The 72,089-nt window shown below is 42.5% G+C and overlaps 1 protein-coding gene across 1 annotated transcript; it reads right to left on the bottom strand.

Moving 5' to 3' along the window:
- Positions 1-418: 418 nt before the first annotated feature.
- IGBP1 (immunoglobulin binding protein 1) lies at positions 419-39,857 on the bottom strand. Its single transcript, XM_053891519.1, has 6 exons — positions 39,146-39,857; positions 38,462-38,755; positions 30,126-30,321; positions 22,672-22,751; positions 21,886-21,998; positions 419-912 (listed from the first exon to the last, which is right to left on the bottom strand). The coding sequence occupies exons 1-6, from the start codon at positions 39,520-39,522 to the stop codon at positions 767-769; spliced, it is 1,206 nt and encodes a 401-aa protein (XP_053747494.1). The 5' UTR covers positions 39,523-39,857; the 3' UTR covers positions 419-766.
- Positions 39,858-72,089: the final 32,232 nt, after the last annotated feature.

The following is a 72,089-nucleotide window of genomic DNA, read 5'->3' on the forward strand; positions in this document are numbered from 1 at the left end:
CAAATAGTTCCAGGAGAGTAAAGGCCCCAGCCCCAGCCGTGTACACAAGGATGACTCTCACAGCACCTTATCTGCTTCCCTCATTTCTATCAGTCAAGGCAAGGAAGACTAGGTAGATAGGACTGTTATGGTCCATTCATTTACAGCTCTAATAATTCCTGAACACAGTGCTGTGTCTCAGGCAGGGAAATTCCCAGCTTTCACACCTGCCCCTTGTCAAGCCATGTTGGGTTATTTCACAGTGCTACGGTAGGAAGGAGAAAGCAAGTGCCAGCTCATCTAGGTGGTTTTGATGCTGGGAAAGTCACTGCCCACGTCAAAGATGATCAGGATCCCCTTCAAAAGCCCGGGGACCCACAGTTGACTCTCTCCCCCTCAAAAAAAAAACAACAACAACAACAAAAAACTGATACCTCAATTTCTGCACAGGCTCCTGTAATAGAAGGGACTTTATTATTTTTTTAAAGATAATTCATACAGCCATTGATTATACAGAGCAATTTCTCAGTACTTTTGTCTTTCTACTTAAGAAATTGGAAATACACCATGATGAGGATGATAATGCCAAAACAAGATTGCTGGCTCATCACCTAAAGTACAAATACATACTTAAATTGGCTGACACTTTATTGAACGCAAAGCAAGATTAAGCATCTTTTCCTTCATTGAACACAGCTGAAGCAGGAGTCCAGGGAGAGGAAGACAGCACGGCTTTCCTTGTTGCAGAAGGTGTGAGCCCCTGTAGTCCTGTCTTGTTGTGGGAAGACTAACCCATGTTCTGTCGGTTGCCATACCCTCTGGGATGGGTGTCCTTCCAGTCATCCCACTCCCGAGCTCTGTGGAGTGTGTGTTCATCATCTTCTTCCTCCTTTTGTTCCTGATCTTCATGTTCCTGAGCAGTTCTTTTGAGCTCTGCCAGAGTGGAAAAATGGGAAAGCAGGGGTGAGGAACTGAGGGAATGTCAGGAGTCTCAGCTCTACTCTGAACACAGCTGCCCAAAATGAGAACAAGGACTAGTACCTAGCTGCCTACCCCGGGGCCAGCAGAGTCTCAGAGGATACTTCTATTACTTAATCAGTGACATGTTAAATGATAGATAAGAAATGATGCGCTGAGTGGTTTTCACAAGAAGGCAAAAACGTAACAGTTGAATTCTCAAAATCAGTTCTATATTGGGAAATAATTCTTGCTGAAAAGGCCAAACACCACCCCTTACACACACACACACACACACACACACACACACACACACACACTCCAAAAACACCAACTGCCCAACAGAACCCCAGCAAGCCAAAAACACTAAAGTAAAAAATATTTATGATGTACTGATTTATGGTATGTCTGGAAGGAGGGACTGCAGGTGACTTTTTCTCCTCCATCCAGTTTATTACGGTTCTACAGTTCTGTGTGTGTGTGTGTGTGTGTGTGTGTGTGAGATATTGTAAATCACAGGGCAGTTGAACCTACCAGAAAAGAGTATCTGTGCTATTTGACACTTGTTTGGAACAGGGTCTGAAATCCAAAAGGCACACCCAAAAGAAATTAAACCAACTGCTACGTCCCTCTTTTGCATTGTGTTTTCTCTTTGTGAGGTAAAGGAGCGTTTCTTGGCTACCCTGACTTTGCCCACGAGAAAGATGCTCATTACTATGATAACAAATGAAATACATGGGAATCTAATCTCTTCCAATCTGATCTATGTTTTTTTTAAACACTTTTTATTGTAAAATAAAAGATACTGGAAATCACACAAAAATATGTATAACTTTAAGTTTTTATAGGGAGGCTATACCTTTGTAGCCTCCACTTGGGCCAAGAAATAGAGCTTCTGGGGGCACCTGGGTGGCTCAGTCGATTAAGCATCCGACTTCGGCTCAGGTCATGATCTCACACTTCGTGAGTTCAAGCCCCACACTGGGCTCTGTGCTGACAGCTCAGAGCCTGGAGCCTACTTCAGATTCTGTCTCCCTCTCTTTCTGCCCCTCCCCTGCTCATGCTCTCTCTCTCTCAAAAATAAAAACATTAAAAAAAGAAAAGAAATAGAGCTTCTGTACTTATCCCAAAAGCTTCTTCAGGAGCATCTTCCAAATAGGAATGCCCCCTTTCTCCTCCCAAAAGGTAACCACTAAACCAACTTTTATAGTAATAACTTCCTGGTGTTTATTAAAGCTTTACTACCCAAGTGTGCATCCCTAGACACCAGAGTTGTCCACTTGTACATTTTTGTGGTCAATGATCTTTTGTACAGAGTTGTGAAACTATCAGCGAGAAATGATTTCCTTTACCTCAAAAAGATCCCTTGTGCCCACGTTCTGTTGATTCCCTTTCCTTCCCTCCCCATAGCCCCTGGCCACCAGCAATCTACTTTCTGTCTCTATAGATGTGCCTATTTTGGAAATTTCGCATAAATGGAATCAAACACTATACGGTGTTTGTGTCTGCCTTCTTTCGCTTAAGCGTAATGTTTTAAAGGTTAGTTTTGCTCATTTAAACATGTTTTCAGATCGGGGCACCTGGGTGGCTCAGTTAGTTAAGCATCCAACTTTGGCTTGGGTCATGATCTCACAGCTCGTGAGTTCAAGCCCCTCGTCAGGTTCTGTGTTGACAGCTCAGAGCCTGGAGCCTGCTTTGGATTTTGTGTCTCCCTCTCTCTCTGCTCCTCTCCCACTCACACTCTTTAAGAATAAAAAATAAAAACATTAAAAAAATATGCAAAGAAATAAAAATGTTTTGTGATCTTCTTAATCTACAGGCACCAATTCCACCCTTTTCTTTCCTTACAAGTTATCTATTGAAGAAACTGGGGCATCCGACCTGTATAGTTTCCCCAAATCTGGATTTTGCTGTGTACTTGTGCTGCAGTACAACAGGGTCTTCTGTATTTCTGCACATTGGCAAGTGGATACAGAGGCTTGATCTGACTCAGGGTTGAGCCCTTCCACATGACTCCAGCTGGTGCTGTATTCCCTCATCAGGTGGCGCATAACATCTATATCTCATGTGTGGTGATGTTAGCAATTGACACTTGATGCCTGGACTCGCTGACTTTCTGGAGGTTTCAAAAAGTTGATACTCCTCATTTTAACATTTCTTTTTTATTAACTAGAATGCTTTTATGAAGATAGGCTTCCCCTCATCTCCTACTATTTAGTTACTCAAGAAAAAAAGACAATGTAAATGCTTCTTTCACTTTGTTTACCACTTGTGAAGGTAATCAATTGGTTCCTTATCATCTTCTGAAATTGAACAATTTCTACTTTAAAATATAATTATGACTCATGGATTTAAATATATATATATATATATATATATATATATATATATATATATATATATATAATTTTAAGTAGGCTTCATGCCCAGTGTGGAGCCCAATGTGGGGTCTGAACTCACGACCCTAGATCATGACCTGAGCTGAGATCAAGAGTTGAATGCTTAACCGACTGAGCCACCCAGGTGCCCCAACATATTTGAAGGGTTTTAACCCACTGCAATGATTTCTTACAAAATAAGTAAATAAGCTTTTAATAGAATAGTTTTATATTTACAGAAAAATTTAGAAGATAGTATGGAATTCCTATATATCTGTACCCAATTTCCCCTATGACTAGCATCTTACACTACTTTTTCCCTGAGGTTTTATCTAGTGTCCTTTTATTGCCCCAGGATCCCATCCAGAGCGCCACATTACATTTAGTCCTCTGTCTCTTTAGTCTCATCTTGGCTGTGACAATTTCTCAGATATTCCTTGTTTTTGAGGACCTGAGCAGTTTTGGTGAGTGCAGATCAGATATTTTGCAGAATGTCCCTCAATTTAGGGGTACCTGATGTTTTTCTCCTAATTAGACAGGGGTTATGGGTTTTGGAAGAGAATATCATAAAGGCTGAAGCGCCCTTCTCATCACATCAAATCTAGGCTACACAACCATCAACATGCCTTCTCACTGTTGATATTAATTAACCTGGATCATCTGAATAAGACAGCATTTGTAAGGTTCCTAACTGTGAAGTCTCTCCGTCCCCTTCCACTCTGTAGTCTTTGGAAGTCACTAAACAGCCCACACTTAAAGGGGAGAGGGAGTTGTGCTCCATGTCTTTGAGACAGGAGTATATACACAAATTATGTAGCACTTTCCTGTCTCTTCTCCATTTATTTATGTCATCATTTATTTCTATTGTTATAGACTTATGCATATTTATATATATTTTTTGTAACCCAATACTGTTATTTTCCCGCTCAAATTCTTCCAGTTTTAGCCAGCAAGAGTTCTTTCAGCCGGCCCTTGTGTCCATTAACATACTTAAATTGTTTTGTTTTTTGAGTCCTTCATTTTCTAGTACTAAAAGATTCTTCGGGGTCATCTTGTTTATTCTCTGCCTCAGCCTAGAAGCAGCCATTTCTCTAATGGGCTCTGGTTTTTTAAACTTTTTTTTAACATTTATTTATTTTTGAGACAGAGAGAGACAGAGCATGAACAGGGGAGGGGCAGAGAGAGAGGGAGACACAGAATCTGAAACAGGCTCCAGGCTCTGAGCTGTCAGCACAGAGCCCAACGCGGGGCTCGAACTCACTGACCTTGGGACGTGAGCCAAAGTCGGACGCCTAACCGACTGAGCCACCCAAGCGCCCGGGCTCCGATTTTTTAAAATTAGAGAATGATATTAGAAATCCAAATTTGTGCCCTGGATATGCTTGTTGCTACTGACAATTACCCTTTTTGAAGCCAAACTGTCTCTGGCTAGTGGAAACTTTCAAATTGGCTTCTGAGTCCTTTTGATAGGAGCCTAGTTGTCTTTCAAAATGTCTTCCCTGGACTCGGAGGGAAGATGGCGGCGTAGGAGGACGCTGGGCTCACTGCGCGTCCTGCTGATCACTTAGATTCCACCTACACCTGCCTAAATAACCCAGAAAACCGCCAGAGGATTAGCAGAACAGAGTCTCCGGAGCCAAGCGCAGAGGAGAGGCCCACGGAGGAGGGTAGGAAGGGCGGCGAGGCGGTGCACGCTCCACAGACTGGCAGGAGGGAGCCGGGGTGGAGGGGCGGCTCGCCGGCCAAGCAGAGCCCCTGAGTCTGGCTGGCAAAAGCGGAGGGGCCGGATGGACTGTGTTCCGACAGCAAGCGTGACTTAGCGTCTGGGAGGTCATAAGTTAACAGCTCTGCTCAGAAAGCGGGAAGGCTGGAGGACAAAGGGAGGGAGAGCTGCTGAGCCCCCGGAAGACAGAGCTCAGTTTGGTGAGGAACAAAGGCGCTCGCCAGCGCCATCTCCCCCGCCCATCCCCCCGCCAAAATCCCAAAGGGAACCAGTTCCTGCCAGGGAACTTGCTCGCTCTGCGCAAACACCCAACTCTGTGCTTCTTCAGAGCCAAACCTCTGGCAGCGGATCTGACTCCCTCCCGCTGCCACAGGGCCCCTCCTGAAGTGGATCACCTAAGGAGAAGCGAGCTAAGCCTGCCCCTCCTGCCCCCGTGCACCTTGCCTACCCACCCCAGCTAATACGCCAGATCCCCAGCACCACAAGCCTGGCAGTGTGCAAGTATCCCAGACGGGCCACGCCACCCCAGAGTGAATCCTGCCCCTAGGAGAGGGGAAGAGAAGGCACACACCAGTCTTACTGTGGCCCCAGCGGTGGGCTGGGGGCAGATATCAGGTCGGACTGCGGCCCCGCCCACCAACTCCAGTTATACACCACAGCACAGGGGAAGTGCCCTGCAGGTCCTCACCACTCCAGGGACTATCCAAAATCACCAAACAGAAGAATTCCCCTCAGAAGAATCTCCAGGAAATAACAACAGCTAATGAACTGATCAAAAAGGATTTAAATAATATAACAGAAAGTGAATTTAGAATAATAGTCATAAAATTAATCGCTGGGCTTGAAAACAGTATAGAGGACAGCAGAGAATCTCTTGCTACAGAGATCAAGGGACTAAGGAACAGTCAGGAGGAGCTGAAAAACGCTTTAAACGAAATCCAAAACAAAATGGAAACGACGACAGCTCGGATTGAAGAGGCAGAGGAGAGAATAGGTGAATTAGAAGATAAAGTTATGGAAAAAGAGGAAGCTGAGAGAAAGAGAGATAAAAAAATCCAGGAGTATGAGGGGAAAATTAGAGAACTAAGTGATACACTGAAAAGAAATAATATACGCATAATTGGTATCCCAGAGGAGGAAGAGAGAGGGAAAGGTGCTGAAGGGTTACTTGAAGAAATTATAGCTGAGAACTTCCCTGAACTGGGGAAGGAAAAAGGCATTGAAATCCAAGAGGCACAGAGAACTCCCTTCAGACGTAACTTGAATCGATCTTCTGCACAACATATCATAGTGAAACTGGCAAAATACAAGGATAAAGAGAAAATTCTGAAAGCAGCAAGGAGTAAGTGTGCCCTCACATATAAAGGGAGGCCTATAAGACCCGTGACTGATCTCTCTTTTGAAACTTGGCAGGCCAGAAAGGATTGGCACGAGATCTTCAGTGTGCTAAACAGAAAAAATATGCAGCCGAGAATCCTTTATCCAGCAAGTCTGTCATTTAGAATAGAAGGAGAGATAAAGGTCTTCCCAAACAAACAAAAACTGAAGGAATTCGTCACCACTAAACCAGCCCTACAAGAGATCCTAAGGGGGATCCTGTGAGACAAAGTACCAGAGACATCACTACAAGCATAAAACATACAGACATCACAATGACTCTAAACCCGTATCTTTCTATAATAACACTGAATGTAAATGGATTAAATGCGCCAACCAAAAGACATAGGGTATCAGAATGGATAAAAAACCAAGACCCATCTATTTGCTGTCTACAAGAGACTCATTTTAGATCTGAGGACACCCTTAGATTGAGAGTGAGGGGATGGAGAACTATTTATCATGCTACTGGAAGCCAAAAGAAAGCTGGAGTAGCCATACTTATATCAGACAAACTAGACTTTAAATTAAAGGCTGTAACAAGAGATGAAGAAGGGCATTATATAATAATCACAGGGTCTATCCATCAGGAAGAGCTAACAATTATACATGTCTATGCGCCGAATACCGGAGCCCCCAAATATATAAAACAATTACTCATAAACATAAGCAACCTTATTGATAAGAATGTGGTAATTGCAGGGGACTTTAACACCCCACTTACAGAAATGGATAGATCATCTAGACACACAGTCAAGAAAGAAACAAGGGCCCTGAATGATACATTGGATCAGATGGACTTGACAGATCTATTTAGAACGCTGCATCCCAAAGAAACAGAATATACTTTCTTCTCGAGTGCACATGGAACATTCTCCAAGATAGATCATATACTGGGTCACAAAACAGCCCTTCATAAGTTTATAAGAATTGAAATCATACCATGCATACTTTCAGACCACAATGCTATGAAGCTTGAAATCAACCACAGGAAAAAGTCTGGAAAACTTCCAAAAGCATGGAGGTTAAAGAACACCCTACTAACGAATGACTGGGTCAACCAGGCAATTAGAGAAGAAATTAAAAAATATATGGAAACAAACGAAAATGAAAAGACAACAATCCAAACGCTTTGGGACGCAGCGAAGGCAGTCCTGAGAGGAAAATACATTGCAATCCAGGCCTATCTCAAGAAACAAGAAAAATCCCAAATACAAAATCTAACAGCACACCTAAAGGAAATAGAAGAACAGCAAAGGCAGCCGAAACCCAGCAGAAGAAGAGAAATAATAAAGATCAGAGCAGAAATAAACAGTATAGAATCTAAAAAAACTGTAGAGCAGATCAACGAAACCAAGAGTTGGTTTTTTGAAAAAATAAACAAAATTGACAAACCTCTAGCCAGGCTTCTCAAAAAGAAAAGGGAGATGACCCAAATAGATAAAATCATGAATGAAAATGGAATTATTACAACCAATCCCTCAGAGACACAAGCAATTATCAGGGAATACTATGGAAAATTATATGCCAACAAACTGGACAACCTGGAAGAAATGGACAAATTCCTAAACACCCACACTCTTCCAAAACTCAATCAGGAGGAAATAGAAAGCTTGAACAGACCCATAACCAGCGAAGAAATTGAATCGGTTATCAAAAATCTCCCAACAACTAAGAGTCCAGGACCAGATGGCTTCCCAGGGGAGTTCTACCAGATGTTTAAAGCAGAGAAATACCTATCCTTCTCAAGCTATTCCAAGAAATAGAAAGGGAAGGAAAACTTCCAGACTCATTCTATGAAGCCAGTATGACTTTGATTCCTAAACCTGACAGAGACCCAGTAAAAAAAGAGAACTACAGGCCAACATCCCTGATGAATATGGATGCAAAAATTCTCAATAAGATACTAGCAAATAGAATTCAACGGCATATAAAAAGAATTATTCACCATGATCAAGTGGGATTCATTCCTGGGATGCAGGGCTGGTTCAACATTCACAAATCAATCAACGTGATACATCACATTAACAAAAAAAAAGAGAAGAACCATATGATCCTGTCAATCAATGCAGAAAAGGCCTTTGACAAAATCCAGCACCCTTTCTTAATAAAAACCCTTGAGAAAGTCGGGATAGAAGGAACATACTTAAAGATCATAAAAGCCATTTATGAAAAGCCCACAGGTAACATCATCCTCAATGGGGAAAAACTGAGAGCTTTTTCCCTGAGATCAGGAACACGACAGGGATGCCCACTCTCACCGCTGTTGTTGAACATAGTGCTGGAAGTTCTAGCATCAGCAATCAGACAACAAAAGGAAATCAAAGGCATCAAAATTGGCAAAGATGAAGTCAAGCTTTCGCTTTTTGCAGATGACATGATATTATACATGGAAAATCCGATAGACTCCACCAAAAGTCTGCTAGAACTCATACATGAATTCAGCAAAGTTGCAGGATACAAAATCAACGTACAGAAATCAGTTGCATTCTTATACACTGACAATGAAGCAACAGAAAGACAAAGAAAGAAACTGATCCCATTCACAATTGCACCAAGAAGCATAAAATACCTAGGAATAAATCTAACCAAAGATGTAAAAGATCTGTATGCTGAAAACTATAGAAAGCTTATGAAGGTAATTGAAGAAGATACAAAGAAATGGAAAGACATTCCCTGCTCATGGATTGGAAGAATAAATATTGTCAAAATGTCAATACTACCCAAAGCTATCTACACATTCAATGCAATCCCAATCAAAATTGCACCAGCATTCTTCTCGAAACTAGAACAAGCAATTCTAAAATTCATATGGAACCACAAAAGGCCCCGAATAGCCAAAGTAATTTTGAAGAAGACCAAAGCAGGAGGCAGCACAATCCCAGACTTTAGCCTCTACTACAAACCTGTCATCATCAAGACAGCATGGTATTGGCACAAAAACAGACACACAGACCAATGGAATAGAATAGAAACCCCAGAACTAGACCCACAAACGTATGGCCAACTCATCTTTGACAAAGCAGGAAAGAACATCCAATGGAAAAAAGACAGTCTCTTTAACAAATGGTGCTGGGAGAACTGGACAGCAACATGCAGAAGGTTGAAACTAGACCACTTTCTCACACCATTTACAAAAATAAACTCAAAATGGATAAAGGACCTGAATGTGAGACAGGAAACCATCAAAACCTTAGAGGAGAAAGCAGGAAAAGACCTCTCTGACCTCAGCCATAGCAATCTCTTACTTGACACATCCCCAAAGGCAAGGGAATTAAAAGCAAAAGTGAATTACTGGGACCTTATGAAGATAAAAAGCTCTGCACAGCAAAGGAAACAACCAACAAAACTAAAAGGCAACCAACAGAATGGGAAAAGATATTTGCAAATGACATATCGGACAAAGGGCTAGTATCCAAAATCTGTAAAGAGCTCACCAAACTCCACACCCGAAAAACAAATAACCCAGTGAAGAAATGGGCAGAAAACATGAATAGACACTTCTCTAAAGAAGACATCCGGATGCCCAACAGGCACATGAAAAGATGCTCAACGTCGCTCCTTATCAGGGAAATACAAATCAAAACCACACTCAGATATCACCTCATGCCAGTCAGAGTGGCCGAAATGAACAAATCAGGAGACTATAGATGCTGGAGAGGATGTGGAGAAACGGGAACCCTCTTACACTCTTGGTGGGAATTCAAATTGGTGCAGCCGCTCTGGAAAGCAGTGTGGAGGTTCCTCAGAAAATGAAAAATAGACCTACCCTATGACCCAGCAATAGCACTGCTAGGAATTTACCCAAGGGATACAGGAGTACTGATGCATAGGGGCACTTGTACCCCAATGTTTATAGCAGCACTCCCAACAATAGCCAAATTATGGAAAGAGCCTAAATGTCCATCAACTGATGAATGGATAAAGAAATTGTGGTTTATGTACACAATGGAATACTACGTGGCAATGAGAAAGAATGAAATATGGCCCTTTGTAGCAACGTGGATGGAAATGGAGAGTGTGATGCTAAGTGAAATAAGCCATACAGAGAAAGACAGATAGCATATGGTTTCACTCTTATGTGGATCCTGAGAAACTTAACAGAAACCCATGGGGGAGGGGAAGGAAAAAAAAAAGAGGTTAGAGTGGGAGAGAGCCAAAGCATAAGAGACTCTTAAAAACTGAGAACAAACTGAGGGTTGATGGGGGGTGGGAGGGAGGGGATGGTGGGTGATGGGTATTGAGGAGGGCACCTTTTGGGATGAGCACTGGGTGTTGTATGGAAACCAATTTGACAATAAATTTCATATATTAAAAAAAAATGTCTTCCCTGTCTTTTTTTTAAGGATGTATGTACGTATGTACGTATGTATGCATGTGTGTGTGTATGTATTTAGAGGCAGTAGGGAGAAAAGGCAGAGAGGGAGAGAGAGAAATTCCCAAGCAGGCTCCCCACCATCGGCACAGAGCCTGAACTCACAAACGAACTGTGAGATCGCAACTGGAGCCGAAATCAAGAGTCAGATACTTAACCGACTGAGCCACCCAGGCGCCCCTCTTCCCTATCTTTCTAACAAGATGTTTCCAGCTCATCTTGTACATTTCCTGCCCCAGACTTGGAATTAGCTATTTCTCTAAGACATCATGGTTTCTTTTAATGGGAATGGTATTTCAAGACCACAAGCTGTATGCATGTATTTACTTATAAATAAAATTTCTCATGAGCTCCTATTCAGTACTTTATTTCTAACTTAAGGAAATTTTGAATTTCATCTGTGTTCTTCCACACTAAAAGTCTTACTTTTCAAAGACAGAAGATGATAGAATTAGACTATCTCATAATTACATTATTTCACACACAGTCTTAGAATAACACTAACGTTGTCACCAATGTAATTGCTGAGAACAGTTCATTGTTTTTTGCATATGCTTTCCCCAATTCTCCATTTAAAAAAATAGTTGTACTGTATCTACATTATCTGAGCACTGAACATATAAACATTACATACTCTACTGTCTCCCTGTTAACCCCTATTTAGTCTTGGTTCTACAAGTAACTAGTGCTCACCACCAGTACTTAGTTAAGGTCTTTCTCATCATTTTGGCTATCTGAAGCTCATTCTCTAGTAAATTCCTTAGGAAGGGATCCTGGGAACAGTAAGTATTTCCTGAGCTCCTCTATGTTGATAAATGTCTGTACCCTTTATACCTAACAGTTTTACCTGATATAGTGTCCTTGGCTCATATTCTTCCCCTTGAGCATGTTAAATATATGTTACTCCATTTTATTCTGGCATAAAAGCGCTGGTGTCACAAGAGTTTAAAATCACAGGCTATTTTTGCTGAAATGTCTAAGGCATTTTTTCCTCTTCTTTAAAGTCTAGTAATTTTTTTTTTCAACGTTTTTTTTTTTTATTTATTTATTTATTTATTTATTTATTTATTTTTTTGGGACAGAGAGAGACAGAGCATGAACGGGGGAGGGGCAGAGAGAGAGGGAGACACAGAATCAGAAACAGGCTCCAGGCTCCGAGCCATCAGCCCAGAGCCCGACGCGGGGCTCGAACTCACGGACCGCGAGATCGTGACCTGGCTGAAGTCGGACGCTTAACCGACTGCGCCACCCAGGCGCCCTAAAGTCTAGTAATTTTATTATAACATGTCTTCTTGTCAGTCTCAGGTACACAGTGTGCTTTATCAAATTGTATCTTTTTTTTTTTTTTTACCACCAGGAAAGCTTCCTTAACATTAGTTTTTGGCATTTATTCTTTCTCCTTGCTTTGGTTTTCTTCTGTAGATAATCCTATTACCCATAAGCCAGGTCTCCTCTGCTATCTTTAACACTGGCCACTTTCCTCCCACCCCCAGTCCTGTTTATCTTTCTTTTTTATGTAAAACATTTTTTTACCTTAGTAAGGCATTTTCTGGTTTGTTCACCCATTCTTGCTTGTTTCCGGTCTAGCTTTTACTTCTGAAATAATTCTTACGTCTCCCAAGTTGTCACCGCATTTCTGTGTTTTATGAATCCTGATTTGTATGGTTCTCCTATGTCTTATACAGTTTTCCTAATGCCTTCCAACTAATTTTCAAACAGTATGTATTTTTTAGTGGTAAAAATATATTAAAATTTTAAAAACAGCATATATTTTAGATTTGTTGTTTTTTTGAGTGTCTTTCTGGAATGCTTTTGATTCCCCCCCCCACCTTTATAATAATTTTGTGTGGGATCTGACCTTGATAATTTTGTGTTCAAATTTTTTACAGCTTTATTGAGATAGATTTCACATACCATAAACCTCAGCCATTTAAAGTGTACAGTTCAGTGGTTTGAGGATATTCAGAGCTGTGCAACCATCACCACCATCTGTTGTTCATTCTTACGTGTAATAAGCTTTCCTGAACTTTCAGAAAGTATGGTTCAGGGTAGCTTTTCTCACTTCACAGAGGCTCCCTTTCTGCTATTTGTATGTACGTTAAAGAGATAAGATGACTCTTGCTTCATTGGAGTTCTTGGCTCCAGTCCTCTCTCCCACTTTCATCTGACCCTTCTCTTTCTTTTTTAAAAAATTTTTTTAATGTTTGTTTATTTTTGAGAGATAGAGTGTGAGTGGGGGAGGGGAGGGCAGGCAGACACACACACACACACACACACACACACACACACACACACAGAATCTGAAGCAGGCTCCAGGCCCTGAGCTGTCAGCACAGCCCGACACGGGGCTCAAACTCAGAATCCGTGAGATCATGACCTGAGCTGAAGTTGGACGCTTAACCTACTGAGCCACCCAGGTGCCCCTCTCTTTCCTTCTTTATGGTCCCTGTTCTACTCAGTTTCAATGTTACTGTCAGCAATTTCTCCTTAGTGTGGGACCTTGTCTTGGAAGCAAGATCTGCTGGGTCATTTTCAAGAGTTCATGGAAGATTAGACTTCTCCATATCTTTCGGACCCTCTGGTCCTTTGTATTTACCCAGTTTTTGTTGGAGTGAAAAACCCCTCCCATTTCAACTGCTGTCCTTAAACTGGACTGCCACATGCTTAGTGAGTACCTGTTTGCTGTTTGGGGATTCTGCTGTTTGTCAGCTCTTTCAGATGATCTGTCAATGCTTCCTGATTTCTCCTACACAGATGCCAATCACATGCTCATCTTGTGGTTATGAGTGACTTGCCCTTACTGTTTTTCTTGTGAAGTTCATGGGGATGTGCTGTCTCCTGGTTTATTGAAAATGTTGCTCATGAGGTTTTTTTGGTGTGTTATTATTGAAACATACATGTACACATAGACACAAACATAGCATTGCCCAAAAAATCTTCACATCTGAACACATCCATGTAATTGGTACTCAGATTAGATGCAAACACTAACTCCACAGAAGTCCCCCTTAGGTCCAATTCCACTCATGATCCCCCACTAAGGGTAAACATTATGCTGGCCTTTGACCAGCATATACAAGTTTCACCAGCCTGTGTACTTTATATGAATGGAATCCTATAGTATATCCTGTTTTGTGTCCGGCTTGTCTCACTCATAATTACATTTGCAAAATTCTGCTATATTTGCCACTGATACCTCAAAAACTAGAGTTAGTTTAATTTTTGCTAAACAATAGTTTGTTATGTGAACACACCAGAATTTCTTTATCCATTCTATTATGTAAAGGCATTTGGGAAGTATCCAGCTTGGGGTATCACAAATAATGCTGCTATGAACATTCTTGCACAAGCCTTTTGAGGACATACAGTCTCATTACTCTCAGGTATGTACCTATGAGCAAAACCGCCAGGCCATGAGGGTACACATACGGGCGACCTTCGTGCATCACCACCACCACCTCTAGATTCTCCACGTCTTTATTTTTTCTTTTCTTCTATTTACTTTGGGTTTCTTGGGGCGCCTGGGTGGCGCAGTCGGTTAAGCGTCCGACTTCAGCCAGGTCACGATCTCGCGGTCCGTGAGTTCGAGCCCCGCGTCGGGCTCTGGGCTGATGGCTCGAGCCCGGAGCCCGTTTCCGATTCTGTGTCTCCCTCTCTCTGCCCCTCCCCCATTCATGCTCTGTCTGTCTCTCTCTGTCCCAAAAATAAATAAAAAAACGTTGAAAAAAAAATTACTTTGGGTTTCTTTTGTTCTTGTTTTTCCCAATTTCTTAATGTAGAACCATAAGTGATTAATTTTATCTTTCTCTTTTTCCTAACATAAGCACTGAAAGTTCTACATTTCCCACTCAGCACTGCTTTAGTCGTATGCCACAAATTGTAATGTATTTTCATTGTTACTCAGTTAAAAGTATTTTCTCACTTTCTTTGTGATTTCTTTTTTGACCCATGAGTTATGTAGAAGCATGCTTTTTAACTTAAAAATATTTGGAGGGGTAGGGGCACCTGGGTGGTCTCAGTCAGCTGAGCTTCCGACTTCGGCTCAGGTCATGATCTCAGTTTGTGAGTTCGAGCTCCACTTTGGGCTCTGTGCTGACAGCTCAGAGCCTGGAGCCTGCTTCAGATTCTGTGTCTCCCTCTCTCTCTGCCTCTCCCCCACTCATGCTCTGTTTCTCTCTCTCTCAAAAATAAACATAAAAAAAATTACAAAAAAGTATTTGGAGGGGCGCCAGGGTGACTCAGTCGGTTAAGCATCCAACTTCAGCTCAGGTCATGATCTCACACACAGTTTGTGAGTTTGAGCCCCGTGTTGGGCTCTGTGCTGACAGCTCAGAGCCTGGAACCTACTTTGGATTCTGTGTCTCCCTGTCTCTCTCTGCCCCTCCCCTGCTCATGCTGTCCGTCTCTCTCTCAAAAATGAATAAATATTAAAAAAAATATTTGGAGGGTGCCTGGGTGGCTCAGTCTGTTAAGTGTCTGACTTTGGCTCGGGTCATGATCTTGCGGTTTGTGGGTTTGAGCCCCACACCAGGCTCTCTGCTGTCAGCACAGAGCCCACTTTGGATCCTCTGTCCCCCCTCTCTGCCCCTCCCACATCATGCTCACTTTCTCAAAAATAAAATAAGCATTAAAAAAAAAAAAACCTATATTCTTGGGAATGCAAATTGGTGCAGCCACTCTGGAAAACAGTATGGAGGTTCCTCAAAAAATTAAAAACAGAACTACCCTACGACCCAGCAATTGCACTACTAGGTATTTATCCAAGGGATACAGGTGTGTGGATTCAAAGGGGCACATGCACCCCAATGTTTATAGCAGCGCTATTGACAATAGCCAAAATATGGAAAGAGCCCAAATGTCCATCGATGGATGAATGGATAAAGAAGATGTGGTATATATAATATAATGGAATACTACTCAGCAATCAAAAAGAATGAAATCTTGCCATTTGCAACTACGTGGATGGAACTAGAGAGTATTATACTAAGTGAAATTAGTCAGAGAAAGACAAATATATGACTTCACTCATATGAGGAATTTAAGATACAAAACAGATGAACATAAGGGAAGCAAAAATAATATAAAAACATTACTTTTTGTTTATATATATACAAATATATATAAGATATATATAAGACCTTAAGATATATATACACATTAAATATAGATTTATATTTTATAATTTATATATATTAAATATAAAGAAACAGAGAGTTGCTGAAGGAGTTGTGGGAGGGGGGATGGGCTAAATGGGCAAGGGGCATTAAGGAATCCACTCCTGAAATCATTGTTGCACTATATGCTAACTTGGATATAAATTAAGAAAAAAAACAACTATAGTCTAAAAATATTTGAAGACTTCCTAGGTATATTGTTATTGATAATTCCATTGTGTCAGAGAACATATTTAGTGTGATTTCAATCCTTAAAACATATTGAGACTTATTTGATGGCCCAGAATATCATCTCTCTTGGTGAATGTACCATGTGCATTTGAAAAATGGTGTATTTTGCAATTGTTGGATTTATTGTTCTGTAAATATAAAACAGGTTAAGGTGGCTGCTAGTGTTGTCCAGATCATCTACATCCTTACTGATTTTCTGTCTAGTAATTCTTTCAATTAGTTACAGAGAAGTATTAAAATCTCCAACTATGAGTGTAGATTTGTCTATTTCTCCATTTTGGTCTGACAATTTTTAATTCTTGTAATTTAAAGCCTGTTATTAGACATGAAGATGTTTATTACTGCTAGATCTTCCTGATAAATTTCCCCTTTTATTGGTATGAAATGCTCTTGTTTACATCCAGTAACACCTTTTGTCTTGAAGTCTACTTTATCCGACTTTACTGTAGCTACTACAGCTTTCTTATGTTTACTGTCAGTATGGTATATTCTTTTTCATCTTTTCACTTTTAACCAATCTGTGCCTTTACATTTAAAATGCATCTCTTGAGGTGCCAGGGTGGCTCAGTTGGTTGATTGTCTGACTCTTGATTTCAGCTCAGGTCATGATCTGATGATCTGTGATCTCACGAACTGTGAGACCAAGCCCTGTGTCGGGCTCTGTGCTGACAGTGCAGAGCCTGCTTGGGATTCTCTCTCTCCCTCTCTCTTTACCCCTCCCCCACATGTGCTCACTCTTGCTCTCTCAAAATAAATAAACATTTAATAAAATCAAATGCATCTCTTGTAGACAGCATGTGGCTGAATCTGAAATCAATTTCTGATTTCTAATTTGGAGGTTTATTCCACTTAAAGTAAGAATAATTACTGATATGACTGGAATGGGATCTATTATTCTGCTATTGGTTTTCTGTTCACTGTATCTATTTTTCTTGTTTGTTTCTCTATTTTTTCTTTTTTGCTTTCTTCTCTTTTAATTTCTCCACTGACTTTATAGCTTTGTCTATCTGCATTATTTTTAAAAACAAACAACACACAGTGTTGCCATATACTTCCTGCCCCCACAGAGGCATAGCTTCCCCCACTATCAGCATCTTGCACCAGAGTGAAATACTTGTTACAATCAGCAAATCTACACAGACACATCAGTATCATCCAAAGTCCATAATTTATGTTAGAGTTCATTCTTGGTGTTGTACCTTCTGTGGGTTTGGAAAAATGTATACAATGACATGTACTCACTAGTATACAAGCAATAGTTTCACTGCCCTAAAAATCCTCTGTGCTCCACCTGTTCATCCTTCCTCCTCTAACTCCCGGCAACCACTGATCCTTTTACTATCTCTCCAGTTTTGCCTTTTCCAGAAAGTCATATAGTTGGAATTGGATTAGCATGTAGCCTTTTCAGACCAGCTTCTTTCACTTAGTAATATGTTATTTAAGATTTTTCCAAGTCTTTCTACGGCTTGATAAGCTCATTTTTTTTTGTAGCAATGAATACTATTCTATTGTCTGGATGTACTACACTTTATCCTTTCAAGCTACTGAGGACATCTTGGTTGCTTCCAAGTTTGGCAATTATGAATAAAGCTGCCATAACCACTTGTGTGCAGGGTTTTATGTAGACCTAAATTTTCAACTCATTTGGGTAAATACCAAGGAACAGGATTGCTGGATTGTCTGGTAAGAGCATGTTTAAGTTTTGTAAGAAATGGTCTTCCCAGGTGGCTGTACCACTTGGCATCCTCATCAGTAGTGAATAAGTCCCCGTTGTTCCATACCCATGTCAGCTTTTGGTGTTGTCAGTGTTTTGGATTTTGGCCATTCTTCTAGGGGTGTAGTGGTATCACTGTTGTTTTAATTTGCAATGCCCTAATGACATATGATGTTGAGCTTCTTTTCATATACTTATTTGTCCTCTGTAGATCTTCTCTGGTGAGATGTCTATTCAGGTCTTCTGCCTATTTTTTAATTGGGTATTTGTTTCCTTATTGTTGAGTTTTAAGAATTCTTTGTATGTTTTGGAGAAGAGTCTTTTATCAGATTTGTCTTTTGCAAATATTTTCTGCCAGTCTGTGTCTTGTCTTCTCATTCTCTTGATCCATTATTTTTTAAGTGGCTGCTCTAGGTAATACAATATTCCTTCCTAACTTCCCAGTGTACTTGGAGTTAATACCGAACCATGTCAGAGACAGCCTCAAAGATGGACTCTATCTGTCTCAGCCTTCTGGTATTCACGCTTTTCTGTAGTCCCCTCCCATACTTTGTGACCCCCAGAATATGGCAGAAGTCATGGTATGTCACTTCCAATGTTAGGTTATATAAGATACTCAGGCTTCTGTCCTGGTCATTCTCACTCAGATCATTTGCTTTGGGGAAAGGAAGCTCTTAGCTGTGAGCAACCTCAGAGAGAGACCCACAAGGGGAGGCCTCCTGCCAATAGCCACATGAATGATGAGTCCACGAGTGGGAAGCAGATCCTCCCGCCTCAGTCCAGCTATACAAGACTGTATAGCTTACGTGTCAGCTGACACCATGACTGCAACCTCAAGAGATCCTAAGTCAAAGTCACCCAGTAAAGTTGATCCTGGATTCCTCACCCTCAGAAAATATGTGAGACAATAAATGTTTATTATTTTAAGTTGCTACATTTTGCAGTAACCTGTTACACAGCAATAGATAATATGTACCACTTCACATAAAACAGAAGAATCTCACAAAACAAGATCGCATTTACTCTGTTCTTTTTGCTATAGCCATCATATGTATTCCATCTACATACATTATAATCCCCACAGGACGCTATTATAATTTTTGCCTTAAGGAAGTCTTTTTTCAAAAAGCCCTTTCAAAAAGTTGGGAGGGAGATAGTCCTTTGTATTTACCCACATAATTACCATTTCTGCTTCACCTTATTCCTTGAATATCCAAGTTTCCATCTGGTATCATTCTCTTTAGCCTAAAGAACTTCCTTCAGAATTTTTCATAATGCCAGTTTCCTGGTGAAGAATTCCTTCAGCCTTATCTGAAAATGCATTATGCCTTCATATTGATGTATATTTTCACTGAGTATAAAATTCTGGAGTGACATGTCTTCCTCTTCCCCCAAAACTTTACAGATGTTGCTCCACTGTCTCTGGCTCCCACTGCTTTCTAATGGGAAGTCAGAAACAACTCCCATTGTTGTTCTTCTAAATGTAATGTGTACTTTATCCCTGGATGCTTTCAAGGTTTTCTCTTTTCCTTTGGTTTTCAGCCGTTTGACAATGATGTGCCTATGTGTGTCTTTCTTTGTATTTAACTTGCTTGCGGCTTGATACAATTTCTGAATCTGTAAATTTGTGTTTCATTGATTTAGGGAACATTTCAGCCATCATTTCTTCAAAAATTTTTTTTCCTGGCCCCTTCTCTGTCTCACTCCTTTCCTAATGGTATTTCAACTGTACATATTGTGGACCTTTTAACCTTGTTCCACAGGTCACAGAGGCTCTGTTCACCTTTTTCCCCCCCAATTTGTTGTTTGTCAGACTAATTGGAATTAATCTATTGTCAAATTCACTGACACTTTCTTCTGTCACTGCCAATTTGCTATTAAGCTTATCCAATGTTTGTAAACTTCAGATATTGTATTTTTCAGTTTCAGAATTTGTGGATAGTTCGCACTTCTCCACTGAGAGTTCTTTCCTTTCTTTTCTTTTTTTGAGCATGAAAATAAAATCTTTATTTTTGGTTATTACTCACCAATAACAGAAAGTTAGGTTCACAGTTTTAGCTCCTGACACAAAGTGAACTAGGAGACAAATCTACATCCATTGGATACAACTAAATGGACCAACTTTTTAAAGTTCAGGCTATCTTGAAAGCTTGCAACACACTAGATATCACTGTATTCTCTAGGGACAGAATGTCAGCAATGGCTGACACAAAGTAGAACTTGTGAAGTGTTTTTGATTGGAGATGTTTCTATATGTTGCTAAAACTTGAGAGGTTTATCAACATGTTACATGTCCAGGAACAAGTTAGGATACTTGAAAGTCCAACCACAATGATTTAGGAGCATGTATGTTGTAATCTCAAGACGGTACAAGAGTCCATATGGGCTACATTAATACTTGTCTCTGGGTAGCAGGTACTGTTTGTAAATACAAAGTTAGTGGATAATAGATATTATCTACTAAGACTTCTTATCTTCTCACTTATTACAAGCATATTTTCCCCTCTGTCCTTGAACATGTAAATAAGCTGCTTTAAAGTCCCTGTCTGCTAATTTCAACATCTGTGTCATCTGGGGTTTGTCTCCACTGATTGCTTTTCCTCTTGAGCAGAAGTCCCATTTTCCTGTTTCTCTCTATGTATAATAGTTTGGAATTAAATCCCAGACTTTATGAATGGTATGTTGTAGAGATTCTGAGTTCTGTTTCATTTTAGCAGGCACTTCATTTGTCTAGAACCAAAATTCCAAATTCTATTTCCTCTGCACTGGGCAGCAGTTGAATCCTGCATTGTTACTTTAGCCTTATCTAGAGTGCTTGGAATCTATCCTGGGCACACATAGCTTAGGTGTCAGCCTGAGATTTGGGCAAGGTTTATACAGAGAATCAGGGCTCCTCCTCTGAGGTTCTTTCCTTTATGAGATATCATCTCATTTTTCAGTTGCTATGGTCACCTTGAAGTCATTTCTCTCATTCCTCAACCAGTAAGGCTCTAAGTTTCTATCCAAGTTTCACCTACCCCCACATCACAGTAACTGCAGACTGCCAGTGGGTGAGAAGATGTAAGAAACAGGAAACCCTTTCAAATGACTTCTCATGACTTCTCTTCTCTTCTCTTCTCTTCTCTGTGCTATAGTGGAAATAGCACTGGAACTGGGTGTTTTAAGACCTGAATTCAAATCCTAGCCTGGCCACTTTCTAGCTATGTTGCGTTTGAGTACATCAGTTCTCAGACACCATTTCCTCATCCTAAAACGGGGATATGGATGTTTGCTTCATAGGGTTGTTAAGAGGATCAAATGATATAAGAAACAGACTCAGAGGGGCTAGGTGATGTCCTATCTATTAAGTAGCAGGAGTAATTGGTTACCCCAGGTCTGTCCACACTTTTTCTAATATACCATGTTGCTTCCATCTTTATAGGGACACCCCTCTCCACCTCTCCCTTCCAAAGATGACTCCAAGTATGTACTGTGATCTAATTACCGAGTTGGACACCAAGAATACAGTAAGTCAAAGTCCCTGTCCTCAAGAAATTCCAAGTACCATTCCCTTCTTCTAAGTGTTGACTACTCTCCAGTCTATGTCTGCTTTTGGTCACTCTCTAGTTCCTTTAGGTAGAGGTTTTATTTTCTTCAGTTTGTAATTATTATCTGTGGGAGGGATTGGCCTGATACAACCTACTCTGCCATTACCAGAGGTGCAAATGCAGTCCATGGATTTTTGGTTTTGCTACCTAGATGCTCAGTCTGTTTTTATGCCACGACATCTGGAAAGATTTCAGAATCATACAGCTGCTCCCTACATCTTTCCCAAATCATCTGCTATTTATCTTAATAATATATAACATAAAATATTGCCTAGAATCTCTGTTCAGATTCCTTCTGCTCCTAAAGGGCAATAATACTTGGTCTGAATTTAACTGCTAGGGAGTAAGGACCAATAATAGTGTAACTGCTTTCCTCCTACCCCTTCATACCTGGTGTTGTCACGGCTATGCCCTGATCTGGTAATGCTCCATATTTCCGATGCTGATCATACCAGTCATTCACTGTCATAGATGCCAGGCTTGGATAACCAGCTCCAAATACTCTGCAAGAATCACACCGCATTTAGAAAACTAAACATGCACAGCACTATTAAAAAGCCTCTTCTCTTTAGTGACAAAGGCTGAGTTTATTTCATCCTGGCTCCCCTGCCCAGCTATCTCCTGAGGAGCTATGTAAACTGGAGGATATGTAACAAGAAGCATCCAGGAAGGGGCATTATAGTCAAGAGCTTTCATGAGAAGATAAATAGCTCAGGATCATCACTCAGAAAGCAATCCCAGAGGCCAGTGTCCCACAAAGCAGATGCTTTGTATTTATAGTTGGTGGGTCTGAACAGTACACAGAGGAAAGGAGATTCTCCTGCCGCCCAATGGAAGAGTGTCTTCTTTCAAGAACTCAGAATTAAATCCAAAACAGGCCAATATGTCCTTTTGAAAATTGTAGCTGAAGGCAATGGGAAACAATTGAAGTGTACAATTCTCCACCAGATTCCTTTCCTCTGTTTTATTTTTGTTAGTTTTCTTTTCAGCCTACTTTTAAGCTTGAGTTTGAGTGATATGTCTGATGAAGACAGACATATAGAAAATATTAGAGGTAACATCGCATTGATGAAAGAACAGCCACCACAGATAAGAACATGGCCTTTTAACATGCACTGTAACTGAACCATAAAACAGGGTGCCTACAAAGGCAACCCACTTTTTAGTACTACCTACTTGGCTTGGGTCATGTTCCGAGTGAGAATGAAGGGTTTCATTGGAGGCCTGTCCTGACGAGGTGAGTAAGAAGTTGATACCTGGAAAGGAAATTCATTATCAGAAACACATTTGCCATTCTGCTTACCCCATGATACAGGCTCTTAAGGCTTCAGGTGCCTGAAAAGCCCTGGATTCAAATGTTGCCCACTCCCTATTCATCAGTCTCTAAAATACAACAGCAGAATACTAATGGTGGAGGCTGTTTAGCTCCCCTGAGTACCTTGCTGAAAAGGGAGGAAAAGAAAGTTCTCCCAGAAATCATCTCGCCAAAAGTAAAAAATCATTTGGCTTTAAAATATTCCCCTCTAGGGCGACCCGCCGGCCAAGCAGAGCCCCCGAGTCTGGCTTGCACAAGCGGAGGGGCCAGACGGAGTGTGTTCTGACAGCAAGCGGGACTTGACATCTGGAAGGTTATAAGCTAACAGCTCTGCTCGGAGAACAGGAGGGCTGGAGGACAACGGGAGGGAGAGTTGCTGAGCCCCTGATGACAGAGCTCAGCTTGGCGGGGAACAAAGGCGCTCGCCAGCGCCATCTCCCTCGCCCATCCCCGAGCCAAAATCCCAAAGGGAACCAGTTCCTGCCAGGGAACTTGCTTGTACTGCACAAATACCCAACACTGTGCTTCTGCGGATCCATCCCTCCGGCGGGTCTGACTCCCTCCCGGTGCCACAGGGCCCCTCCCAAAGCGGATCTCCAAAGGAAAACCGAGCTGAGCCTGCCCCGCCCGCCCCTGTGCACCTTGCCCATCCACCCCAGCTAATACGCCAGATCCCCAGCACCACAAGCCTGGCAGTGTGCAAGTAGCCCAGACGGGCCACGCCACCCCACAGTGAATCCCGCCCCTAGCAGAGGCGAAGAGAAGTCACACACCAGTGTGACTGTGGCCCCAGCGGTGGGATAGGGGCAGACCTCAGGTCTGATTGCGGCCCCGCCCACCAATGCAAGTTATTCAAGACAGCACAGGGGAAGTACCCCGAAGTCCAGCACCACTCCAGGGACTATCCAAAATGACGAAACCGAAGAATTCCCCTCAAAAAAACGTGCGGGAAATAACAACAGCTAACGAACTGATCAAAAACGATTTAAACAATATAACAGAAAGTGAATTTAGAATAACAGTCAAAAATTAATCGCTGGGCTTGAAAAGAGTATAAAGGACAGCAGAGAATCTATTGCTACAGAGATGAAGGGACTAAGGAACAGCCAGGAGGAGCTAAAAAATGCTATTAATGAGCTGCAAAATAAAATGGAGACAACCACAGCTCGGACTGAAGAAGCAGAGGAGAGGATAGGTGAACTGGAAGATAAAATTATGGAAAAAGAGGAAGCTGAGAAAAAGAGAGATAAAAAAATCCAGGAGTATGAGGGGAAAATTAGAGAACTAAGTGATGCAGTAAAGAGAAATAATGTACGCATAATTGGTATTCCAGAGGAGGAAGAGAGAGGGAAAGGTGCTGAAGGTGTACTTGAAGAAATCATAGCTGAGAACTTCCCGGATCTGGGGAAAGAAAAAGGCAATGAAATCCAAGAGGCACAGAGAACTCCCTTCAGACGTAACTTGAATCGATCTTCTGCACGACATATCATAGTGAAACTGGCAAAATACAAGGATAAAGAGAAAATTCTGAAAGCAGCTAGAGATAAACGTGCTCTAACATATAAAGGGAGACCTATAAGACTCGTGACTGATCTCTCTACTGAAACTTGGCAGGCCAGAAAGGAATGGCAGAAGATCTTCAATGTGCTGAACAGAAAAAATATGCAGCTGAGAATCCTTTATCCAGCAAGTCTGTCATTTAGAATAGAAGGAGAGATAAAGGTCTTCCCAAACAAACAAAAACTGAAGGAATTCGTCACCACTAAACCAGCCCTACAAGAGATCCTAAGGGGGATCCTGTGAGACAAAGTACCAGAGACATCACTACAAGCATGAAATCTACGGACATCACAATGACTCTAAACCCATATCTTTCTATAATAACACTGAATGTAAATGGACTAAATGGGCCAACCAAAAGACATAGGGTATCAGAATGGATAAAAAAACAAGACCCATCTATTTGCTGTCTACAAGGGACTCATTTTAGATCTGAGGACACCTTCAGATTGAGAGTGAGAGGACGGAGAACTATTTATCATGCCACTGGAAGTAAAAAAAAAAAAGCTGGAATAGCCATACTTATATCAGACAAACTAGACTTTAAATTAAAGGCTGTAACAAGAGATGAAGAAGGGCATTATATAATAATCACAGGGTCTATCCATCAGGAAGAGCTAACAATTATAAATGTCTATGCACCAAATACGGGACCCCCAAATATATAAGACAATTACTCACAAACATAAGGAACCTTATTGATAAGAATGTGGTCATTGCAGGGGACTTTAACACTCCACTTACAGAAATGGATAGATCATCTAGACACACGGTCAATAAAGAAACAAGGGCCCTGAATGATACATTGGATCAGATGGACTTGACAGATCTATTTAGAACGCTGCATCCCAAAGAAACAGAATATACTTTCTTCTCGAGTGCACATGGAACATTCTCCAAGATAGATCACATACTGGGTCACAAAACAGCCCTTCATAAGTATACAAGAATTGAAATCATACCATGCATACTTTCAGACCACAATGCTATGAAGCTTGAAATCAACCACAGGAAAAAGTCTGGAAAACCTCCAAAAGCATGGAGCTTAAAGAACACCCTACTAAAGAATGAATGGGTCAAACAGGCAATTAAAGAAGAAATTAAAAAATATATGGAAACAAATGAAAATGAAAAGACAACAAACCAAACGCTTTGGGATGCAGCGAAGGCAGTCCTGAGAGGAAAATACACTGCAATCCAGGCCTATCTCAAGAAACAAGAAAAATCCCCAATACAAAATCTAACAGCACACCTAAAGGAAATAGAAGCAGAACAGCAAAGACAGCCTAAATCCAGCAGAAGAAGAGAAATAATAAAGATCAGAGCAGAAATAAACAGTATAGAATCTAAAAAAACTGTAGAGCAGATCAATGAAACCAAGAGTTGGTTTTTTGAAAAAATAAACAAAATTGATAAACCTCTAGCCAGGCTTCTCAAAAAGAAAAGGGAGATGACCCAAATAGATAAAATCATGAATGAAAATGGAATGATTACAACCAATCCCTCAGAAATACAAGCAATTATCAGGGAATACTATGAAAAATTATATGCCAACAAACTGGACAACCTGGAAGAAATGGACAAATTCCTAACACCCACACACTTCCAAAACTCAATCAGGAGGAAATAGAAAGCTTGAACAGACCCATAACCAGCGAAGAAATTGAATCAGTCATCAAAAATCTCCCAACAAATAAGAGTCCAGGACCAGATGGCTTCCCAGGGGAGTTCTACCAGACGTTTAAAGCAGAGATAATACCTATCCTTCTCAAGCTATTCCAAGAAATAGAAAGGGAAGGAAAACTTCCAGACTCATTCTATGAAGCCAGTATTACTTTGATTCCTAAACCAGACAGAGACCCAGTAAAAAAAGAGAACTACAGGCCAATATCCCTGATGAATATGGATGCAAAAATTCTCAGTAAGATACTAGCAAATCGAATTCAACAGCATATAAAAAGAATTATTCACCATGATCAAGTGGGATTCATTCCTGGGATGCAGGGCTGGTTCAACATTCGCAATCAATCAACGTGACACATCACATTAATAAAAGAAAAGATAAGAATCATATGATCCTGTCAATCGATGCAGAAAAGGCCTTTGACAAAGTTCAGCAACTTTTCTTAATAAAAACCCTCAAGAAAGTCGGGATAGAAGGAACATACTTAAAGATCACAAAAGCCATTTATGAAAAGCCCACAGCTAACATCATCCTCAATGGGGAAAAACTGAGAGCTTTTTCCCTGAGATCAGGAACACGACAGGGATGTCCACTCTTAACGCTGTTGTTTAACATAGTGTTGGAAGTTCTAGCATCAGCAATCAGACAACAAAAGGAAATCAAAGGCATCAAAATTGGCAAAGATGAAGTTAAGCTTTCACTTTTTGTAGATGACATGATATTATACATGGAAAATCCGACAGACTCCACCAAAAGTCTGCTAGAACTCATACATGAATTCAGCAAAGTTGCAGGATACAAAATCAACGTACAGAAATCAGTTGCATTCTTATACACTAATAATGAAGCAACAGAAAGACAAATAAGAAACGGATCCCATTCACAATTGCACCAAGAAGCATAAAATACCTAGGAATAAATCTAACCAAAGATGTAAAAGATCTGTATGCTGAAAACTACAGAAAGCTTATGAAGGAAATTGAAGATATAAAGAAATGGAAAAACATTCCCTGCTCACGGATTGGAAGAATAAATATTGTCAAAATGTCAATACTACCCAAAGCTATCTACACATTCAATGCAATCCCAATCAAAATTGCACCAGCATTCTTCTCGAAACTAGAACAAGCAATCCTAAAATTCATATGGAACCACAAAAGGCCCCGAATAGCCAAAGTAATTTTGAAAAAGAAGACCAAAGCAGGAGGCAGCACAATCCCAGACTTTAGCCTCTACTACAAAGCTGTAATCATCAAGACAGCATGGTATTGGCACAAAAACAGACACACAGACCAATGGAATAGAATAGAAACCCCAGAACTAGACCCACAAACGTATGGCCAACTCATCTTTGACAAAGCAGGAATGAACATCCAATGGAAAAAAGACAGTCTCTTTAACAAATGGTGCTGGGAGAACTGGACAGCAACATGCAGAAGGTTGAAACTAGACCACTTTCTCACACCATTTACAAAAATAAACTCAAAATGGATAAAGGACCTGAATGTGAGACAGGAAACCATCAAAACCTTAGAGGAGAAAGCAGGAAAAGACCTCTCTGACCTCAGCCGTAGCAATCTCTTACTTGACACATCCCCAAAGGCAAGGGAATTAAAAGCAAAAGTGAATTACTGGGACCTTATGAAGATAAAAAGCTTCTGCACAGCAAAGGAAACAACCAACAAAACTAAAAGGCAACCAACAGAATGGGAAAAGATATTTGCAAATGACATATCGGACAAAGGGCTAGTATCCAAAATCTATAAAGAGCTCACCAAACTCCACACCCGGAAAACAAATAACCCAGTGAAGAAATGGGCAGAAAACATGAATAGACACTTCTCTAAAGAAGACATCCGGATGGCCAACAGGCACATGAAAAGATGCTCAACGTCGCTCCTTATCAGGGAAATACAAATCAAAACCACACTCAGATATCACCTCACGCCAGTCAGAGTGGCCAAAATGAACAAATCAGGAGACTATAGATGCTGGAGAGGATGTGGAGAAACAGGAACCCTCTTGCACTGTTGGTGGGAATGCAAATTGGTGCAGCCACTCTGGAAAGCAGTGTGGAGGTTCCTCAGAAAATTAAAAATAGACCTACCCTATGACCCAGCAATAGCACTGCTAGGAATTTACCCAAGGGATACAGGAGTGCTGATGCATAGGGGCACTTGTACCCCAATGTTTATAGCGGCACTCTCAACAATAGCCAAATTATGGAAAGAGCCTAAATGTCCATCAACTGATGAATGGATAAAGAAATTGTGGTTGATATACACAATGGAGTACTACGTGGCAATGAGAAAGAATGAAATATAGCCCTTTGTAGCAACATGGATGGAACTGGAGAGTGTTATGCCAAGTGAAATAAGCCATACAGAGAAAGACAGATAGCATATAGTTTCACTCTTATGTGGATCCTGAGAAACTTAACAGAAACCCATGGGGGAGGGGAAGGAAAAAAAAAAAGAGGTTAGAGAGGGAGAGAGCCAAAGCACAAGAGACTCTTAAAATCTGAGAACAAACTGAGGGTTGATGGGGGGTGGGAGTGAGGGGAGGGTGGGTGATGGGTATTGAGGAGGGCACCTTTTGGGATGAGCACTGGGTGTTGTATGGAAACCAATTTGACAATAAACTTCATATATTGAAAAAAAAAGGAAAGAAACTGAAAAACAATGATTTGCATTATTAAAAAAAAATTAAAAAAAATATTCCCCTCTAAAGAAGGACATTCCAAAGGCTTTTCCGTGTTCCAGATAAATCCCTCGAGGTGATTTTGAAGTCCCTTTCCTCAGCCTGGCCTTCAGTGCTAAAGTTGAATGATTAAGACCCTTTCCAATGTAACTATGCAATTAACTGTCAAGAACTTCCAGGTCTTTAGAAGACGGTGTTCCTAAATGCAAGGGGGGCGGGTGGGGGGGGGAAGACTGTGTTAGTAACTTTCATACAGTGTCCTATAACAATGTTTCAGGGAACCTCAGCTGTACGGAGCATACTGAAACAAAGTATCATCAGAGAAAAGGTGTTCACTTGGGTCTACGTCCATCACTTCCAGAGCTGATCCCAACACCAAATAAGGGAGTGTTTAACAACAACAACAACAACAACAACAACAACAACAGCAACAAAGAAGGGGGCAGGAGAGGATCCAGAAGAGTCCAGCCTCAAAATGCTTGAAAACCATTCATCTAGAGATGCTCAAGGGGCCTCCTGGCCTTAGAATATTGTTTATTCTTTGATGGTTTAACATGAGGAACTAGGTTAATGTTACCTGGAGGCATAAGCTCCTGGGCTAATAATTAGCACAAATCCAATTTGGAAGAGGTTTCTCTGAGGACCAAAATAAATGCTTGCGACTAGCTGATAAATTCAACTCAATCCATGCTTGTATCTTGAACCAAAAAGTAAGTGGCAGAGGAGCCTAATCTTTTGAAGCAGCAGCTCCAAAACACAGTGATGATCTTCAAAGATGGCCAAAGCTGTCTTACATCAGGTTTTATCAGTACACCCAGTATTTTGAGCATGGAAATGTCCTTCTGTGTCTCCTACTTGGGAGATCTAAGGGTGTAAGAGAGCATCATTGTCTAAGGTTAAGATTCCTCCCCGAACCTAAATATATTCCTGATCTTTCCTTTGATCTTCTTCCTACACTTTTCTTTCTCTCCTCCAGTGCCACTTTCCTTCTCAGTTCCCATCCCATCCCTCTTCCCATTTGTTTATTACAGTCAAACACAGATTTTAAAGGCCCACCTCCCTGTGCATTCCTTAGGCAGTCATGACCTCTCATGGCCAAAACCAATTTTTACTTTAAAGAAGTCTCCCTACCTGTGGCATGTCACAAAATTACAAATGGCTAGAAGTGTTCTACAGGTTAGAAATCCCTGGGAAACAACACTGTAAGCTAGAGAAAAGGCTACCCCTAGTGAATCTTCAGCCTTCTCCACTGATCTTAAGATGAACAATGATTTTATGGAGACTTAAAAGGATTTTAATTCGATTACTCTCCTGTAGAACGTCCAAATCTCGAACAGCTTTTTGAGCTATATGGGCAGTGACCAGGCTTACCTGTTTTGAGGAGTCTTTTTCTCTCAGGATCTTCATCTCCTGGTCAATGCTCTCAATCTCTTCTAAGCTGATACCAATCCACCTTTGAAGGTGAAGGAGGTAATATTCACGAACACGCTCATCATCTGCTTGACCACTTTCCACAGCAGATTTCAGTGCGGACAACCTATGCTCCACCTCCTTCTTCTGCTTGTATCTGTTGCACAGAAAAGCATTACCCATGAACTCAAAAACAGCGCTATTCCATCAAAGGAGGCCACAATAAGAGTTTACCTTTGCTGATGACCAGGCAGTGAGTATGCCGGTTTCCCCTTTGGCAAAAATACAGATTATTGTACCCCAGAACTCACCACCAGGGCAGTTCCCTCAAGACTGCAAGGCAAGGAATGGATGAATAGGGGCTCAGAAATACATTCTAAAGCTGGAAAATTACAGATATAACCTGATCTGAGCAACTCCTCCCATCATCTTCCAGGTGGAAGCTCAAGGCTTAGTAGGTTAGATATTTAGTATCAAACAATGTCCACTTGGGAAGTACCACTTCAAGGAGTCACAGATTGCAAAACAGTCCCAGCTCTTCTGGCTCCTCCTTTTGCTAAGGGAATCATATGGTTTGAACCAAGGAAATACTCTATTATATTTTTCTCAAGTACAAGGTGCTACACTAAGTGCTTTTATTTACACTATCACATTTTTTAAAAGGTAAGCTTTATGCTTAACATGGAGCTTAAACTCACCATCTGACCCAGCCAGGTGCCTAATATAAAGACTCACAACCATCCTGCTTGCCTTTTTCAGGATACATTCTACATGTCATCTATCACTCATCTGAAAAATATTTACTGAGTACCTATTGTGTGACAGGCACTCTTCTCAGTGCTGGATACACAGCAGTGTATACAAGAAAGTCCTTGCTCTCCTGAAGCTTTCGTTCTAGTGGAAGCAGACAAAAAGAGATGATGAGTCAGGATGTGATAAGCGCCATGAAGCGGCAGCAAAAAGCAAGGTAAGGTGAAGAGAATGATGGCACAGAAGTAGAAGTGCTATTATATACAAGGTGATCAGGAAGAGATGACATCTGAGCAAAGACTTCAGTAAGGAAGCAAGCCATGCCAATATCCATAAAAGTATTCTAAGGTGGAAAAGCAAATACGAAGGTCCTGGAGTGGGAGAGAGCCTGACCTGACATGTTTGCAAAACAGATAGGAGGCCGGTGTGGCTGGCGTGAAGAAGAATGACAGTAAATGAGGTAAAAGAGATAGCCAGGACCACAATTTGTAGAACCCTGTGTGCTCTAAGACCCCAAATATTAAACACCAGGATATTTTGAGATAGGAAAGCCACTGGAGGCTTTTGAAGAGAACACATGACATGAATAGAGTGACATGAAAATTTTTTTTATAAGGGCCAGTGTGGCTGCTGTACTGAGTATAGAATGTAGGGCGGGAGGTGGGAGGCAAGGATGGAAGCAGGGACATCAATTAAGAGGATATTGTCACAATATAAATGAGACAGTGACTTGAAACAGGGAGGTGGAGAGATGTGGATGTATTTAAAATAGAAAACAGATTTATTGGATGTAAGGGCTTGAGAGAGAAAAGTCAAGGAAAAGAATCTGGAGTTCTTAACCTGAGGTCCATGGATAGAGTTTGAGGGGAGGAGGTCCTTGAATTCCCTGAAATTTAATATAGAATTCTACCTTTTTATTTTTAAAATTTTTTTGGCCTGGGAGAGATCTGTAGTTTTTATCAGATTATCAACAAGGTCCATGACCCATGTAAAAAGTCAAGAACCACTGCTCTGGAGACATTCTTTATTATACAAACTTTTAGGATCTTCTGATCCTTTTACCCAACAAATGGGGCAGTTTATATGTTACAAATAACTGTCACAGCATCGTCATTGGCAGCTTCTGAGCAAAAACAGCACAAAGGTCAATTTCTAGTTCATGAATGCTATTACAGACATTGATTGAGAACATTTCATTCTGGTCCCAATCCTACCCCCACCCTCTTTCCTGGATGTACCTACATCAGGAAAAAACATACCAGGGGCTTAGAATGTATACAATCCAGGGTAAATTCTGGGTCAGTTTACTGGTCCTCTGAGTAACGTTCTTGTGCTTCCTCTCCCATTCTCTGAATGCAGTGTAACCGTGCTCTCCAGCTGCTTCTTCACTTCCTCACTCCTACAATTTCACTCCTTGTCATCTTTGAAACTTCTAGCTCTTCCACTCCTGCTTTTTTGGCCAGCGTTTTTAAAACCTTTTTGTTTTAGTAAAAGAACCCTTTCTTCCTTCTCCTCCTTCTTTAAAGTAGGCTTCACACCCAGAGCGGAGCCCAATGTGGGGCTTGAACTCACGACCCTGAGATCAAGACCTGAGCTGAGATCAAGAGTCAGACCCTTAACCAACTGAGCCACCTAGGCACTCCAAGAACCCTTTCTTCTTGTGAGAGTTTATTTGGAACTCCGTAAGTAATAAACAGATAAAAATCCACCCTAGTTAAAATAGAGGAGGGCTCCCAACATCCCCCCTTACCCAGGCACTGTGGTGGAATCTTACAGTTCCAAGGGACAGATTGAAAATCACCATCCTAGACCTTCACCACTGTTCTAGATTTCCCATGGTGAGCCATTACATGGAAACACTCCCTACCATCCTAGGATCCCCAATGCCTGTCACCCTTCTGACTCTGGACAACTTTCCCCATTCCTTTTTTCTGGTCTCAGGCTGCTGCAGAGAGCTCATGAATTACAGATTTGTGTCAAATGAGTCAACAACAAATTCAAATGATCAAACTCTGGCCAAGCGGTCACTCTTGCTCATCTCTTTTTATTCATCTTTTGTGGATTCTATGCCACCATCACACGTGCCAGATGGCCAGACAATGGCCATCAATCTCCCTCTTTCCCTTAAAATCTCTGTAGTTTCACCTTTCCTCCTTCCCTCGTCTTTAAGGAGCTAATGTTGTTTTTACCAGGGCGATGTCTTTACCGTTCCACTTTTGCTATGAAACCTGTCACTACCCACATTTTCCCAGGCCTCACGCTATCAATCATCCTGGCATCAGCAGTTACAATTTCTCACTCTACTGGTGCCTTTCCCCCATCCTAGAAACACCTTCCTTCAATCCATAGTCTATCCTTTCAAATGACCATTCTTTTCTTTCTGTGCCTTGCTGGAATGAGCACAAGAACTGGGAATTTGAAGATCTGCGTTTAAATCCTAGCCCGAACACTTATGAGGTAACTCTGGACAAACAAATTCTCATATCCCATTTCCTTATCTCTAAAATAGAGATAATAAGCTACATGTCCTGGGGTTGTTAACAGAATCATATGGAACAATACACACGAAAGTACTTCGTAAGCAGCAACAGAATACAAATATTGTTAGAGGATGGGAAAATGGAGGCCAGGAGTGGCTAGATGATGCCCCACTTATTAAGTGGAGGAAATCAGATTGGTCACTCCAAGTCCAGGCTTTATGTGCAATACTGTATTGCTTCAATTTGTCTTATGACTACCGTGTAACTGTTTCTCCCACAGAAATTTCATGTACTTACTATAATCCTCTTGTTGTCTCAGGCTCTAGGGATACAGTAATACAATTATGATACTAAAGATACAATTAGTCAAGGTCTCTGACCTTTAGGAGTTCCTGGTTTACAGAATGACAGATAGTTACACTGTGATAAGTAACAAAAACTAAATGTTACAGTATTTAGGAGGGGAGCTTGGCAGGGAGAAGCTTCAAAGAGTACTTAACATTTGCTCTCTTTCCCAGGCTTCTAAAAGCACTTCTATCTATACTTTGCTGAGTGTCTTACTTCTGATTGCTCTTTCCTGCCTCTTTCTTCTCCCTTAATTTGCCCCAAGGTTTTATCCTTGGCATTTTTTCCCTCTCTGCACGTTTTTCCTTGGTAAACTATCCATACCCACCAAAAGCTCCTAAAGTTTTAGCACTAGCCACCAGTCTCCTCCTAGTTTTAGTTACATTGCCCTCTGTCTATGGACATGGCTACCCAGCTGGCACTTCGGAATCTAAGTTCAGTGAATCTAACACTAGACCCATCCATTACTTACCTAGCTTCTACTTCTCTATTTCTGTCACAAGAATGGAGGTGCAGATAATCAAACCAGACTCATACTTACTGTCAAAGTTGAGAATCAGTAGAGAGGATATGTGAAGAAACAGGTTTTGAGAGAGAAGATATACCATTTAGATGTTTTATGTAGGATGGCCTCAGTAGGTAAAGAGGGAAGACTTACAGAAAATAAAAAAGGATCTCAACAATGTGTTTTCTAAGCATACAAATGTTTCCTGCAAAACTAATGTCTTTGATAGCTGTCACTTCATTTTTATCTCTTCTTCCCAGCTGAAATACTATTATAACATGTCAATTTGTCTTTCTGCCTCTCACTTTCAGGATTCTATACACACATTACTTCCTTGTGCAGACCTCCGACCACAGTACTTTTAGCTTCTGCCCAACTGGACCATTCTGCATTCCCTGTACATACCTCAAGCGCCTTGGGCTTCTGCTCATGTTGTTCCCCCTGCTTGTCAACAATAAATATTTCTTGAGCACCTCCTCTTTGCCAGGCCCTGTGCTAGGCATACCACAGTGAATAAGAGAGAAATAGCTTCTGCCCTCAAGGAGTACACATTCTAGAGTAGAGGAGAAAGACAAAGCCCAGGACGACAGAAAAGTGAGGAGCATGTCATGCAAGGAGAACACATACAAAGACTGTAGTAGGAAGGAACTGGGTCTGTGCAAAGAACTGAAAGAAAAGGCAACTGGGGCTGGAACCTAGTGGAGAGGGTAAGCCTGAAGAGAAGCAGGTGCCAGACTGTGCAGGGCCTCATAGTTAGTGGTTTGGCTATTTCAGGTGAAGTGCTATTGGCCTACACTAAGGTATGATAGTGGAGATCCAGAGAAACAGAAGGACAGAAGATTCGTTTTGTAGCTAGAACTGGCAGGCCTGTCTGGTGGATGGGATGTAGAGATTCAGAAGGGAGGAAGTGAAGCTAACTCCTAAGTGAATGGTGGTGCACTCAATGAGATGAAGACCTAGGTGTGGGGGCACATTGGGAGTTAAAAAACCAAGGGTTCAACTTAGGCCATGTTAAATCTTAGATGTCTGTGAGTCTGAAGGTCAGGAAAGCTCTGGGTTCATGACATAAATGTGGGAGCCATTAGCATAAAGATAACGTTGTTATCTTGTCTGGTAGACATTTTTAGAAAATGTTCAAAGACCAAGCTTTCCAGCCAAAGAAATGCAAGTAAAAACAATGAGATACCTTTTTTGGTTTTGCCAACTGGATTTTCTAAGTGTTAACGTGCAAGCCCAGTGTGGTGGGGCATATTCTAAAACTTTGTTATTGTGGAAAGCAATGTTGCTACCATCAAGTCTTAAAATATTCAAACCCTTTGATCTAGTCACTGGTCCTTCTAGAAATCTATCCTAATGAAACAGTGACAGATGCAGTTAAAGATGTCTGTTCATACCACTACTTACAAGAGCAAAACCAAAAGAAACAAACGAGCCCCCCCCAATCTATACATAGTGTAAATATTTGACAATAAAAGATTAGTTTAAATAATTGTGGCACAACTATAGGATGGAATATTATGTAACCATTAAATATCATGGTTTCAAAAGACACAGGGAAATGCTCACAATATGATGTTAGGCTTGAAGAGGATAAAAAAACTATATATACAGTATTATTCCACATTTATTAACTAAAGTAACTATATATCTGGAAGCAAATACATCAGGAAGTTAACAAAGATCATCTTTGAGTGCCAGGATTAAGGCCTTTTTTTCAATTCAAAAAATATTGGTTTTCCAATTTTCTACAATCAGTATTTCTTTTACATTCAGGAAAATCTGTAATTTCCATTTTTGACCATAATTCAAGGCTCTTCTCAAGTGCATTGCATCCTGAAACTTCATCCTCATCCCTCCAACCAGATGTGCTCACTCCTTGGTCTTTCTCTACAACACTGTATCTCTATGGCATTTATAGTCCTTTTGGGGTAAAGTATAATTATTTGGATACCAAACTCACTGCTTAAACTACCTGTTACGTGCCAATGGACTGCCCCCACCTTCTTACAAAAGACATGATGAATTCCACTTCCTATCAGTTTATCCCATTTCCTCAAAAATTATTCACTGTCACTAACCCTGAACTATATATACCACCTGAAATTATATTATTATTTACTAGCTTATTGTCTGTCTCCTCCACCAAAATAAAAGCTTCATGAGGCCATTGACTTCATCTGGTTCTCCATTACCTAGAACAGTTCCTGGTGCACAAGAAAGGCTCAATACATATTGGCCAAGTGAATGAACCAATTTTCACCTCTCTAGACCAGGCCTCTCCTCTGAGCTACATACTACCAGATACCTCTATCTGGAGGACTCCTAAACACCTTAAACGGCTCAATACCGAATTTTTACACTTCCCTCTCCCCTGATTTGTTCTTCCTCCTCTATTCCCCATCTTAATGAGTTCCACAAGCCATCTACCTATCACACAAACGTGGACATCTTCCTTGTGTTGCTTCCATCTACCCCACCTCTCAGAACTAACTGATCACCAAGTTTTCTGCCAATTCAACCCTTCTAAATAAATCTATCCCATATCTTCTGCCACTGCTGTAGTGAGGCCTCATTACTTGTGACCTAACTGGATCTAATATTCTCCCTCACACTGCTTCCTAACTGCTGCCAGTGTATGCTAGTTAAAATGCAAATATGATCGTGCTACTCTTTAAAAAAAAAAAAAACCCAAACTTCCAGTGAATCCCAGTCAGCAACTGAAGTTTAGGTTCTTTAGCATGGCCTACTGGTAAGTGACATTTATAGACTAGTGACTATGTGCCAGATACTGTGCTAGCTGTTTTATGTGCTCTTATTTATGTTTCTTAATCCTATAAAACAGGTACAATTATTATTTTTACACGATTTCACATGAGGAACGCTGAGGCTCAGACAGGTTATATAAGTTACCCAAAGTCCAATGGCTTACAGGTAAAGCTGGGTCTCAAACCCCACTCTCTGACTCCACAACCTGTACTCAGCTACTAAGATATAACAGTAGCTGACTTTGAGTACTTACTGTATCAGACACTGTGCTAAGCGCTTTTTGTGTATTTCTCTTTTCATCTTCAAAACTACTTTATGAAGAAAGACCTATTGTTATCTAATTTTACAGCTGGGGAAATTAAGGCACCAAGTGATTAAGCAACTTACCCCAAGCCAGAGTGATAAAATGGTGGAACTGAGACTAAAACCCCTCCCCACATTCTTAGCAGTAGGGCTGTTCCTTCACCTTCCTCACACCCCAAGTCTCCTTGGTCTGGACCCCACAACATTCTTCAGCATCGTTCCTTCCCCTTCTCCCTCACCCCTTTCATGTTCTAGCATCATCTGATTGCTTACAGTAGTTCCCCACATACATTCCAAGCCCAGCACTGTGCTCTTTCATGTCCCTGTAGCTTTACTAACACTATTACCTCTGCTGGATAATACCCTCCTTTCCTCTTCCTCTAGAGGATACTCCTATCCATCCTTAAACAACTCATCACAGGAGTCACCTCCTCCAGGGAGACTTCTGTCTCTCCTGCTCCTTCTTTGGTTAGGTGCCCCTCCTGTCTGTTCTCACAGTACCTGTGCATTTCTCCATCACATCCTTTTATATTGCTACTCTGTTTCTACGCCTCTTTTCCTCACCACACTGTATACTCCTCCAAGGTGGAGACCACCCATATTCCTACAAACACACTCAGTTTGTACCCCCAGTGCCTAGCTTAGATCCTGGACACTGTGAGCACTCATCAAATGTTTTTTTACACTAAACTGAGAGTAAGCAACTTCAAGGTCACATGATGAAGCTGTGCAGGACTAACATTAGTTCAGGATGTTACACACCTGAGCCATTACTCAGAACAGAACTTCTCACTCAGTGGACCATAAATGGATTATAGCTACAAGACACTGTGCCCTTCAGAGATATCTACCCCATTGTACCATATGAATATTGCTGTGCTGTGGGATATGATTGGGAGACGCTATGCTAAAGAACGTTCTGCTGTTGGCAACCACAGGGTAGCAGAGGTCCGACAGGTATGACCATCTCAACAAAGGCAGAAGCTTCTTGAAAAACTCAGGAGAACTTACTCTCACCAGGCCTAATGCTCAACAGGAACCAAAAGAGTGACAGACACCACTGTTCCCCTCCCTCCCAAAAACATGCACACACACCCCCACAATAGCACTGCCATTGGGCAGTCCTCAAATTATAGCTATTGACCCACCTCTTTATTTTAGCCTGTCTTTGAGATGCCATTGCAACGAGGCTAGGATAGGCCATGGAGGAACTAGCAGTATTATTATCAGGTGAGTTGTTCTTGGTTTTGGGCAGCTCAAACTCTGCCACATGATAGTATTGGCACTGAGTTAAGTAGTTTAAAAAGTGTTCTCGAGCCCACTGCAAATGATCTAGACGCTTGCTGGGGTTGACTTGTTTCATGGCGAGCGCTCCTTGAAATGCTGGCACCAGCAGGTACTTCAGGTCGGTGGAAGCAATCTCTTCCAAATCTTCATTTCGGCTGGAAAGAGCAAAGAGGAGGCTGTGAAGCCTGGATGGGCAATCACACTGTAGCCCCTTGCTGCCTGGGGGAGGGGAGGGCTGCGGTGGGTGTGCGAAGGGAGAAGGCCTGAGGAACAGTGGCCGGTTTTCTTGAATGAAGGTGGCTGGCTGATGGCTCACACCCAATGCCTTTGCAAAGAGTCGACACTAGGGAGCAGAGTCGCGGGATATCAACTATCTCGAAGCCAGGTGGAGAACGTAAACAAGGTACACAAGATCGCAGCGGGAGGTGGGAATGAAAGGTTCCTAGTCCTTTTTAAAAGGGTCTCCTCTACCCAGACTCAATGCCTCCACCCTTGGTAACCATTATTACCTCCGTTCTTAGCCATTATTACCCTGTCCCCCATACCTGAACAAGTCGAGCTGTGTTAACATTTCAACAGCCTTCTTAAGGAGGTCTAGTCCCTTGAACACCTTATCTTGGATTATCCGGGAACCGGTGGGCTCAGTCGCTACTTCCACTTCGTCCAGAAGCTGCTTGCTGGTTTCAAACAGCTCGGGAAGCCGCGGTGGCAGTAACTCGTCCTCTGCTGTTGCCATCTTGGTGGGAGGAAGGTACGCGGAAAACCTCACTTCCGGGGTCAAAGGCAATCTTGGAAAAGGAGAACTCGGCGAGTGTGAACGAGACCGGAAAGAGCGCCGTATTGGTCCAGTCGCTCCGTCGTTACCAAAGCGACAAAGAACTTCCGGAAGCCACAGGTTGCAGACACTAGCCACCGGTTCCATAGGCTTATTTTTTGCAGGCTGCTGCCTATCACAAGTAGTAGGGATCTGCTAAAAACAAGCAAACAGGCACATCCCTGGGTGCTGTTTTACGGTTTGCTCCTCGTGGCCGACGCCGAGCCGGGATGTTCCGTGGGTTCTGAGCTTAGCCCCGGCCAGACGAGGCTGAATTCACTGCGGGGGCAGGCTAGGCGCACGCCTCACGTCGCGAGGCGCTCCCTTTGTTGAGGGGCCGGGGCAGACAGGGGCTCCAGGCGCCCCCTCGCTCCCTAGGTTTGGTCGTCTGTGCGCTTGAGTGCGAAGTGCAAAGGGCGCCCCCCTGCGGCTTCCATGCATCCAGCCTCGGGAGCCCCAGGCTTCTCCCAGCCAATTCTGGGGCCCGCCCTCTTCCCATTCACGTCACCCTCCTCCAGACACACACACACACACACACACACACACACGCACGCACGCACGCACGCACGCACACTCTACACCCCTCCCCCACACCCCTGCGACCTATCGGCGGGGCTCCTACACGCACCCACCCCTCCCTCACACACCCCTGGTAACCTGCAACTCTAGTCACTCCACAGTTTCCTTTCAAAAGTTACTTATTTTGTGTAACCTTCTTTTATACCCCCCCCCCACCCAAGCCACTGAAAATTTTCACTTTCTGTGAATCTGTCAAGACACCAACGACAATGGATTACAGCTAGTGATTTACAACTCTATTTCCCTTACAAGAATGAGTCCGATTAAGTTTTACACCCTCCCAGCTAACCCACTGCCTGGGTCTTATCTAGTGCTCAGTGTCGTAAGAATAGAAAAAAAAGTGGTCGGTTTGGAAAGCAACCCAATCATGCAGAACTGCGGTGTTCAATAGGGTAGCCTCTAGCTACATGGGGCTACTGAGCCCGCGGATGTGGCTATTTTGAAACGAAATGTGCTGTAGGCATAAAATACACAACCAATTTCGAAAACTTACTACGAAAAAGTAATATAAAATATCTCGATTTTCACACTGATATGTTTAAGTGCTAATATTTTGTATATGTTTGGGTTAAAGATAGGGTTACAATTAATTTCACTTGTGTCTTTTCACTTTTTTAACGTGCCCACTAGAAAACTTAAAATTAGATATCGGGATCACATTATATTTGTACTGGACAGCAATGATGTAAAAACAGAACTCCAGGTCTTTGAAAGAACGGATGTCATTGCTTCGAATGAATCAATATACTGATTGCCTTCGGACACACCACAAGTTGCCCTAGGGGATTTAGGTTAAGCAGAATGCACACTGCCTAACCTGGAAAATAAGTTCTTCAACTAAATATATTTTAAACTAACTTTGGTTGAGAAGAAAAAAAATTCATGTGAAAACAACTAGAGGGCAACATAGGACAGTACAGAACTAGGGGATACGCTGTATTGCACAGGCTGTTGGAAAACTAAGAAATGACAAGTCATTCTACGCTAAGAGTACTTCAGAAAGCTTCTTAGACAGGATATGCAGTCTGAGAATTTCAAAGCTGGAAGGGGACCTCAAAGAGCAGAGGAAAAAACTGAGACCAGAAAGAAGTGACTTGCCCAACCAGTTGTGACAAAGCCAGTGTCTTCTATGTTCACTTGTTTTTAACCTATATCTATCTTAGATCAAGTAGGATTTAAAAAGATGGACAGGCCCTTTTAAGCGGGACTCCATGAAGCCCCAAGCTAAAACAGCGCTTTGCAGGAGGGAGAGGGGTGTGGGGCGCACTAAGTGTAGGTTGGAAAGGCTTCCCAGGTGATTCTAAGAAACCTCCCCTGACAACCCCCCAGCTTTAGAAGCTGAGGAAGAAAGGTGGCTCTGGCAAATTACTTATTTGATTTGTCTGGCACCTCTAATTACTCTAGTAAACTGAACTTTCAGGGTCAGTGACTACAGGAATACAAAGAAGATACAAAGAAGATAGTACTTGTGGAGGAGACTTGGAAGCTCAGTAATTGTGGGACTACAATAATGTGTTTCTGTGCATTTGCTTGGATTAAGACACAGCTTTGCTGTCGCCTCAGAGAAAAAAAAAAGTATGCAGAAATTGAATTTGCTCCTCAACTTTGTAAGCCCTTTTTCTATGGCTTTCAAAATAATAGTCTTTATGGGAGTTGCCAATTGCATTCAGAGTGCATATTCAAATTGTTGTGCTAAGTAGTGCACTGCATCCTATTCTGAGGTGATCCCCAGATTAAAAAGTGGTTAGAAAAAAAAGCAACAATAAAAATGAGTTGTTTACTGTGTTTCTGTGTGTAAACACTATCACATTAAAACATCCTAGTGATTTTAATTTTAAGTCCTAGTTTAAGGGAACAAGAAGGGCTCTTGGAAATCATGGAAATAAACTTTTTGAAATAGCAGAACTGGCTTTCCAAACCAGGTTTTAGGCAGGCCCATAACTTCTTTTTCTTTAAAAAAAAATTTTTTTTAATGTTTATTTCTGAGAGAGAGAGAGTGCGAGTGGGGAGGATCAGAGAGAGAGAGGGAGACACAGAATATGAAGCAGACTCCAGGCTCTGAGCGTCAGCACAGAGCCCGACATGGGGCTCAAACCCACAAACTGTGAGATTATGACCTTAGCCGAAGTCAGACACTCAACCGACTGAGCCACCCAGGTGTCCCAGGCCTATAATTTCTAAAAGGGCTGCTGTATTTGAATGGATACACGGAGGCCTGCCAACTCAGCCTCTGGCCCACCTTTCCTCCAACCTGCTCAGTGGCACCAAAGGCACCAAGGTAACTCTGTGGGATTCGAGGACTCTAACTAACACAGGAGAAAGGACGGTAATCTAGCACAGCCACCTCATTTAGCAGATAACGAAACAGACCGAGAGGTTTGGTGATTTGTCCAAGGTCACACAGCTGAGACAACTGACTAAGCAACAGTATACAGAGCGAGTTGGGATGAGGAGAAACTAGAGTCCAGGAGAATAGTAGAAAGCATTTTAAGTAATCTATATATGACTGCAGAAATGAGATGACTTTTCAAGTATTTTCTGATGTGACTCCCTGATAGACATGACAGATATTCATTTGTCATGTTTGACTCTTTTTAAAAAAATTTTTTGATGTTTATTTTTGAGAGAGAGAGACAGAGCACGAGTGGGGTGGGGGCAGAGTGACGAAGATACAGAATCCGAAGCAGGCTCCAAGGTCGGAGCTGTCAGCACAGAGCCCAATGCAGGGCTTGAACTCACAAACCCACAAACCGTGAGATCATGACTCGAGCTGAAGTTGGATGCTCAACCGACTATGCCACCCAGGCACCCCTGTCATGTTTGATTCTTAACACAAATTTGTCAACTTAGTAAACCAGTTGTGTGATTCAAGAGAAATGTTAAAGCAGACCTTTTCCTGCCTATCTGAATTGGTGTGCTTGGCAGCTTAGACCTTCTCCAGTCTGCTTTAGAGGATCAACTGCTGTTTTGTCCTGAGTGAGTAACATTCTACTGATACTTGTACCTGTAATGCCAGCAACAGCACTAGATGAGATCTACTTGTGTAGGGGGCAAAGCCAAGAGCAGGCTGTAACTGGCCAAAAATTATTTGTGGAATAATTACTTTCTCATTCTTAGTGTTTAAACTATCTTCAGCAAGTTTTTTTTTTAAGTAATCTCTATGTCCAACGTGGGGCTTGACCTTATGACCCCAAGGTCAAGAGTCACATGCCCTACCAACTGAGCCAGCCAGACGCCCCTTCACCAATTGTTTTTGAGATTAGAATTTGTCTGACTAATGGCAAGAAGCTTACTGAGCCATGAAAGGAAAAACTCCAAAACAGCAAAGACTGCATTAAATCAAAGATTTCAGTTCCTACTTCTATATCTAACTTTTAGGAATGTGGTTCTGCAGTTAAAAATACTCTGGACACTCAGATTTGAGTTCCACCTCCTCTGCTACTGAGTAACTGTATGACTTTGCAGAAGCCCCTTCCATCCTTCTTTCTACATTCTTTGTTTGCTACCACAATGTTAGGCACTGGGAATTCAAAGAGCAAGGAAACAGGGTTTGAGCCCTTAAGGGGCCCATAGTTCAATGGAAGAGACTTGTAAACAAATAACCAAATAGTGATTGGGTAAGAATGGAGGGAATAAGTTTGGCTCTGAGTGGGGGGCATTCCCATATAGGTCAAATTCTATACCTGACTTACAAGATCCTTTCTGATCTAATGCTGACATCTTTTTCATTCTCTTCCTCCATGGACTCTAAGCTCTACCTTTAGCAAACTCCTTGTTCTCCAACACCTATTGTGCTACCTTAGGCCTTCATGCATTGATAGGGGCTGTGCCTTCTGCCTGGAATGTCCTTCTCTCCCTTGTCTGCCTGGAAAATTTCTATTCATTACTCATGACCTAACTCAAGAATCCCTTCTTTCAGGATGTATTTCCTGATCTTTCACCTGTAGGTGAGACACCCTCCTCTAAGCTCTTACAACACTTCACTTATCTCCCTATGATAGGTAGTACTGGGTAATGGTTTTCTCTATCCACAGCTGTCTTTCACTAGACTGAGAGCTCCTTGAGGCCAGGTAGAGTGTCTTATTAGTCTCTGTTTACCTCAGCATAGCACTTCACACCTGTTCAGCAGGGACTCAGTGTTAAAGGAAAAATGTTCCATAACAACAACACTTAACCTTCTCCAAGCACTCACTACTGCCAGGTGACCATGCAGAGTTCTTCACATGCATTTTCTCAACGGATTCTCACAACTTCCATTAAGAAGCTGATGTTACAACCTTGTTTTACAGAAGAGGAAACTGTGGCTCAGAGACGCTGAAGTAACTGGCCTGATGGTGTTGGCTTATACTGGGATTTGAACCCAACTCATTGAATTGAGATCCGATTTTAGAGCTCAAGCTCTTAACCACTATATTGTACTATAGAAAAGGGGGGGATTTACAGACCTAGTGAAGAACAATTTACAGACCTAGGCCTGAACATGACATGACAGACCTAGGCCTGAACATGAGGACATGAACATGTAACAGACTTGTGTTAACAGTAAAAGGAAGTAAGATCAAATCAGTAGGCTGGTCCGCATTATGGAGAACATACAGTCAGCCAGGGGAGTGTAGATGTGGTATAAACAATAGGAAGGCATTTGGTTCAATTAAAAATTTATTGAGGACCTATTACATGCCAGCCACTGTGCTAGCTACTGGGATATAAATTTGCATAGTCTTTGTTCTCGAGGCTCTAACAGCTAAGGTGAAGGAGAGAAAGACAACAAATGATTTCGGTGTAATGTGGTAAATGCCTTTATAGTGACACATGGACGGCATGATGGAAACACCCAGGAAGAAAGCCTAGCCAGGGGGGTTCACAGAAGGACTCTTAAAGGAGATGATGCTGAAACTGAGTCTTGAATGGTGACAGCATGTGTAGGGGAGCTTGAACCATGCTGTTATTATTGGAACATACAGTCAGAGGCAACAGCAAATAGGTGATTAATTTATTCACGATGTATTTACTGAATGCCTGCTATATGTAAGACACTGTTCTAGGCACTGGAATGAACAAGACAGACAAAACCCCTGTCCTCATGGATCACGAAAAGCAAGCAGGGGCTACTGCATGCTCATTTGTATAACCCTTAATTTCTAAGAACTTAGATAAACAATGTCTTAACTGAGCTCCATAGTAGCTCTGAGAGACTACAGTAGATATACTTGTCCAGCCTTTCCCAAAGTATGGAGGCATACAGGTGATGTGACAGATGAATTTAGGTGGTACACAGAACAGTGAAAACATTTCAATAGGTCTAAGTGAACCCCTAGTAGCCCTCTAAGCACCAGAGATAGAAAGCTTCACTTCCCACGGTTCCCTAGGTGACTCCACTCCACCCCCATCTGTCGCCATGGAGATGAGGGGCTTCATTTCTCCAATTCCCCTCCTCCACCCCTAGGTGAGCCTCAGAAAGCCCCCTCCCCATCTTCATGGAAAGAACTCCACACTCCCCAACCTTTCTTCCAAATCACATCCCCACTTCTCAAGCTGTCTCCATAGAAACTAAAAGCCTCTGAGAACAAACTGAGGGTTGATAGGGGGTGGGAGGGAGGGGTGGGTGGGTGATGGGCATTGAGGAGGGCACCTGTTGGGATGAGCACTGGGTGTTGTATGGAAACCAATTTGACAATCAATTTCATTAAAAAAAAAAAAAAGAAAAGAAACTAAAAGCCTCATTCATCCCCCTTCCTCACTCATCTCCATGGTGACCCTCAGCCCTACGCCCAGGACAGTACCAGGATCAATCTCTACTACAGGTCTAGAACTCAGGGAGGGCTGGAAGGAAGGTAAGGGTGACTCCTTGCTGTGGTTTCAGTCTCTGTCTCTCCCAGCTTTGAAGGCATGGTGACCCCTCTTTCAAACAAAGGGGGTTAGGAAACTACAGTTTACAGAGTATCAGTTAATTAGGTGCCAGGCACTGGGCTAGGTACTTAAACTCATAACCAGCCATTTTACAGAGCTTAAGGAAGAGAAGCTCACAGAGACGAAGGCACTTGGCCTTGTTGCCCCCACCGAGCCCCTTATCATCCTCACTGAAACTGGGCACCAAGAGGATTTTATTTCCAACATTCTCCTTTGCTATATATGACCTTGGGCAAGTAGCTTCCTGTCTCCATGCGTCACTTTCCCCATCTGTAAAATAAGACTGTTGGACAAATTGTCATCTTGAATATCCCCCTTATTAATGTCAGGTCATAATAGTTCTGATTTTTTCATTGATTTTTCAGGTATGAACACTGGAAAATCTTTTAAGGTGTTTTTGTTGTTTTTTAAACTGTCACAGTGGAGGTCTCCAAACTTTTTTGATCAAAACACTCCAAGTTTTTGTTTAGAGTCTCTCATGGTTTCTTCTAGGGCTTTTGGTTTTGTTTCAAAATTTCTATTTTGAAGTAATTCATAGGAAGCTGCAGGGTCCCGGTCTCGTGCATCCTTCACCCCACTTCTGACAATGTTGGCATCTTGTATGACTGTAGGACAGTATCACAACCAGTTGACTGACAGAGAGACATTCCACGGAGCTTATTCAGATTGCACCAGTTTTACATGAACTTATTTGGGTGTGTGTGTGGAGTTCTGTGCAGTTTTGTCACACGGGGAGGTCCATGCATCACAGCCCCAGTCAAGGTACAGTACTGCTCAGCATTCACAAGGAGTCTTCCTGTTGTCTTTTTTATAACCACATTCACCTACTTCCTTCCCCTCATCTCTAGTCTCTGGCAACCATGTATCTGTTTTCCTATCTATAATTTTGTTTCTTCAAGATTGTTACACGAATGGAATCATGTATATATCCTTTTGGGATTGGCTTTTTTCACTCAGCATAGTTCCCTGGAGATTCATGCCAGTTGTTGCCTGTATCAATAGTTCATCCTTTTCATTGCTGAGTAGTATTCCATGAATGTACCAGTTTGTTTAACCATTCACCCGATGAAGGACATCTTGGTGCTATCATAAACAAAACTGATAGTTTTGTTTTTTATTTTGGTGTGTTGTGAACAAAAGATGTCTTTCACAGAGCAGAAATTTTTACTTTTGATGAGGTCCAATTTATCAATTTTTCTTTTTGTGAATTACGCTTTTGGTGTCAAGCATAAAAAAGCATTAAAAAAAGCATAAAAATCCTTTCCCTAGCCCCAGGTCCCAAAGATGCTCTCCTAATTTTTTCTAAGAGTTTTACAATTTTATGTTTTACATTTAGGTAATGCATTTTATATTTGAAGTTATCCGTAACCGATCCATCGTGGGTTCTGTTTTGTATAAGGTGTGAGGTTTAGGTCAAGGATTATTTTTTTTGCTTATGACTGTCCGACTGCTCCAGCACCATCTGTTGGAAAGACTATCCTTCCTCTACTGAACTGCTTTTGTGCCTTTGTCAAAACTCACTTGGGCAGATTTGTGTGGGGCTACTTCTGGGTTCTCATTCCTGTTCTGGTCTATGTGTCTATCCTATCAGTATTGCAGAGGATAGGCTTTTGAGACAGAATGCCTAGTGCCACTTGCCAGCTTGGGTGACCCTGAGCAAGGTACTCTCCCATAGCTCCCCATGTCACTCAGTATAGAAAACAGGCCTTCAGAGCCCCACACGATCTAACTGCTGCCTACCTCTCTGTGCTTATTTCCTATTATCCCACCCCTTACTCACTCTGCTCCAGCCACACTGGCCTCCTGACTGTTCCTCAATCACATCACATGTGCTCCTACCTTAGGGTCTTTCCTGGGCTGTTTCCTTATTGTCACATGCTGTTTCCTTATTGTAGAATCTTCTTCCCACAGACATCTCCATGGCTAACTTTCTCACCTCCTTCAGGTATTTTCTCAAATTTTCCCTTCTCGGTGAGGCTGTATTTAAAATGGCAAAGCCTCTCCCTTTCCCTGATTTTCCTCCATAGTATTCATCACCATCTAACATACTATGTCATGTACTTATTTTTTGTCTGTCTTCCACAGCAAGAATATGAGCTCAGTGACAGCAGGCATTTTTGTACTATTCACTGCTGTATTCCTAGTGCCTAGACTGTGCCTGGTATTAATACACCTTTGTTGAATGAAGTGGAAAGATGGATGGATGAATGGGTGACCGAATGAATGCTGTGAACCAGGGCCCAGCTCACTTGAGCAGCCTCTCTGCCCTTTGGCTTGTGCCAAGACAGGACCCTAGCCCCATCTACTTATCTCTCTAAGGCTGACCACCAGGTGGCAGTTGGAGCCTGAACTCTAGCTTCATTTGCTCCTCCCTACCCCTTCTCCTAGCCACCTGTCAGTCTTGCTCAGGACTGTTTGACCTTCTCTGTCTAGGCATGGCCAGGGGATACTGTGTGAGCTGTTGAACAGCGTCAGTACCTCAAGCTTTGCATCTTTTTCTCCTGGTTTCTTTCCTCACCCTGCTCTCTGTCTCAGATTCTGGCCATTAGGCTGCCCCAAGGTCACTTCTGTAGCCTCTAGGACATCAGGACACATGGACCTAAAGAATTTCATCTCTGCTTCTGCTCAGCCTCAGCAAGCCTCTCCCAGTATTATTACACACCTTGAAGGAATAAAGACTAGATACTTTAGTGCCAGGGTCAAGCCTTTTGAGTTAGCCTGCATTTGGATCTCCACTGTGCTATTTATTAACCCTATATCCTGGGTGATGTTGGGTAAATGACCTAGATTCTTCAAGCCTTAGTTTTCTTAGCTGTAAAACGAGGATGATAATGGTACCAAACTCACAGGGTTATGTGAAGATTCAATGGGATAAATGTGTACACTGTTACCAGAGTGCCTGGTATAGAATAAAGGTCACGAGAAAAACCATTACGGGCTGGGGTGGAGATAAACGAGACCAGATGTGACAAGAACTGGCCAGGTAGTATGAGGAGGGTGCCACCTAGGTGACAAGGAGCCTGAAGCAAAGAAAAAAAAAGATAGAAGATCAAGGAAGGCTTCATGAGAGAAAACACATTTCAGCTGCAGCTTATAGAAAAGTCAAACTGCCAGACAGTCAAGCTGGAAAGAGCATTCCAAGGAGAAAGAATGGTATGTGCAAACAGAGAGAGGTATCAAAAAGTGTGGGCACATTCCAGTAACTGTAATTAGTTAAGTATGACTGAAATATATGTTTCTTGTGGGAGAGTGACAAGAAAAAAGGACAGATAAGCAGGGGCCAGATCACAAAGGGTGTCATGTGCCAGGTGAAGGAGGGGGCACTTGATCTTGTGGACAGTGGGGAGTCATCAAAGAGCTTAAAGCAAGGAAGTAGATGGTCGTAATTGCCAGCTTGGCGGTCCAGCTGCTTTGAAGGAGACAAGAGACTAGAGGCAGGTGAGAGAAGAGTTGGGCTTTGCCTAGAGAAGTATTAGAGATGGAGACCAAGGGATAAAGTCCAAGGACTGTTCTTCAGAAGAAGAAATCAGCAATCAAGTTTTTCTAAGAGCTTGCCTGAAAAGGGAAGGAGAGCTAGGGCCAGAGAAGGATGTCATAGAACAGTTGTTATGTTTTAATACATGTGAGACTTGAGGCTCTTCTACCCCCACGGAGCTTGGAATAAATGAATTGAGTGAGTGGGTGGAAGACACCCAGCACAACACCTACTAAGTGGTGCTATCCCAGATCCAACCTGGCCACCACCCTCAGACTTTCCTCTCATCTCTGAGCCAGAGTCCCATGATACAGCGGCTGAGAGGCTGGGCAATTTACTCAGAGCTTCAATTTCCCTTCCTCTGAAGGAATTTCCCTATGACAGCCCCATAGAGCCGAGGAAAACATAGGCCAGTCAGGGAAGGGATCCCATGTTGCTCATTTCCTGGCACCTCGAGGTGTTAGAAAAGCCTGGCAACTGTCCTCTATTTCCTTTTCACTTTCAAAGGCCTTCATCCCCATCCCCAAGTTCTCTGCCTTATGAGAATTGTTGGTTCTTGGTCTCTAAGGCCTCCTGCAGCTCTAACAGTCAAGGACTGTACTGAGTGTAAGATCCCCTGATTCATTCATGGATAGAAACACATTTCCTGTTGCCATAGATAACAAGGGACTTTTGAACTAGAAAAAGATGCACTTGTTTGTTCTTGTGGAAAAAGCACTTCCTGCCCTGGCATGGGCCTATTTAAAAGTACTCAAGGTCCATCCAGGTTCAGGTTTTGGAGGAAAACTGAAGGAGCCTAATGGCAAGGCCCAACCAGAACTCAGCCTGCTCCCTGCCTTGCTGTCTCTGAAGCTCATGGGTGGCAGCCCCAAGCTTGCTACCTTTCCCATGTTGGGGACCTTTGCCTTTCTGGCCCAGTCTGGGGTGAAAATATGCGAGTCTGTGGTGGATAGGACAGAGACAAATGAATATCTATACTTATGTACTCTGTGTTAAGAGCTTTATAGGTATCACTGAATTTTATCTGCACAGCAAGCCTATGAAAGAGGTATTTGTATCGTTATTCTACAGATGAGCAAACTGAGGCTCAGGGAAATTACAGAATTTGCCTAAGATTATTAAGCTAGTTACTGGTAAAGTGAAGAGTTGAACCTCGTTTGTTTTTACCTCAAAACTCATTTTTACCCAGTAAGTTATATTTGTGGGGCAGGGTGGGCAATGGGGGTGAGCTGGAGGATGGGAAAAGAACCTCCCAGGATGACCCTTTTCCCAGGAGAAGGGGCTAGAAATAGGGTTCTCCTGTCCTGGGTGGATATCCCATCTCTAAGAAAGAGTAACTAGGAGTAGGCAGTATCCACCCAAGGAATCCAGAAATGGATTCATTGTTGCCTCTCTCCTTTCTTCTCCAGCCCGGATGAACTCCTGGGGCAGCAGGTGAGCGGGCAGACTCAGGTTTGCTGTTCCCTTAAACAAGCCTCTTCCCCCTCTCTGAGCCTTTTGTTCCAGCTATAAAATGAGAGTGTTTTCAGGGAGACATGGTCTCTAAGGTCTCTTCCAGCTCTAACACTCAAGGACTATATCGATTGTATTGTACTGTAGGATCCCCTGATTCATTTGCAGATAGAAACAAATTTCCTGTTGCCATAGAGAACAAGGGCCTTTTGAACTAGAACAAGATACACTCAAGGAGGCAAGATAAGTAATGTAAAGGGCATGGGCTTTGAGTCAGTGAGACTTGGGTTAAAATTCTGTACACTGGGCAGGTCACTTTGCTTCTCTGAGTGTCTTTCATCATCTCTAAAGCAAGAACAACCACCCCTACTTCTTGGAGCAAGGTCATGTATGTGACAGTGCCACAGGAGGTACTCAAAAGTAAATGGGGTTCAGCTCTTGTTCCCTGACTCCACCTCACTGTCTAGCTCACAGGATACTCTTTTCTCTCCCCCACCCTGATGGCCAGGCTATATTTGCCTGGCCTGGGGCACCTTGTCGGATCCCCTTTGCTGTTGGACATCCACCTGAGCAACAACAACATTCTGTGGTTCTTCTGGCTTGCTCCTGCTGTAGGAGCTCAACTTGGCCAGGAATTCTCTTCACTGCATCTCTGCCTCCAAAACTTGTGGCAGCTCCACTTGAGCCCCAATGGCCTGCAGTTACCTGCAGCCGAGGAATGGGATGGGGCATACCAGTCTTAGGTATTAGACCTGAGTCATAACTGACTGAGTACCTTTCTGTTTCTCCCCATCCAATATCATCTCCTCTATCTTAATCTCTCTGACAGCTCCCTGGCCTTTCTAGAATTAAATCCCTTGTCCCCAGCTTAAGGAGGCTGCCAGTTGGTACCAAGAGATGACTAGGTGGAATCTCAGAGTGGCCATGACATAACATACAATCTAAATGGCATCATCTTGACATATCCCACTTGGCCAAAGTAGGCAGAATTCCCAAGACACTTTCTTGGTAAGCTTCCTGCCCTTCAGCACCTCAGCTTGGCCTAGAACTGTCTCCAGAATGTGACAACCCACTGCCTCATGGCATCCCCAGTTTTGAGGCCAGTCCCTATTTCTATACTGTCCTTCTGCCCTTGACATCTCTGGATATCCAGAAGAATATTATTATTTGCTCAGCTAGTTCTTTGAGATTATGCCCAGGCTGGAGACTGTGGACTCAGGGGGCCAGAACCTGCACCTGTGTTGGAAGTATGGTTCCATGGGGGAAGAACCCTTCAAAAGGTACCCCCAGCCCTTCAGGACAGCTTTCCTAGTGAACCCTTAGGGCCTTCAAAGGAACAAGCCCACAGTCTTATGTTCAGGAGTCTGCTCTTGCCTCCCTTCATTCCATAGATCTCTCTGGCAATGCAGGGGTGAGTTTAACCACGAACACCTTTCAGGGTCTGTAGTCCTCTTTAAGCCATGGAAGATTTTTCTGTAGCACAATGAAATGAAAAACTCCCAGGCATGGCCCCCTTGCCTGCAGGAGCTCAGACCCTTGGCTTCTCTGACTACAAAGTGATTAGCCTTCCCAGGGGCCTTGGTTGCTCTTGCTTGGCCAGTCTGGACTTTCCCTACCATAGCCTGCAAGCCCTGAAAGGGGTGACCTTGAGGACTGTGCCTGGCCACCTCACGAGCTTGACCATTTCTCACAATCTTCTCCACTGCTGGATGCTTTGGTTAGCTGCCAATGTGAGTGTGCCAGACTTAGAGTATGTATCTTGGGTGCCAGGAAGTCTCTTGGGCCAGACTAATGGGTGACCACAGTTCACCCTGTATGAGGCATGAGAGTCTGTGGGCTTCGTGGACCTGGGTGGTGGTGACTGGCTTGTTAGTCACCTGCTATGGTTTGATCATCCTGAGAAAGAGCCAATGTCTGTCAGCTCAAGGCCTGACTAGGAAACTGTTGGGGGGGGGGATACTGGGGGGAATTCTTTTGCAAGGCATGGCCCCAAACACTTTGGGAGCAGACAAATGAAGAGAATTAGGAAATATGTGATGGAGGATGAGCACAAGCAGGCCACAGGTGCTCCCTATATATAGAGGTAGACACATGGCAGCTACAGTGTGAATCCTCAGAGGACTTTAAAGAAGTCATGTTTGGGTCTTTAAGCCAGTATGTAGCCTCTGAGAACTATAAGGGACCTTTAGGCACATCTTCCCTTCCCTCCTACCTGAATGCTCATGCAGCCTCTGCTTAGACATCTCCCTCCCTTTCCAGGAAGCCTGTTCTAGCTATGGACAGTTCTGACTCCTAAGACAGGTTTTTTCCTTGTATGAAGTCCAGATCTGCTTCCACTCTTGGGTTCCAGCTCTGCCCTCTGGGGCCACATACAAATACGTCTGTTCTCTCAAACTCTGATGGAAGTCTGAAGCAAAAGACCCACGTTCCCTTGAATCCTCTCTCCTCCAGGCTAGGCAGCCCTAGCTCTTTCAATCAATCCTTATGGTGCTGAAGTGTCACCAAATGTAACCTGTGTGTCAGTTTCCTCATCTGTAAAAGGGGGACTAAACCAGATAACACATGGAAAAAACTTAGACCAGTATGTGGCACATTTGTAAGCACTCAGTAAATGTGGGTTATTATCATTAAACTTGTATGTCTAGATTTGATCACTCTTTGAAGTCAAAAGATTGTGCCTTATTAATCTCCATATGGCCAATGCTTTGTCCAGTGTCTGGCACACAGAGGCATTTAATTTTATGTTGGCTGTGAGACAGTGATGTGGTCTCTAGTCCTTGTTCCATTCTACTCACTCTCCTTTGAACGTATTCTAGTTTGTAATACTTAATGTACGAAGCCTAGAACTGACCCCCGTCTAGTCATTTCAGGGTCAAGTAAATCACAAGTGTAAAATCTCAGAATCCTAGAATCTCACATTGGGGATAGACCTTAAAAGTCATTAATCTACTCCATGGAGTCCACCTTCATTCATCCCCCAGCTCCTCCATCTGATGCTACAGGCCCCAGCAAGTTGTCATCCATCTCATGGATATCCCAGTGAACCAGTTTCTGGGAGGACAATAGTTCCTTGGGGGGTTGGAGCCCTGTGACCTCAACACACACCAAAGGAAGAGTCAAGGGGCTTGGTTGAGCATCCTGACTCAAGCAGACATCTGTGCTTTGAGCCACTTCCTTTCCCTTCATTTCTAATTACCTTTTTAAATGTATGTTTGTCAAAGGGACAAAATGGGTTTCTGTGTCTGGGCATGTGGAGTAAGCAGTGATGAGTGAGTGAAAGAGGAGTAGTGAGTGGGGGTGGAAGAGAGGGAGACAGAAGAGAGACAGACAGAAAGCCGCAGAGAGAAACAAAAAGAGACACATGTACACATACAGAAACAGAGAGAGCCAGAGAGGGGAAAGACACACATACACACACATGCACACACACACACACACACACACACACACACAGAGAAAGAGCAAAGAAAGAAATGTAGACAGTGGAGAGGGAGACTGAGACACATATATAGTCAGAGACAAAAAGAGCAAACGAGTGAGAGGGAGAGAAAGGGAGAGAGAGACACCTAAGTCACCAAGGGCAAGTGAGCATGGGATTCAGGCTGTCTATGTGTGGAACCTGGAACCCTTTCCCGCCCAAATGATGTCCCTGAAGCCTCTTGGGAAAACGTAATCAGGCTCCTAGATTTTCCAACCAGAAAAACTCCAAAGGCCAGACCCTATAACTAGACACATTCTTGTCTCCCTCCTATCAGCTGCCTCCTAAATGCAGTTCCCTCAGGTCTTGGTCAATAGACTGGGCATCACAGGGAACAGTCAGACAGTCCTTTCTCCAGCCACCCCAAGGCAAGAATATACATGCAGGCATCTCTGGTGATGCTGGCCTGCAAAAAGTACGCCAGTTTTCCAGACCAGAGTGAAACTGTGGCACGTAGACCCACTGACCAGACAAAAATATCCCTTGTGCCTGAAGTCCGGGAGAGCTTGGACTCCCTGCCACATATTGTCCCTACAATCAAGTGGCTTGGCCTATGGCTCCCTGAGCTTTCATTCTCAAAGGACCCATATTAAGCACCTGGACAGGAGTGGGGTGGGGATGAGCCCTGCATGAGAGGAATCCAAGGCCAGGCCTATGCTCACAAAGGGGTCCCAGAAAGAAAACAGCCAAAGCACTTTTCAGGCATAAAAGACATGTGATAAACTGAGCGAACAGGTAAGCGAGGCAGAATGAATAATCGACAAACACATCTACATTATGTACGAGAATAAGGATAAATGAATACCTGACAGCAGAGTGTGAACAGGCAGGGAAGAGCCAGCAAATTGGCCTCTCTTCTAACTAATCAGGAAAGGCTCTCTAGATAAGGTGGAATTTCAGATTGCTGAGCATGTCTGCCCTCTCTGTAATGTGATTAAAATTGGTTTAGAAATTTGTGCTATATTTCAAGTGAGTGCTGTGCTTAAAATGTAATTGCATTTGGCCGCATATTTGACATTCTTGAAATTAGAGCAGCTTGCATGCAATAAGGAAATTTGTCTAGAATGGAATTTGATTTTTAAGCCAACGCACAGAAGAGCAGTTGCAATCTGAGCCTCTGATGGATGGTTCCTTCAGGGCTGACTCTCTCTTTGCACTTCCCGTTCATTCGTTCATTCGGGGACTCTTCTCCAGCACTCAGCAGGAGGGAAGCTTCTTGACCTCTGACTACAGAAACCGCATTTCTGCTGGCAGTCAGAGTCTGAGTTATCGTGACTCCCTGATCTAGGCCTCTCTTACACATCTGCCAGCCTCAGACTGTATGCCAGGCTGAGGCAGTTAGTCTTTGTCACCCAGGATTTAAGACCTTGTTCTGGGATCTGAAACACCCAGATCTGGCGCTATGTTCATCCTGGTTTGTTCTTCTTTGTCAGAACCCAAAAGAGCTGCTGGGATTGCAGGCTAATTCTCTCTCTTCACTGTGGTGGAGGCTACATGGCTGCTCAAGATTAAGAGAGAGGAGAGGAAAGGAGAGAAAAAAAGAGGTGTCACATTTCAGGGTGTCCCAAACCCTTTTCAGACTAGACTCTGGCTGGTCAGCTGTGCCCATGCCATTGGTGGTTATAGAGGAACAGCCCACCTGGGTGATCCTAGACTCCTAAGGCTGAGAGGACTGCAGGGATCGTCTAGTCAGTCACCAAATATTTGAGCACGTACCATGTGCCAGGCACTGTGCCAGGTGCTGGGGTTATGGAGCTTTGTCCCTCTCTCAGGAGCTTCCAGTGCAGTGGGGATTACAGCCTTGATACACAAATGCACAATCATTTCATTATTTGCAGGTGTGTAAAGTGTTCAGGCAAAGTACATGTACTTGGCCTAGTTTACTAGTCTGGAAGACTTCCCTGCAGAATTAATAATTAAGGTCGAGGCTAGTAGGAGGAGAAGTTACCCAGGAGAAAGAAGGGTAGGGGATGGGAATTTGTAAGGGCTCAACGTAGAAGGGAGCGAAGTTCAAAGTACTTCACAGACTGATTAGCTTCGCATAGAAAAACTGTGTTGCAAATAACTGCTTTTAGTCACAAGAAGACCAGACTGCAGTGAGCCTGGTGTAGAGACATGATCCCCTGCCTAAGCAAGCCCATCGCTCAGGAACATCAGCTACGTATCTGATGGACAGTACACTGTCAAGCTGGCAGGTGGGTGGAGAGCAGCTTTACCTAACCTTTTTCTAACCTTGTTTTTCTTTCCTAGGCATAGCACCTAAAAGCCTCCAAGCTGGCACCACTCCAGGGGATAAGGCTGGCCTTTGTGTATCTCAACTTACCCTAGTAAACATATTCTGCCAAGCCACGGGAAAGGAAGGAACACTTACTAAGCACGTGCTCTGTGTCAATTATCTTTACAAATACCTCATTAAATCCTCACAGTGCACTTAAGAGGTAAGTACCTCTTTGTTTTTGTGGGTAGGGAAACTGAGGCACAGAGTAGTGAAGTAACTTGCCCAAGGTCACAGGACTAGAAAGTGGGGATGTTGAGAGGCGCCCAAGTGGCTCAGTCGGTTAAGTGTCTGACTCCTGACTTTGGCTCAGGTCATGATCTCACGGTTTGTGAGATTGAGTCCCATGTCGGGCTCTGTGCTGACAGTGCAGAGCCTGCTTCGGCTTCTCTCTCTCCCTCTCTCTGCCTCTCCCTTGTTCGCACTGTCTCTCTCTCTCTCTCTCTCTGAAAATAAAGAAAAGGAAGTGGGGGAGTTGGAACTCCAACCTGATGGGATTGATTCTCAGAGCAAGCTTTTCCTGCAGTTCGACAGCCCCTGTGACAGCTGTGATGTTCCTACCAAGCAGAAGTTTATCTGGGAGCAGACCTCACTAGGTCCTGTTAGCTGTCCATCCTGGGGCCTAACTTCAAGCCCAGCTGGAGGTGCCATCACCATTCTCATCACACCTGTGAAGGACCAGCTGCCAGAGAACTTGGCTCGTCAAATTCTAATCAGGCTTGATCTAGCACAGACGTGCAATCTGCCAGGGAGGGTGCCAAGACAAAGGCTTGTAAAGATATCATTTGATGTCCCTGGGGGGGGGGGGTGAGACTCCCTCCACGTGTCCAGAGCATAGTGTGAAAGGGATAATGCTCTGGAGACTTGCCAGCAGCTCCTCCTTCCCTCAGAGGAGACAGTGAGTTCTTGGAGTCCTTTCCACTCCTTGGGATCCTTGTTGTTTCCCACTCCTGGCTCATCTGGCTCTGTGCCCAGGTTGTGCGCAATGTTGGACTGCCCACTTTTAAAAGTTAGCACAATTTTTGGGGAGGTATTTGTGCTTTTATTATGAAAGAGGTTTGAGAAAATACAGCACAACATCCTATCTCTTCTGTAGAGTGAGCTGGGTTTTACTCTCTAATGCCACTTCCCAAGGGTCCCAAGGGAGTTGAGGTAGGCTTTCCTATCAGTGATTATATACCTGGGCTTTTTTCCTTACTGTCGTTTTTCTTACTGGATGTGTTTCTTGTGGAAGAACAGTGCTTTCACTTAGCATTGTGACTTCTAGCACCTGATTCTGACAGTAAATAGTGGACCCTGAAATAAAGGGCTTGTGCTTATTGAAGACTGACCCATACCCATGAACTGAGCCCAAGAACAGTGCTTCCCTGGCAGGTAAAATTCTTGTCAGTGGGAGAAAGATCACTTGGGAAAATAAATGCCAACTCAAAAAAGCCACCTAAGGAACAGAGAAGACATTGGGGCGTTGCTGAGTGGGAGGTGACAGTGGTACACTGGACTAAAAGCCATACTCTAAGATCTCTTCCAAAGAGATCACAAGCTTGTTTAAAGAAGAGTCAAAGTTGTCACAAAAATCAGAGCAAAGGCAAATGTTCACAGTGATCCTTTGATCCGACTTGAGTGACAGCTTGAGAAACCATCTTTTCCCTTCTCAAATGAGTTTCTCTCCCCAAACCTAGAGACAGAGTACTGGGCTTGGGACTGGATTTCTAGAATTAGGACACAGTCTCTTGGCAAAATATGTTTTCCCATCACCAAGTGTCCACATCATTACAACCACTATCTTTTCATATTTCCCCCTTTTCTGGAGGGAGAACTAATGTGCAGGATTCTCCTGTGGCTCAGAGCCCAAACCTAATTCACTTCTTACCCCTCTGACCTGGGGTCTGTTCCGTAGTCTACTGGCCAAAATTGACCACAGCAAACCTTCTGTTTAACATGTGCGTACAGGGGAGGGGGGAGTTTGAAATAGAGATACCCATTGCTAATTGTGTTGAATGAAGATAAATGAGTCCTTTGTTTCAATGAGAGAAATTTGAGGAAAGTGCCCAAGAAACCTTCACTTGGACAAATGAGGGGGGATGTCTAGGTTCCAGGAGTCCAGAGGCACCTGAAGAGCAAATGGTTTATCCTTTTATTCTCTTCTCAGAACCCCTAGGGCCTCTGCCAAATTGAGATCAAGATGAGGGGCTTCTCACAAAGAATTAAATACATATACACATACACACAGTGTGGATGTAGACTCATAGAGCTCCCAGACTGGTGGCTGCTGGTGTCTACCCTCTGTATTTGCTGTTAGGTTGGGTCTCAACCCAAACAGCTCGGAATTCACTATGTTAGTGGCTTCCCTCACCCATTTATATTGATCCTGACAAGCATTTGAGTTTGCAACCCTTATTACAACTCTGCCATGGAACAATGTGATAACTGCAAACATAGCAACAACCCTGATATTTGTATAAGGATTTTGATCTGTGGACCAGCAACATCAGTAGCACCTGGAAGCTTGTTTAAATGCAGAATCTCAGGCTCCTGAATCAGAATCTGCAGTTTAACAAGATCCTCAGGTGATTCAATTCACATTGAAATTTGAGAAGCACTTGTTTAATAGACCATGGACAATGGCCATGGGAACCTGGGCAGAGTTCTTGGGCCTCTGGATTACTTGTTTCGTGTTTTGTCACCTCCCATCAGTGACTCTATATTCTAAATCCTAAAAGGCCTATGAGTTTGTTTCAGGGACCGCAAGAAAACAGAGAGCCAGAGAAATGTATCCGATGTTGTAGGCAGTCTGGAAAGGGAGGTGATGATAGCTAAAAGGGAGAGACACACATGGAGCCAATCAATTCCTGGGTCCTATGGGATACTTAGAGTGCTCCCCAATATCCACTCCCTAGTATATTAAATATGACCTGGCTACCAGATACTAAAGCAGGACTAAGAAAGCCAAGGGTTATAGAAATGAAACCAGGCTGCTGAAAACAAACACAGGACAAGGGTTTTAGCCATAAAGTTCAACCATCCACTTAACTGTTGTCTGCTATAAAGTTGTCACCCAATCACAGCTTGCACTCCTCCAGTGACGAGGAGCTCATTACCTCACAAGGTATCTATTCTGATTCATGGTTGATCAGTTAGTTCTGTGAAAAAGTTAATTCCTTGTGTTGGGGTGAAATATGCTTCCCCATGGTTTCTATCCATTTATGGGTCCTAGTTCTGCCCCTCAGGCCCCCCACCCCACCCCATCTGCTCTTGCTGTCTTGTGACAGCCTTTCGAAGGTACAGAAACCACACTGCCTTCAGTCCTCTCTAAGATAAACAGCCTCAGCTCTTTCAACTGTTTCTCATGGGACCTGAGTTCCAGCTCTCTCCCCAGCCAGTCTGTGCCCGGGGGGTAGGTGGGGAGGGAAGCACGATTGAGTGCAAAAGGTGCATAAAGAGAGACAAGAGGCTAAGCAACAGCCTGAACCCACAGCTGGAGACAGAGCTCCAAGTACCTGATCAAGAGGCTCAGTGTAGAATCTAAGGGCAGGCCTCTCGACAGAAAAGTAATAAAGGACTTCTGTTCACGGGGAACATTTTTAGAATGTGGGCTTCCCATCAGAGGGAAAACAAGGCAGGTTTTAAGCAGTTAGCCCTTGATGCAGTACTGGTTCCTTGGGGAAGACAGAGCAGTAGTTTTATCTCCACCTCCCCACCACTCTCACCAACCCCACTTTGTTTTCCATCACTAACTTTGTAGGGGGTAGCTCTGGTGCACCTTGTCGGTGGCTATCTCTGCCAGCCAGGGAACCCAGTAAGTGGGTACAGCCCTCACTTTGCCATGTCCCGTTTGCCTTGTGAGCTCTTTTCTGGTCACAGGACTGTCTTTTCCACTCTCTGGGTGATTTTCACGAATCTGCTCAAACATTCCATTGCCTAACCTACTTTTCATAGGTTACACTGTCAGTCACCTTCGGCCCTCCAACTATGGTGAATAATAACCAGAGCAATACTAAGAGCTAATATTTATTGAGTATTGAGTGTTTATTATGTTTCAAGCACTTTACATGCATTAATTTATTTAATCATCACAACAACGCAATGAAGGTACCATTAGCCCCATTTTCCAGATGAGGAAATTGAGGCACAGAGGGGTTAACTAACTTGCCAAAGGTAGCATGGGAAATAAATAGTAGTATTCAGACTCTAGCTCCAAAGCCCACATGCTTAGCCACTGTCACCTTTGAGACAAGTTTCCTCACTGTATCCACAGACCACCTATGTCAGAATCACTTGGAGAGTTTATTTAAAACTTCCAATTCCTGAGGAAAACTATCCCTTCATGCTCTATCTCACAGGTTGGACCCATCTTCCCTTGATCTTCTGAGGCCTGTGGGTCTCATAAACCAATATGTTTCTCACACTCAGGGGTCATCAGAACTGCCTTTAGAGTTTGTTAAAACACACACACACACACACACACACACACACACACACACACACACAGGCACTGGGGCTCTACCTCCAGAGTCTGATTCAGTAGGCCTGGGGTGGGATCCAGAAATGAGCAATTACCATCATTTTAGCTATCATAAACACTGAGTAATCCTCACTTCAAATTTTCTTCAGCTTTCTTTATCCACTCCTGGCCTCCCTATGGCTCAGCAAAGGTCCTTACCATGTCTTTTAGCTGATGTGGGATCTCTCAACTCTCCACTGCACAGACCTCTCCTTTCTTCAGCTCTTAGAAGGCACCTTTCCCTTGGACAAAAGTGTATGTATATGGGTTCTTGATCCACCCTCTGCTGGCCTCCTGGGTGAGAATCAAGCATTTTTGCTCTCTTTCCTGTTCTCTCTCGCTTCTCTCCTAAATCATAAATGCGCTCAACACTGCCTGCAACAACAAAAAACCCAAACATCCTTTCTGCGTGAATTACTGTTCTGTCTTTTCATTTAGCATAAATTTCTTGAAAGAGTAGTTTATAACCTCCTTGGACAACTTACTAAGCCACTCTCTACATCAGTCTCTTTATCTGTGAATGAGGATTATAATAGTACGTACCTCATGATTAGAGAGGATTACGTTTATTAATATATGTAAAGTGCTTAGAGCACATGGTTAAGTGTTTATTGTAATTATTTGTCATATACATGGTAGCTATTATTTTATTATTATTATTTTTTATTTTTATGTTTATTTTTGAAAGAGAGAGAGACAGACTGCAAACAGGGGAGGGGCAGAAAGAGAGGGAGACACAGAATCTAAAGCAGGCTCCAGGCTCTGAGCTGTCAGCACAGAGCCCAATGTGGGGCTCAAACCCACGAACTGTGAGATCATGACCTGAGTGGAAGTTGGACACTTAACCACCTGAGCCACCCAGGTGCCCCTATTTTATTATTATTATCCACAATATCTATCAACCAAGTCTCAATCCTCCTCCTGAAATTCTGTGACTTTCAATTCTGTTTGACTTACCCCTCTGTTTTGTTTTTAATACTATTTATTGAAGAATAACACACATACAGAAAAGTGCCCATTTCATAAGGACACAACTCTATGAGTTTTTCCAAAAGAATATACCTGTTATGGGCTCAGATCAATAAATAGAGCAGTATCACTACCTGTAGAAGCCACCTTTTGTAAAAATTTACTTTTTAACCTATTATGGTTTTTATGTAACACCTAAAAATTTAGAAGGACAATGAATTTTATCGTAAATTACCTATTTGCTTGTATGATATTATTTTACAAATTACTTTGTAGCCTCATTTTTCTATTAAGTTCTGAAAACATAAAGCTATTTGTAGGAAAACATTGAATTAAAAAATTTTAAACTATTCATTATAATGATGTAGTGTCTTAAGGAAGATTTTCACTTAACAATTTTTTTAAATGTTTTATTTATTTTTGAGAGAAAGAGAGACATGGCATGAGCAGGGGGAGGGGGGCAAAGAGAGAGGGAGACACAGAATCTGAAGCAAGCTACAGGTGTTGAGCTATCAGTATAGGGCCCAATGTGAGGCTCGAACCCACAAACCACGAGATCATGACCTGAGCCAAAGTCAGATGCTCAACTGACTGAGCCACCCAGGTGTCCCAGGAACATTTTCACTTTTAATCATGTTAGCTATTATAGAGTTAGCATACTACAACACTGAAATGTTTAAAATTTAAATTTTATAGCAAGCCTGTTCGGGGAAATTTTTACTCACTGAAAAATATCATAGCTGATTATTTTTTCATTTAAAAAAAAAGAAAGCATTTGAAATTAAAATGTCTTTTTTTTCTTATTTAAATAAAGGTATTTTGTTTGAAGAAAAAAATACTACAAAATCCTTTTAATGAGTCACGGTATCTAGGAATTTTTACGTTGACTTGTTTTTACCGAAATACAATGTGAAATAATGTGAAATATGCTCACTGGTAATAATCTGGAGAAACTCAATTCACCTCTAATTCCACTGGGAGAAAACCTCTGGTAATATTTGTTGTCTATTCTTGCCAGGCTTATTCTATGCAAATGGAACTATGAGAGCTGCTCCTGATTCCAATCTGCCTATCACCCTTTCTGCTTTGGTCTCTGAGGACTTTCCTTTCATTTTTAAAGATGAGTGAGGGGGACACATCAAGGCTAAAAGAACTTGACCTGACTCAAAGTAAAGAAAAAACAAAAACAAAATAATAAAGCAAACAAAAAGTTCTTAAATTTCAAAACTTCTGGTGCAGTTTGTGTCTAAACCAGGGTTTAATGAATCTGCTTTTAGACAGGGCATTGTAGTTGGCCTCAGGTCTAGGGTAGCAGAAGCAGAAGAAAGAAACAGAAACTGCTTTGCAAACTATTTAAAACTCAAAATCCGTTGTGGATCTGAATTCAGAAAAAAATTATTTGCTTTTAAAATGTTGAATTAGACTTTATTATCTCTGAGAACTGGTGCTTTCTTGAAAGGGGTGGGATGTACGTATGACAAAGAGAGAATGTGAACTCTGATCAAACAGTTTATCCACTGGAATATTATGGGGAAAAAGATGCAGAGCATATTACATCTGCAGAAAGTGCCAGAGCCCTCCCTCCATTATCCTGCTGAAGTTCCTGTCTTATTATTATCAACTGAATAATTCTGAGTTTGGTGACAGTACTGTTGAGAATTACAGCTGGGTGACTGCTGACATATGCTTGCCTTGCGACTGACTTTATATAATTTTAATTATATATTTAAAATTTGAAACTACATTTTGAATAAGCAATGTATTCACACCCTATTCTCAGCACTGAGTTTGTCTCCTTGGAGTTTCTTGTGTATCCATTCTAAGATAGTCTGTGTTCACTCATTCTTACATATGCCTCCTTTTAGTTTGGCTGGAAGGTACAAAAAGCTTTAAGGTACAAAGGTGGTATACATGAAACTGGGGATACTCTACTTCATTGGCAGGTTTAAAGTATTAAAAAATTTTTTAGGTTTACTTATTTTTGAGAGAGAGAGAGTGAGAGAGAGTGTGCAGGCCCTCACTTGAGCGGGGGAAGGGCAGAGAGAAAGGGAGAGAGAGAATCCCAAGCAGGCTCCATGCTGCCAGCACAGAGCCTGACCCAGGGCTCAATCCCACCAACCCTGAGATCACAACTTGAGCCGAAATCAAGAGTCAGGCGCTTAACCAAGAAACCAACAAAGGCACCCTGGGTACCCCTGCAGTTTAAGGGATGTTTAAGGACCAATCTCAGTGAACCATTTCCTGAATTACTCCAGCCAAAAGCAGGGAATCACCTCTGATCCTGCCTTTCTCCTTACTCTCCACACAAAACAAATGTTAATTCTACTCCCAGTGTCCATCACTGGTCCCCTCTTCTCTCCTTGCTGCCACAGCCCCAGGTCAGGTCAGTGTCCTCTGTCATGGGTTTAAAAAGAGCCTCTCAAATCACCTTCTTGCCTCCAATCTCTCTCCTCGCAATCCATTCTTTCCCCCAAATGCCATCAGATCCCTTATCCCTAAAGCATAGCTTTGATGTGTCATTCCTTCTGAAAAACACTTTTAACAGATTTTATCGCCTCTACAGCAACATTCTAACTCCTCAGTAGGGAAGATTTTTTTCCTCAAAGGGTGGAGCAAGTTGCAGACTTGCTCAGCTGGTCGCTGAGTCTGGGCCCTATAGGAACACAGCTCATGAATCTGCAACAGAAGCTGGTCCTCAGGATCAGAAACTAGATACTTCCAGAACCAAGCTGCCCATCCCCCGCAGTCATGCTTGCATTCCCAGGAATGGACAAACTAACTGCCACAGACCCCACAGTTCCCACAAACTACTTAGAGAGGGCACTCCCCATGAACTAGAATACCCTGAGTATTCCCTTCTTGGTTTCGAGGTAGCAGAGAAACCCAGCTCAAGTGGCTACATGAACAAGGGGAAACTGTTGTTGCTGCTCGTTTCCATCCTACTGTCTTTCAAACAAAATTATGATTGAGATTCTTCAAGAACTTAGAACTCACCTCCAATTCCATAGGCCTTGCTAGCCTCTTCCTAAGAACTAATTCAATTTGGTGATTTCCCTTGGTGGCATCACCAGAGGCCGCCCTGTAACTGCAATCCTAGACTGCCCGCCCCACCCAACGGTTGCAAGATGGCTGGGCCCCAGTTTCTCACAGGTTTGAAACAGCAACAAAGCACATGTGCTCACCAAATTCTGGGCTTCACTCTGATTGGACAAACCAAGCCACAGATTTAGCTTGAGCCAGCCATTGTCCAGGAAGAAGCAGTGCTTTGATTGGTGGGCCAGAAGGGAGCGGGCCCTGGTGATGAACCCTTTTTCACACCAAGTAGGTGACAGAGGGATGAAAGCCCAAAAGGAAGGTGGGAACTTTTGCAGGAATGGGGGAATACAGATGAGGAGATGTGAACAACTGTTCTCTACTCATGTCTCATGCACTGCCACTTCTGTGGGTTTGCCTAATGCGGTCCTCTCAGCCTGAAGCGCCCTTCCCTTTAGGGCTGCCCACCTAAATCTGAGCTGACCTTTCAAGGCTCCCAATTCCCTCTTCCACCTGGCTCCAATCAGTCCCAAGCTGGCCCAGAGCATTCCCACTTCGTTTCCTCATCTTCTTACGGGACCACAACACCTATTGGTGGACCTTTGGTAGGCAGTCGCTTGGATTTGTGTGGGTTTCACCTCTGAGGCCCTAAGGCTACCTTAGAGAGCAGGAACGCAGTCTTTGGGGCTCCTCGCTTGGACTTCTGGGGCCCTACTCAGCCAGCTGTGCCTGCTATTGGAGATACTCAGTACATTTAGTTGAACTGAATAGGATACTTAAGAGAACACGTTGTTTTCAAGCCCCCTCAAATATTTCCAGAAGCATTATTTACACACTTGAGAATGTGTCCCAGTCATTCTAGGCTATTCATTAGAACAAGTGTCTGGAGCAACGCTCCAAGTGGGCTGAAGCAACGGTTTTGTATTTACGAACAAGGGCCAGAGTCAACAATGCAGTTCTGGCTACTCCTACAGCTCAACAATACTGGTGTGTTCCTAAACTCCTCAAGACTGATCAGGGCCTGGGAGAGGGAATAACATTTGCGTGGTTCTAGAAGGAGGGCTCAACTGGTTAAAAGAGGCCTATCAAACCTCCTTTAGGGCTCCCTTAGCTCCCAGCTCAGACTTGCCATGCCCTGGGGCTTTCTGTGCTTCCCTTCTGGTTCATACCCCACCACCAAGCAAAAACAAACAAACAACAACAGCAACAAAAAAACGACCCTTTTTCATTTTCTAATTTCTCAGGTGAGGTGGAAAGCTTCTAAGTGCCCATGAGACACTTGAATTACCTGAAAACCTCTTTGAGGTGGTGGTTATCCAGCCTGGGCTTACACACCTCCAATAACACAACCTCACTGCCTTGTGAGATGGTTCTTTATATTGTCAAATACCTCTGATTATTAGCACATTCTTTCTTATGCCAAACTCAAACTGGCTTCTGCCTTGTAGTGTTGTGAGGTCACACACCATGTTCAGAGATTTCTGTGTATGCGGGTGTATGAAAAGGAATGAGAGAGACAGGCACAAAGACAGACCGAAAAAGACATGGAGAGAGCTGGAAGGGCCCAGAGAAGGCCTTAGGTCGGTGTTTAAAATGGTTTTGGCAAAAGTAATTGAGAAGTAATAAACATATCTAGGGGGCACATTTCCCATTCAAACTGGAGTTCAGGTGTGATGGTTGAGTAAATGTGTATTTGTATAATTGCCCTAGGGAATACCCACTGAAATAAAAAGGAACCAAAAAGATGGGGCACCTGGGTGGCTCAGCTGGTTAAGCACCAACTCTTGATTTTGGCACAGGTCATGATCTTACAGTTCATGAGATAGAGCCCCACGTCGGGCTCTGCACTGACAGCACAGAACCTGCTGGGGATTCTCTCTCTCCCTCTCTCTCTGCCCCTCTCCCACAGGCACGTGCATACACATCTGCTCTCTCTCTCTCTCAAAATAAATAAATAAACTTTTAAAAAAGGAGCCAAAAACAGATAAGAAGACATCTTTCTGAAAGTAGGTATAGGCCATGGAGGCCTAGAACAACCTCTGTATTTTCATATGCAAAATAACTGAAACCAAAGTAAAAACAAGACACCAGGAGAAAAATGCATAAGCTACCCTACTCCTCTATAACTCCCCACCCTCACCCCATGACAAAAGGCCAGTAAACTGTTTTTTTCCATCTCCTTTGTTTTCTATTTGTTGTTCCAAGGGCTAGGTTTTCTTTTCTTTCTTTTTCGTTTTATTAAAAAATCTTCTAAATGGGAACATAGGCATGTTTTGTTTTAGTTGTACTGGTGGTTATTTTTATGATGTTAAGCACCATGCTTAAGCCTATCATTCCCAATTGTTCAACTTCGAAAGTGAAATGGTATCCTTGATTTACCCTCTGAGAAATAAACTTGTCACATGTACTCTTTACCTCCTGATTTTTTGTTCTTCCATCTTTGTCCCTATCTAGTTTAGATAAATTGTGATTGTTTTCATATTGCATACCTTTTCTTCCCAGGACTGTACCTGACTGCCAAAGACTCTCACTTTCAAAAAGGCCCAGACCCAGTTTCAAGAGTGAATGGGTTATTTCAAACTTTCAAGGAACAGATCACTCCTATGCTACTTAAAATATTCCAGAGCAAGAAGATAAGAAAACTGTCTTAGCTTTTTAAAATTATTTTTTCAATTTTTAGACACAATTTTCTATGTAAAAATTCAACAATATTATGGATAGATGAAATGTGATATATACACATAATGGAATATTCAGCTTTAAAAAGGAAGGAAATTTGGGGCACCTGGGTGGCTCAGTCGGTTAAGCGTCTGACTTCGGCTCAGGTCATGATCTCACAGTTTGTGGGTTTGAGCCCCGCGTTGGGCTCTGTGCTGACAGCTTAGAACCTGGAGCCTGTTTCAGATTCTGTGTCTCCGCCTCTTTCTGCCCCTCCCCTGTTCATGCTCTGTCTCTGTCTCAAGAATAAATAAACATTAAAAAAATTTTTTTAAAAAAAGAAGGAAATTCTTATGCTACAATGTGGGTGAAAGTTGAGGATATTATGCTCTGTGAAATAAACCAGTCACAAAAGGACAAATATTGTATGATTCCATTTATATGAGGTACCCAGAGTAGTAAGACTGAGAGACTGAAAGTAGAATGTTGGTATGATATATATATCATAAAACTATATATCTAAAATATAAATATATATCTCATAAAAGTTATACACTTATATAAGTGTATATTTATATACATTTTTATATCTATAAAATTTTATAAATATAAATTTAATATAAATCTAAATATTTTATATTTATAAAAGTATATATATTATATATAACCACAAATGTATATGTAACCACAATAAATAAATTCAACCCTATAAAAGTATATAGTTTAAAAGTAAGAGCTCACCATATTTCTCCTTCCACCCACCCATTTTTACCCCACTCCCAACATGAAACAATTCATATGGAAGATTCAAAAATTATTCAACTAGTCTTTACCAAAGATATTTAGGTTGTATCTAGATTTTTGCTTTGACAAACAATGCTGTAGTGAACATCCTTGAAATATAATGTCTTGTAATATGTATATATCTGTAGTATATATCCCTGGATATAGACTTCTAGGTCAAAGCTATGTGCATTTTATTTAGTGAGTTAGGTTTAGATTTATTTATTAATTCATATAGTTCAAAATATCAGACGTTCACGAGATTATATGGTGAAAAGCTGCCACCCATTCTTTTCCCCCAGCACCTGGTTCCCCTTCTCAAAAGCAACAAGTATTATCATTTTTAATATATACTTTAGTCATGCACAAGTGAAACTGTGTATTTATATCCATAAAAATACAACTGAGGGTGGTTTATGTGCTTTAAATTTGGTAGTTATTGCCAAATTGTCCTCCATAGAGACTGTACCTGTTTGCACACCATCCACAGTGTTTGAGGGTGCCTGTTTATGCATTTCCCCATCAACATATTGTCAAACCTTATTTCTTTGCTAATCGGATGAAAGTGGTATCTCATTAATTTATAATATTGTGAGTAAAACTCATGTTTATTTAGTAAGACCAGGCCACTAGGCCTGTCTCCTCCAGACTCTTCCTACAACTATCTCATCTCTCACATCCACCCCTCAGCTCCACTGAATAGGGAGACACGGTGTTCTTTCACTCCCACCTCCCCTCTCTGGCCTTGTTCTCTGGAAACTCCTCCTAAGCCTCCCTGAGGCCCCAGGTGCGATGAGATGTCATTCCTCTGTGCCTCCTTCCATCACAGCACTGGACAGGCTGCTTTCAGTTGATTTCTGTCTGTTTTCCTGTGTGCCATCTCCACTAGATGGTGAGGGCTGGGACTGGATCTTTTATCTCTCTTTATCTATTGTTTATCACTTCTATTGTTTATTCTTGTCAGTAAATATGGAATGAATGGATGAATAGACAGCTGGCAGTTGTAGACTGAGGTCACTGGAATGCAGCTGTTCTGTGTGACTGACTGAAAAGATTTACCCTCGTACTATAAGAATGTAATATGTGGAAGGTTGTACTTCAAATCAGGGGTGAAATGGTGGATTATTCAATAAATGGTTAATTACTATAATTGGGGAAAATCAATGTACATCCTTATCTTACACCCAACTAATTTACAGATGAGTTTGGTTTGTTAAATATTAAGAGAAAGCATAGGGGTGTCTTGTTGGCTCAGGCAATTAAGCATTCGACTCCTGATCTGAGCACAGGTCATATTCTCATGGTTTGTGAGATTGAGCTCCGCATTGGGACACTGCCAGTGTAAAGCCTACCTGGAATTCTCTCTCTTCCTCTTTCTCTGCCCCTCCCCTACTTGTTCTCTCCCCCGCCCTCAAAATAAATAGATCAACTTAAAAAATAAGAGAAAGCATAAAAATCTGAAGAAAAGAAAAGAATATTGATTCAAACTGAAGATGGGGAACTTTCTAAGCATGATACCAAAAAAAGAAACCATAAGGTTGATAGACTCCATTACCATTTTTTAAATTATTTTTTTAAGTTTATTCATTTATTTTGAGAGAGAGAGAGAGAGAGAGCAGGGGAGGGGCAGAGAGAGAGGGAGAGAGAGAATCCCAAGCAGGCTCCATACTGCCAGCATGGAGCCCGATGTGAGGCTCGAACCCATGAACTGTGAGATCACGACCTGAACTGAAATCAAGAGTCAGACGCTCAACTGACTGAGCCACCCAGACGCCCCACTCCATTACAATTTTAAACTCAGCATATGCAAAAAGTCAGAAACAAAACTGAAAGGCTAATAAAGTACGAGAAAAAAATTTTATAAATATCCAAATGACAACTGGAAAGACCTGTTAAAACTCCATAAGAAAAAGACAAATAGAAAATTAAGCAAAGTTCAGGAATAGGCAATAAAATAAGACTTATTTGCCCTTGCATGAATGAAATGAACATGCTAATAAACACTCAGAGAAATATTTCCCCTCACTAGTAGTCAACAGAGGGTCAACTAACATCACATTTTTCATCTAACAAATTAGCAAAGATGATCATTTTCAGTGTTGGCAACTATATGGGAAAATAACACTCTCATACCCCAAGAGTATAAATTGGTGCAACCTTTCCAGAGGACAATTTACCAGTATGCATGAAAAGACTCCTTTTGACCTAGATCACTTGTAGAAACCCTACCAAAAGGAAATAATGAGAAATATAGACGAAAATTCAGCTACAAGGATATTACAGTGGCATATTTATAGTAGTGAGAAATTGAAAGCAATCTAAATGTCCAACAAAAGAATAGGATAAATTATGGCACATTCATAGGCCAGAATGCAGGCACTAAAACCATCATATTGAAGACTGTTTAAGGACACAGGGAAATGCTTATAATATATTGTTAAGTAGGGAGGAAAAAGTACCTTGAATATAATGAATGATACCAATTTTTTTTTAATGTGTATCTATGTGTTTGTGTAGGAAAAGTCTAGAAAGAAGATACTGACTGGTGGGGGGGGGGAGTCCCTGCATGTAGGCCATCCTGTCCCCAGGAGGGCCCTTGGTGTAAGCTCCAGTGGTTTCTGCTTTCACACTACAGCCCAGGAAGCTCTGGCTGCAACAGCTGGGGCAGGTAGCCCTGGCAGAAGCTTTGCTTCCACTGTGAGATGTGGGAAGAGGCCAAGGGGCCCCCAAAGTTGCCATAGACTAAATCAAGGCTCTTAGATAAGGATACTAACAGCAGCTAACATTTATTGGGCACTTCGCGTGGATTTTCATTTAATGCACATCCCCAGAGATAATTTCTAATACAGGTTTTAATTTTCCCATATTATGGATGAGGAAACTGAGGCCCAGAAAGATTAGGTGACTGATCCAAGTCACAAGGCTAGGAAGTAGGTAGATGAGCTGAGCTTCAAACCCAGATAAGTACATGCACCTTATATTTGGCTGCTATGGCAAGAAGGGGAGGGCATGACAGAGAGCAAATGAAAAATAGTAAATGAATGAAAGTTGCTTCTGGAATTGGATCCCCTTGGGAACAATGCTCATGGCTTTTGCACACGAAATTGCCCAGAACAGTGTCTTCAGTGATTGTGGTCACACAAATGGAACAGACCGTACATGCCTCATGTCCTAGCAGATCCCACAATGAAGACTCTCTCTTGGTTTGTGCTCTGTGGGCCTGTTTAGGATCTGGCCTGGGAAAACTCCCCTCCTCCTCTACAGGCCGTGTGAGATTTTAAGGGTTCCCAAGATAGGAACAGTTATTTCTCTATTCAGGGATAGCTTGTAAAATGGGACTCGGCTGTCTTTATTTAGTACCTTCTGCCACAAAATTCTTTGGGCAGCACCAGCCCTCCCTCCCCACTCCCAGCAAGGCCCACATCATCCAGGAGTGCCTGCTTTCCAGACAGGGCCCTTGCCCAGCCTGTGCTGCATTGCTCAGCCAGCGTACCCTTTCACCTCAACCCATCCCCATCCCATCCAGTAACCCCCTACTTTATGCATAGAGAACTCTCCAGTA

Source organism: Panthera pardus, unplaced genomic scaffold, assembly GCF_024362965.1.
Source record: "Panthera pardus isolate Hobbes unplaced genomic scaffold, ASM2436296v1 HiC_scaffold_27, whole genome shotgun sequence".
In the NCBI taxonomy this organism is placed as follows: Eukaryota; Metazoa; Chordata; class Mammalia; order Carnivora; family Felidae; genus Panthera; species Panthera pardus.

What these genes read in the sequence shown, in the direction of transcription:
- IGBP1 (XM_053891519.1), bottom strand. Translation starts at nt 39,522, where the DNA reads ATGGAACCGGTGGCTAGTGTCTGCAACCTGTGGCTTCCGGAAGTTCTT. An exon ending in AAAAAGACTCCTCAAAACAG is followed by an intron (nt 22,752 to 30,125) that starts GTAAGCCTGGTC and finishes TTTCCTTTCCAG; the next exon opens with GTATCAACTTCTTACTCACC. An exon ending in CATAGCCGTGACAACACCAG is followed by an intron (nt 913 to 21,885) that starts GTATGAAGGGGT and finishes CCACTCTGGCAG; the next exon opens with AGCTCAAAAGAACTGCTCAG.